Source organism: Saccopteryx leptura, chromosome 2 (genome assembly GCF_036850995.1).
Source record: "Saccopteryx leptura isolate mSacLep1 chromosome 2, mSacLep1_pri_phased_curated, whole genome shotgun sequence".
Lineage (NCBI taxonomy): Eukaryota > Metazoa > Chordata > Mammalia > Chiroptera > Emballonuridae > Saccopteryx > Saccopteryx leptura.
This window is the reverse complement of record NC_089504.1, coordinates 165,441,001-165,513,089: the sequence shown is the minus strand read 5'-3', so window position 1 is coordinate 165,513,089 and position 72,089 is coordinate 165,441,001. Positions and strand designations below refer to the sequence as shown.

Below are 72,089 nucleotides of genomic sequence, written 5' to 3'. Positions count from 1 at the left end.
GACCCTGTGCTCAAGCTGGTGAGCCTGCACTCAAGCTGGCAACCTTGGGGTTTCAAACCTGTGTCTTCCGTGTCCAAGGTCAACACTCAATCCACCACTCCACCACTTGGTCAGGCTGTTTTATATTGTTTTAATCAGCTCTTTGATTACTAAAGAAAAAAATCTCAATCCTAAGATCCAAAGATGTGATAACCATATATTAATCTGGTGCCAATACTCATAGAACTAAGAGCTGTAATGACTGGACACCCACTGTCATGTTTGACCCTTTCCACACTTACAGGACTCAGAGCTAATCTCACAGCTCCCCATAAATTCTTAGGTTGAACTCCTCCAGATAATTATATGACTAGAGATGATGTCAAAGGACCCCATCCTCTTTCAGGTGGGACCTCTACACATAATGACAGGGCCCAGATATATGTTAGGGCTCTGCATTCTCTCAGGTAACACTCCTCCCAAAACTCAGAGGATGTAGAACTGATGTGACAGTACTCTATGCTGTTGCTGTGGAACCCTACACACATTCAGAAGAATAATGCCAGGAAATGCTCTTTTTAGCTTGCCATCTAGTGCACATCTTGGGAATAGCACCTATTTACTAAGCATCAGCTGTTACCATTTTTCTAGGACAGTATCAATCTCCAGGGCACCTTCTATCATTCTTAGTTCAGGATGACTTAAATACACATAACCGTAGGACCCAAAGTCAATGTAGCAGGGGACCCACTAGTCTCTCATGTGGGACTCCTCTCCATAGTGACAGAATCCACAGTTCATGTAACAGAACTCACTATTCTCTTAGGTAGAATATTTACCCAAACTCACAGGACTCAGAGGTAATTTGGCAGGAACCTCTACTCCTACTGTCTAGAGAACAAATCAAAGAAGAACTTTCTAACACTGCATGAGTTTTGATTTGGGGGTGTACTTATTATGAATCAGGAAACCTGAAAAGTAGTTCAGAGTTTTCTTATATACCCCCTATTCACCCTGTTATGAGGGCTATTTCTTCAGGCTGTTTCAAGTGAGCACATCCTCAACACTGGTGTCCCGGGGATAGCCTCCTGGTTCTGCTGGCATTACTGTTTGTGAGCACCTCTTTCATACTGGAGTTGGGAGTGCACTGCTTCCCAATAGAGAAATTGATGGAAAAGACTAGAAGCTTTAGTAATAGACTGAAATCCACAGGTCAGTTTGTATAAAGTTGTCTCCTTAAATCAGTTTAAAAAGTGTGCACTATATAACAAATAGCATGGGGATTGAGGCAAGGAGCAGGTCACAGATTAAATTCAAGCAGCATGGCCTCTCTTGAGGACAGAGGTGCAGTCAAGGTGTGAGGCCAATGGCCTGGCAAACAGGAAGTGAGGTATCCTAAAGCAGGGTGTGGGGCAGGCTGGGATTGTAGGCAAGAGGCAGTTGGACCTGAGGGGAGCAGAGGTACGGACATAAGGGAGGTATGTGGCCTACCTGGAGACTGCACAGGTGTCCCAGAAGTGAGGCAAGTGTCTGGCAGGCATGAAGTAGTGGCCACCTGTCCCATCCTGAAGTGTGAAGGGAGCAGTAGAAAGGGTTTGAGGTGACAGTAAGGGGAGGGCAGGATGTGAAGAATGGGTAGGGGCCTGGGTGAGTGGCTGAGGCTACAAGTCAGGCCAGGGGTGCTGAGGAAATGAGGTGAGCACTTCCTGTGGGACCACTTATTCTGAGATCATCCTCTGGATTGGCCACTGGACCTGGCAGTGCACTGCTTTCGGTTCCAGTGAACTTGAGCACTGTGATATCCGATATCTCAGCATTTTGGGAAGCAGAGCTGAGGCCTAAGCCTTTTAGGAGTGTGCTTTAAAAATGGCAAATTTTACAAGTGAGGAACTGAAGACCCCGAGACAATTGTTCCGTGTCCAAAGGAACATAGCTTGTAAATGGCAGATCCAGGCTCAGATAAATTCCAGATGCCCAAATGTTAGGAGCTCACTCTATGGGAACTGCTGCAAGTGCACATGAAGAATTGCAAGTTAGAAAAAAAGCAGTCACTTTGGTCTAAAATATTAGAAAGAGGTTTTCTTGCCCTGTGACTGACAAGAGACCAGGATGCGTGAGCAGAGGAAAGGCTTCTGGTCGTGTCACCATAACACTCTGGACCGTTATTTAGGTTTTGAATTATATGTTTTCCTCCCTTGGGAAAAAATAGTACACTTTTGCCCAAAATATAATTTTTGTTGTTACAGCTTACTTAAACAATACAAAAATATTAAAATAATTCAAAATCCTACCCCAAGAGGTATGAACTGCTATAGTTTTAAGTATATACTCTTCTAGACAAGAAGAGTGCACATTTCTACATTTTGTGGATCTAATTAACTATTCTAGGTTGTTAAGAAGGATACAAAAATTGTGAATTTTCAGCTTTTTTCTCTAATTTACATTTAAGGATATACATTCTCCTATAAGTTTTGTTAACTTTTATTTTTATTACTCTTTATTTAGTAGCTTATTTAGAAATACACTGCTCACAAAAATTAGGTGATAATTCAAAATGAATATGAAGTGACAAAAAAATTTAATTTTTTTATTAAACATTAGAAAAGCAAATGACGAGTCAAAGAAAGTTGTTTATTATGCAAATGAGATGCAAAACAACTTTTATCTCATTGGTGGAAAAGCACTATACAAAAGGCTGAACGTACTGGAATATCTGCACATTCCCTGATCCCCTCATTTTTGTGAGCAGTGTATCTGTCATGACTTCTAAATATGATATTCTAGTTACCCTTTATTAATGATCTCTAGGTTAACTACAACGAGAAAAAGAAATATATAATTTCAGCTCTTGGAAGTGTGTTGAAACCTGCTTAATAGCACAATATGGTCTCTTTTAAAACTGCTCTAAGTGACTGGGAAATCACACTTCAGTGCAGGTTGGCGGAAACGGGTACAGAGGGTCACTACAAATGTTCACTCCAATTTGCACTTCATGTTAAGTTTTTGTATATCCTTGATGATTTTTTTTTTGTAGTAATCTATTGTTTCTGAAAGGGTTATGCTCAGTCCTGAAGAAGAGAGGTATTGTGTTAAATCAGTAATGACTATAAAATTGTTTATTTTTCTTATACCTCTGTTTGAAACAATTGGAATTGATGTTATGTGCAAATTTGAAACTTCCTAGTAAATTTAAATTACTGATATGAAGTAATCTTAATTAATTAATTAATTAATTTATTTATTCATTGAGAGGAGGGGAGGTAGAGACAGACTCCCACATACTGCCTGACCAGAATCCACTTGGCAGGCTCACTAGGAGGCAATGCTCTGCCCGTATGAGGCATTGCTCCATTGCTCAGCGACTGAGCTCTTCTAAGCTCTTGAAGCAGAGGCCATGGAGCCATCCTCAGTGCCTGGGGTCAACTCACTCCAATTGAGCCATGTCTAAGGGAGGAGAAGAGAGAGAGAGAAGTGAGAAGGGAGGTTGGAGAAGCAGATGGGTGCTTCTCCTGTGTATAGCCAGTGACCACTGCCATCATGACCATGCAGGTTCTCATTGGATTCAAGCAGATAGTAAAGAAACAGTGGAGCCAAAAAATGGCAGGCCATTTTGTTTATTAAAGTCTCATACGAGCAGATGAGCAAACAGGCAGGGAAGACTGCTTCCCTGTCATTCAGAGCTCCCAAAGCCCTGACACATTCTTTGGTTCTACAACCTGGAAAATCTTCTCTGGTTTCTCCTGGAATCAAAGGCCTCCACCAGCCTCAGCTCTAGTTCCACCTCTGCATTCATTCTTCTCTTCCTGCAAAATCCAGGCTGGGGAAAAAAATCCCTTCTCCAACAAACATTAGCTATACAATGGCCCCTCCCAAGCAGGAAGATAATCTGCAATTTGCAATGTGCCGCCCTGAGGGCAAGCATCACTGCCTTTCACAGAATACAAAGGCCTGGCACTGCCCAGGTCAATGCAAAATATAAACAAGCAAACCTAAAAAACACATTTTACAAACTTATTTGCCCAACATCCTATACGCCCTGACTGGGAATCGAACCTGGGATATCAGCACACTGGGCCAATACTCTCCCACTGAGGCAACTAGCCAGGGCTCTTCATTTCTATTAATGCTTTTTGCTCTCAAGCATACTATATGTCATTATCTAAAATTTTAAATTGGTTTATATTTATATGTAATACAATATGGAGCTGTAAAGCCAGAAGCCGTGGCCAGGGCCACCATCACAGCAGCCTTCTGGCCCATGCAGGTTCGCATTGGATTCGGACAGTCGGTAAAGAAACAGTGGAGCCAAAAACTGGTGGGCCATAGTCTTTAATTCTAGCTTGCACCCGGCGGGCAAGTAAAAATACACACTGGGCTCCAAAACCCAGTCACATTCAGTGCTCACAAAGCTACTGACTTATCCGAGTTTCCTAGAATCAAAGGTTTCTAGCTCACCAGACTTATTCACCTCTGTTCCCTATCTCCTTCCTTATCCCAGATACAAACTCTACACAAACTGGCATCTCACTCAGCACTCCACCATCTTGGCTGCTTCTCCTGGCCTCCTCCACGTGGCCTCCTTCTGCTGCTGGCTCTACTCTCTCTGCTCTCTCATGCTAACCTCAGGAACCAAGAGCCAAGTCCCATTCTGCCCCCATTTTATAGTGTAGCTTCACAACCTTTAATCCAATATACAAAATAGGGAAGTCTCTAATACAAAGTCACTTCTCTGAGGCATGATTGGATTGTACCGCCCCACATCAAAAAGGGTGGGAAAGGCTTAATCCGAAAACCAAGCCTCAGGCTACAACAATCCTGCCTGCCCCCAACACACATTAATATCACCTGGGCGACGGCCTCCTTGTGTCATCTTTAACAAAGTGAGCATAATACATTTTATCTGCCCAACAGGAGCAAAAATAAGTTTAAATTTGTTTGTATGGAAAAAATATAATAGTTTATAAATAGTATTCCCACAAATAACTGTTTGACATACTCAAAATTGTAAACCTACTTTTGAACTACCTGTGTGTCCTCTTCCATTCTTTCACTTTCAATCTCTTTGTATCCTATGTTTTACATAAGTCTGTGTTTTATAGTAGTAATGAGTAGTTATTAAAATTTGTAAGGAATTGAGTTCAGTCAAGAGCATGATATAGGGTTCCAATATTTTTTTTTATCTATTTGCTTTTTTCACAGTATTCATTTTATAATGTGTATTTTTTTCACACAACTATTGTAAAAGAACATCTCTATTAGACAAAATTTCCATATAGGTGTGTGTGTATTACTGGGCATTTTATTCTGTTTCATAATTTTGTCTAGTCAGTTGTCATTAACCCAGTGTTTTAATTATTGTACCTTCATAATGGAATGCGTATTAATATCTAATTGTGGAAGCTGTTTTATTTTGCTTTTTATGAATTGTCCTGTGAGTGGCACATCCTTTCTCTGCATTTACTGCCTGCCACTAAGACCCTCCCTCACTCTAGGCTAACTACAATCTATCACAGTGGTAGTCAACCTGGTCCCTACCACCCACAAGTGGGCGTTCCAGTTTTCATGGCGGGCGGTAGTGGAGCTACCAAAGTATAAATAAAAAGATAGATTTAACTATAGTAAGTTGTTTTATAAAGATTTATTCTGCCAAACTTAGCAAAACTCTGACATAATGTAATAAGTAATTATTATTATATGCTTTAACCTGCTATAACTCTGCTTTATAAATTTTATAAAGTAAAGTTACATCCCTACTTTATAAATCACCATTACTGTGGAACCGGTAGGTGGTTAGAAAATTTTACTACTAACAGAGATACAAAAGTGGGTGGTAGGTATAAAAAGGTTGATGTTGGGCAGATAAAATATATTATGCTCACTTTTTTAAAGATGGCACTGCCCATGCCCATCACCCAGGTGATATTAGTTGCCCTTCTTGCTTGGAATGGGCGTGATTATATATATTAATATGTGTTGGGGGTGGGCTGTGGGCAGGCAGGATCCTTGTAGCCTGGGGCTTGGTTTTGGGACTAAGCCTTTCCCACCCTTTTTGCTGTAGGGTGGTGCACTCTTATGAAAAATCCCATTATGCCTCAGATAAGTGACTTTGTATCAGAGACTTCCTTGGACTCAAGCCAATGACCATGGGGTCTTGTCAATCATCCCACTCTCAAGCCAGGAACCCCAAGCTCAAGCTGGTGAGCCTGAGTTTATGTCAAATGAGCCCACACTCAAGCCAGCAATCTCAGGGTTTTGAATCTGAAACTTTAGCACCCCAGGCCAACACTCTATCCACTGCACCACTGCTGGTCAGACCCAACACCATTTATTGAATAGACAGTCTTTACCTCATTGTATTTTCCTTCCTACTTTATCCAATATTAATTGACCATAAAGGCATGGGTTTATTTGTGAGCTATTTTGTTTCATTGACTTGTATGTCTGTTTTATTGCCAATATGATGCTAATTTGATTACTATGGCTTTGTAGTATATTTAACCTTAGGTAGTGTGAATGCTCCAACTGTTTTTCTTCTTTCTCAAGATCACTGTGGCTATTCAGGGTCTTTTGTGGTTCCAAATAAATTTTTGGAATATTTATTCTACTTCTGTGAAATGCACCGTTGATATTTTGATAGAAATTGCATTGAATCTATATACAATGGTACCTTGAGATATGAACAGACCAACATACGAATTTTTTAAGATCTGAGCTGCGACTTGGCAAATATTTTTGTTCAAGATTCGAGAGAAATTCCGAGATACGAGTTGTGATTCGAGAAGCTGCCGCTAGTTGGCGCATTGGCACATGCGTCCAGTATTGGCAGTTTGATATACAAGTTGATTGACTTACGAGCTCAGTTACAGAACGAATTAAATTCATATCTCAAGGTACCACTGTATTGCTTTGGGTAATATGGACATTTTAATGATATTAAGTCTTCCTATCCATGAACATGGTATATGCTTCTACTTATTTGCATTTTCTTTCTGTTTATTTCTTCAGTGTCTTATAATATTGCAAGTACAGGTCTTTTGCATCATTGTTAAATTTATTCCCAGGTGTTTTATTGTTTTTGAAGTAATTGTGAATAGGATTTCTTTTTGTTTCTCTTTCTAATAGTTCATAAACTTTTAATCAGACTCATCAAGAAAAAAAAAGAGAGAGGATCCAAATAAATAAAATTAGAGATGAAAGAGAAATAACAACTAACAACAAATAAATACAAAGGGTTGTAAGAAAATATTACAGTGGTACCGTGAGATACAAATTTAATTCGTTCTGTAACTGGGCTTGTAAGTCAGTCAACTCATATATCAAACTGCTGATACTGGACCCATGTGCCAACTAGTGGCAGCTTCCTGAATCATGACTCGTATCTCAAAATTTCATTCGGATATTGAGCAAAAATACGAACCGAGTCACAGTTTGTATCTTAAAATATTCGTATGTTGATCTGTTTGTGTCTCAAGGTACCACTGTACAAACAACTACATTACAACAAATTGGACAATCTGATCAAAATGGATAAATTCTTAGAAACTACAATCTTCTAAAATTGAATCAGGAGGAATCAGAGAATCTGAATAGACAGATTACAACAAGTGAAATTGATGCAGTAATAAAAAATCTCCCAACAAACAAAAATTCTGGACTAAATGGATTTGCAGGTGAATTCTACCAAATATTCAAAAAATAATTAACATGTATCCTTCTCAAGTTATTCCAAAAAACTCAAGAGGAGGTAGGAGGATTCCCAACCTCATTTTATGAGGCCAGCATTATCCTAATTCCAAAACCAGATAAAGACACTACAAAGATAGAAAATTATAGCCCAGTATTTCTACTGAACATAGATGCTAAAATTCTCAACAAAATATTAGCTAACTAGATCCAGTAGTATATTAAAAAGATCATACACCGTGATCAAGTGGGATTTATTCCAAGGATGCAAGGTTCGTACAATATCCACAAATCAGTAAATGTGATGCACCACATAAACAAAATGAAGGATAAAAACCATATGATCATATTAATAGATACAGAAAAAGCATTTGATAAAATCAAGCACCCATTTATGATGAATACTATCAGCAAAGTGTGACTAAAGGAACATATTTCAATGTAATAATAAAAGCTGTACGGTATATGACAAACCCACAGTCAGCATACTCAATGGGCGAAAACTACAAACATTTCTCTTAAGATTAGGAATAAGTCATGGATGTCCCCTTTCACCCCTTCTAGTCAACATACAATATTTCCTCATATATAAGATGCATCCTTTTTCAAAAACTTTGGGGTCTAAAAACTGGGTGCATCTTATACAATGGTTGTAGTTTTTTTACTTGCATTTCCCACTTTATCATGCGGATAAGGAGTTGTATGAATTTATGATGAATAAAGCTTAAATTCAATAACTTTATGTAATACATTTTTTTTTCAAATTTCAGGCCCCCAAATTAAGATGTGTCTTATACATGAGTGTTTTATATATGGGGAAATACAGTAATACAGGAATCCCTAGCCACAGCAATCAGACAAGAAGAAGAAATAAAAGATCCAAATTGGAAAAGTAAAAATGTCATTATTTGCAAGTGACCTGATATTGTATATAAAGAACCCTATAAATTCCACCAAAAAACTACTAGAACTAAAAAATGAATTCAGTGAAGTAGCAGGATAAAAAATAAATATCCAGAAATCAGTTCCATTTTTGGTATATATTCTTTTCCAATAGAAAAACCTTTGTGGCTAGATTTTTCTTTATACATTCAGATTTAACATTGTGTTACTATTGGTGCAATAAAGCCTCCATGTGAAGCAGTTTTGCAACATAGTAACTGCAGATTTTTTTCTTGATGCCATTTGTATGGAAAAGCCACTGGAAACAGCTTGGGTGGGATGGAAAGTTGGGTGGGGCCTCAGGGAAGTCACCAGGGTTGGGTAAACAGTATTGAGCCAGGTTGATGGAATTTCAGATAAGGTGCCCACCTGCCAACTTTGGGGTAGGAGGGACTCAACAAAGGAACAGTGGCCTCTGCCAGCACTTTAGTCTGGCAGAAAGCTGTCCCCAGTACTTGTCTTGATGCTAGACAATTCAGTTCCTCCCTATATGTCCCTGGTGCCTTTGAAGCTTCTGCCCCAGTGCTGGAGCTTAGAGGGTGTGAATCTGAGTAAGTTCATGCATGTGCCCTAAAGAGGAACTGCTGGGACTCCAGCAGCCTATGTCTCCCTAAACCCCAATCCCTGCTGGTTTTTCCAGCCAGAAGTTTTGGGGATTTCTCTTCCTGGCACTGAAACCCTGGGTTAGGGGTCCTGGTGTGGGGCTGGGCCCCCTTGCTCCCAATGGGGGAACTTCTGAAGCCAAGATATCTCCCATTTTTAACTGCCACACATGGGTGTGGGACCAGCCTGTTCTGCGTCTCCAGCCCTCTTCAGTCTCCATGTGACTTCTTATTTAATTCTCTGTAGTAGGAATTTAATTCAGCTTGATCTGAGGCAGTTCTGAATGATGGTTGTTCTGTAGTTTAGTTGTAATTTTGATGTGGTTGTGGAAGGAGGCAAGTTTGTGTTTACCTATGCCACCATTCTGATTTAAGAATGATTAATAACTAGTTTACTTTGATAGAAAACCACACATGTAGTGATATCTGATCATGTCACTGTAATCTTGTAACTGAACAGATAGGAAAGGACCAAGACCTTCTTTTTAACAACTTCAAGGTTAGAAATATTGCTTTAAGTTCCATGTAGCTGTTTGTTGGAAAAAGTAAAGATGAGTTTGAAGAACTAAGATATTTAGCTTGACTTTTATCAGATAATGCAGAGGAGAGATACTCATTGCTAGGTTTATAAGAAGCTTTGGAAGTTCTTGGAGGTTGGCATCTGGAACTGCCAAGAAACTTGAAAGTAACTCCTGTTGGATCTCTTGTTCACTGCTGTAGCTCAGGGACTGGAACAGTGCCAAGCATAGGCACTCTCCCCAATTGCCAAGAAACCCCCTCAGATCTGGAGTTAGCAGTTCTAATAATCTTTTAAATAAGCTTATGTCATTAACCAAAGAGTTATCTAGTGGATTTTATATGTCATGATCCATTTGTATGAATGATCAAGAGAGTAAACATGTTAATATGACAAAAATTTTTAAGCAAAATAGTTAGCTAGAATGTGCTCTGTCATCAGTTTACCTGATTGAAATGAAAATAAATGTTTCAGTTTGCTTTTATGCATTGTAATTTCATGTAAGATCATTGGGCATAATGAATGATAAAGGCCTCCAGGAATGTACCGAGCGTCAAACAGAGTTAGTTGGCTTTCTATAGCAAGGGAGAACACACCTCGCTAGGCACTATGAGGTCTTTATTAAGAGGAAGTGCGCAAGTGCTTCATAGGGTTTAGGCTTGAACTGAATCATTCTAAGAAAAGACTAGGAAAGTTGTCTGGATTGGATACTGTGGTGAAGTGGGCTCAGTTCGGTAACTGGTTATCTCGGCATTCTGTTCAGGAGCAGGAGGAGTGAAGCAGAGCTGGGACTCCTTGGTAAGATGCAATACACACTCAGAAAAGGTCCATGTAGTCATTTTGTAGCTGTGGTGTGGTCTGGGACAAAACTTTATTTCCTATTTTCCTTTCTCCTGGCCTTGCCTGTCGTCTGTTAGGGATACAACAATCTGAGGAGTAGTGGGGCTTATTTTTACTTTCTCAGTCCCTCATTTTGGCCAGATTCAGCCATTCAGGACCATTGTTCTATGAAATCCACATCTTCACTGTTGCCAGCCAGAAGTCCACTGATCAGGTCCATTCCTCAGAGAACGTCATCTCTTGTCGGACTGAAGTCAGTTCTTCATGTGTACTTTTTGTGAGGGTAGTTCTTGAATCATCCAAAGAAAAAGTGGCTGTGTGCATTTAAGACTCTGGAGATCACACTGGAGCACTATAACACTGACAAATGATGAGAGTTTGTTAGCAGTGTTTTAATCTACTTCTAAAGCCGAGAGCCAAGGTCCCCAGTGTGGTTTTAGTGTAGACAGAAACTGCAAGGTTTGACATCCAAGGGGCTATCCTTTCTATTTACTGTTTTTAGTTCACTGCTTGAAGAGTTGCTTGAAGTTTTGTGTAATTCCCAGACACCAGAGTGAGCTGAGTTGCAACTAAAAGAAAGTGGCTACAATCTCAACACAGTTTAGTGAAATTATGAGCAAATTATAGCCAGGTATTAGACTCCTACAGGGAGTAAGTAAGGGATGCAAAGAGTAATTGTCGGGAGCCGATCCACAAATGCTGGCTAACAAGGTCACAGCAGGAGAAGATCCACAACTGCTGACTGACAAAGTCACAGCAGAGAAGACCAATGGCTGCTGGTTGACAAAGTCACCGCAAAGGAAAGGCACAATGATACTTCCCCCTTTGACCTTTTTGAATTAATCTGGCCTTATATCCCCCTTTTCTGGGTGTGTGCTATCATTTATGGCACAGGGATAATAGTACCGTGCTTTCCCTGCAAATTCGTAGTAATTTCTTTGAAAATGAGACAGAGGGTGTGAGTTCCACAGAAAAGCCTGTAAGCCCCTTGAACTGGGCTCATAAACATAAGAGGCTGGCTATGATATCCCTTGTAAAGGGTTAGTTTTTTTGTAGGAGAATTTCTTCTTATTAATCATGTTAGAAAAAATAGGTTGTGACTTATGAATAGGTAGGAAACAGTAACTATACACAGAGGCACCTTTCAGCCTTCACTTAATTCATCACTTTACCTCCCTAGCCTTTTCATGTGGTAGAGTAGAGGAACTTTTCTTTCTTCTTGCATACCTGACCTGCAGGTAGTAGAACACTCTAAGAAGAATAGAGTTGGAACTTAACTAGTGTATGAATATAGTAAATAAATAAAATTTGACTAGACAATAGAATCTTAGGTAAGGTAGAATTATTAATCAGTACTGACCTTTTAGAAGTTTGTACCAATATTGTTATTGCTATTCAAGTTATTGTATAACTGTACTTTGAATGACTTACCACCTGATTTATAGCTTATAGAAATGAATTAACTGTTGCCTAGAAATATGTAACCATAGTGAAACAAAAACAATAATTAATCAATGTTTTCTGAATACCATGTGATTGTAACTTAGTGTGTGTGTATAAAAATAAAGCTAGACCAGCCATTGGCAGAGATGCCTGTCAGTAAATGCTAAAGAGAAAAAAAGAATTCGGCTCTCTCACTTAATTCGTGCCAATGCCGTCTCTTCCTGTGGGACCCCTGGATTCCCCCCTGGGGCGGGACCCCGGCAAGTAATATTACATGTATCATTGTTAGAGACAATAGTGTCTGTTAACAATTCAGAAATTTAAGCCAGAATAGAGGGAAATGAAGTGTTGTTCTGGGGCAGGGAAGTATGCAGATTAAAGCATGGTAATCTGGCCTTGACCAGTTGGCTCAGTGGTAGAGCATCAGCCAGGCATGTGGAAGTCCTGGGTTTCATTCCCTGTGAAAGTGCACAGGAAAAGCAACCATTTGCTTCTCCATCCCTCCCTCTCTCATTCCCCCCCTCTCTCTTCCCCTACTGTAGCCATGGCTCAATTGGAGTGAGTTGGCCCTGAGCACTGAGGATGGCTCCATGGCCTCCACCTCAGGTGCTAAGAAGAGCTCAGTTGCTGAGTAGCAGAGCAATGCCCCAGATGGGCAGATCATCGCTCCCAATTGGGTTTGCTGTGTGGATCCCTGTCAGGGTGCATGTGGGTGTCTGTCTCTCTGCCTCCCCTCCTCTCACTAAAAATAAAAAATTTAAATTAAAAAAAAAAAGCATGGTAAGCTTTGGTGCTGACCATTTTTTAATTTCTTTTATTTTATTTAGAATATTAAATTTAATGGGGTGACATTGATCAATAAGAAAAAATAGGTTTCAGGTAAACATTTCTATAGCATTTGAACTGTTGATTGTGTTGTGTGCCCATCTCCCAAAGTGAAATCGTTTTTCATCACTGTATATATGTCCTTTTTAAAAAAATTATTTTCTTTTATTAATTTTTAGAGAGGAGAGAGAGAGAGAGAGAGAGAGAGAAAAGGGGGAGGGAGGAGCAGGAAGTATTAACTCCCATATGTGCTTTGACCAGGCAAGCCCAGGGTTTTGAACCGGCGACCTCAACGTTCCAGGTCAACTCTTTATCCACTGCGCCACCACAGGTCAGGCTATATTTGTCCTTCTTTACTCTCCTCCCCCCACTGCCCCTTCCTCTGGTGTTGGCCATTTAGATCTTGTTCTATGAGTCTTGGGTGGAAGCTTGATCATGCTGCTTGACTTGATGGTTTTGGGCAGAAGCTGTGTCATTCTCTAAACCATCTTCTGGAGGATTCCTTCTCTTTTGAGATCTCTGGCTGGAACAGTCTTCCAGTAATTTGATGATGTGTTTTGTCACTGTAACTAAGAGCTGCGATCCAAGGAGTTTCACAGCTGTTTTAGTTCTTTGTGAAGGGGCAGGGGGAGAGGCAAGGAGAGAGTGACAGGAACATTGAGCTGCCCCTGTATGTTCCTTGACTAGGGAATCGAACTCAGTGCTCTAGGACAATGCTCCAACCAACCACGCTTCTGGCCAGGACTTAAATTTTGGGGGTTTTTTTTTAGAGACAGAGAGAGGAAGGGAGAGAAAGGGGAAGGGGAAGGGAAGCATTCACTTGTTGTTCCACTCAGTCGTGCATTCATTGGTTGCTTCCCACCTTTGCTCTGACCGAGGATAGAACCCGCAAGGTTGTAGGAGGAGAGGACACTCTTAACTGACTGAGCTGACCAGCCAGGGGCGGTTTTAGTCCTTAACAGAATATGGCAAGGTCATTTCCTTGGGGGTTCAAGTGCAAAATTTCCCTAATGATGCTTCAGAAATAGCCAGTCAGTTACTTAATCTAAGAGCATGTAGAGCTGATTATCTAGCAAGGGAAGATGGTTTTTTTCTATCAGTGAGCAGATTGAACAGTCCTGGATAATTATTACATTAACCAGAATTATTAAAATGGAAGTGAATGGCTCCTCTACTGGCATAGCGTGCACAATTAATTTATAAGTGTTCAGCCAGTGATTACCCAGGGAGTTATAACATAGTGTGAATAGTGAGGGCTTGAACAAACCTGTACAACCCTTTGATTTTTTGCCATCAGCGGTACTATGCCTTTATCTGATTGACAGGAATATTAACACCTAGGACCAAAAATCAGTTTGAAACAGTTATTATGTCAGGTTTTGAATATGAACATGAGCCTGTCTCTTCTTAAAGTATACAGTCACTGAACATACATACGTGAATGTATTATATTTGCATTTGATTAATTTATAAAGACTGAACTTTTTAAATTTGTCATATAAATAAATTTGGAGAAAACAGAGTTTTCACAGTCAGAAATCAAAAGATACTTTAGGTATTAAAGACTTCCTGTTAGTCTTATTATTTTTATTTTGGAACCTAATTCACAAAAGGCAGAATCAAACAGTTGTAAATGACATAATGCATGAACCTTAATCATGGTATCCAAAAGTAAGAAATAGTTCCAGGCAATATTTGAAAATATAGCAATAAGAGCAATAATTATTAACACCTTTAATCTTCTTTAAAATTTATTTATTTTTTTTAATATTTTATTTAGAAAATTTAATTCAATCAGGTAATATACATCAATAAGAGTACATAGGTTTCAGGTAAACATTTCTGTAGCATTTGTGTTGTGTGCCCATCACCCAAAGTCAAATCATTTTCTGTCACTGTATATTTGTTCCACTTTACTCCCCTTTCCCCACCCCCCAGCACTAAAACATGACTAGTCCTGACCGGATAGCTTGGTTGGTTAGAATATCGTCCTGAAGCGCAGAGGTTGCCAGTTCAATTCCAGTCAGGGCACATACAAGAGCAACTCAATGTTTCTGTCTCTCTTTCTCTCTCCCTCACTCACTAAAACTAATAAATAAAAATTTTTTTTAAAAGAGCAGCTAATGTCATCTTATAAGGTGGTATAGAAAAGTCACCTTAGATACAAAAGTAATATACAGAAGTCCATTGCTTTCTTATATACCAACAATGAAACTTTGGATAATAACCTCAAAAAATAATCCCTTTTACAGTTGCAACAAAAAATTTATCTTTGCCTTCACTTCCCTTGCCTTTGGAGTCAAATTCATAAAGTGCTCTTTAAAACCAAGGTCCATGAGTTTAGTACCTATGTTTTCTTCTGTGTAATTTATTGTTTCAGGTCTTATATTTAGGTATTTGATCCATTTTGAATTAATTTTAGTACAAGGGGACAAACTGTAATCCAGTTTCATTCTTTTGCATGTGGCTTTCCAGTTTTCCCAGCACCATTTATTAAAGAGGCTTTCTTTTCTCCATTGTGTGTTGTTGGCCACTTTATCAAAGATGATTTGACCATATATATGTGGTTTTATTTCTGGGCTTTCTATTCTGTTCCATTGGTCTGAGTGTCTATTTTTCTGCCAATACCATGCTGTTTTGATTATTGTGGCTCTATAATATACTTTGAAGTCAGGTATTGTAATGACAGCTTCATTCTTTTTCCTTAAGATTGCTTTGGCTATTCGGGATTTTTTATAGTTCCATATAAACCTGATGATTTTTTGTTCCATTTCTTTAAAAAATGACATTGATATTTTGATGGGAATTGCATTAAATTTGTATATCGCTTTGGGTAATATGGTCATTTTGACTATATTTATTTTTCCTATCGAATAGCAAGGAATATTTTTCCATTTCATTGTATATTTTTTGATTTCCCTTAACAATGCTTTGTAGTTTTCATTATATAGGTCCTTTACATTCTTTGTTATGTTTATTCCTAGGTATTTTTTCTTATTTTTGCAACTATGAAGGGGATTATTTTTTTGAATTCGTTTTCTGATGTTTCATTGCTGGCATATAGGAAGGCAATAAACTTCAATATATTAATTTTGTATCCTGCGCTTTTACTGTATTGGTTTATTGTTTCTTATAGTCTTTTTGTGGAGTCTTTAGAGTTTTCAAGGTATAGAATCATATCATCTGCAAAAAGTGAAACCTTTACTTCTTCCTTCCCAATATGAATACCTTTTATTTCTTTCTCTTGTCTGATTGCTCTGGCTAGAACTTCCAGCATTACGTTGAATAAGAGTGGAGAGAGTGGACAATCGTGTCTTGTTTCTGTTTTTAGAGGAAAAGTCCTTAGTTTTATGCCATTTAATATGATGTTAGCTGATGGTTTGTCATAAATGGTCTTTATTATGTTGAGATATTTTCCTTCTATACCCATTTTGTTGAGTGTTTTAAACAAAATGGTGTTATATTTTATCAAATGCCTTTTCTGCATCTATTGATAGGATCATATGGTTTTTGTTGTTTGTTTTGTTGATATGGTGTATTATATTAACTGTTAGACATATGTTGAACCATCTTTGTGATTCTGGGATGAATCCCACTTGATCATGATGAATTATTTTTTTAATGTATTGTATTTAATTTGCTAGTATTTTGTTTAGGATTTTAGCATCTATATTCATTAGAGATATTGGTCTGTAGTTTTTTTTCTTGTGTTGTCCTTGTCAGGTTTTGGTATGAGGGTTATGTTGGCCTCATAAAATGTGTTTGGAAGTATTGGTTCTCTTCAATTTTTTGGAAGACTTTGAGTAGAATAGGAACCAAGTCATCTTTGAATGTTTGATAGAATTCACTAGTATAGCTGTCTAGCCTTGGACTTTTACTTTTGGGGAGGTTTTAATAGTTGTTTCTATATCCTCCCTGCTTATGGGTCTGTTTAGGCTTTTACTTCTTCATGACTCAGTCTAGGAAGATTATATTGTTCTAGGAATTTATCCATTTCTTCTAGATTATTAAATTTGGTGGCATATAGTTTTTCATAGTATTCTACAATAATTCTTTGTATATCTATGATATCTGTGGTGATTTCTCCTCTTTCATTTTGGATTTTGTTTATATGAGTCCTTTCTCTTTTTTCCTTAGTGAGTCTTGCCAAGGGTTTGTCAATTTTGTTGATCTTTTCAAAGAACCAGCTTCTTCTATTGATTTTCTCTAGTTTTTCTGTTCTCTATTTCATTTATTTCAGCTCTGATTTTTATTATTTTCTTTCTTCTGCTGGTTTCGGGTTGCCTTTGTTCTTATTTTTCTAGTTCCTTAAGATGTGAAGTTAAGTTGTTTACTTGGGCTCTCTCTTGTTTGTTCATATAGGCCTATAGTGATATGAACTTTCCTCTTATTACTGCTTTTGTTGCATCCCAGAGATTCTGTTATGTGGTATTGTCATTTTCGTTTTTTTGTATGTATCTTTTGATCTCTGCTTTTATTTCTTCTTTAACCCACTCATTTTTTAGGAGCATGTTGTTTAATTTCCACATTTTTGTGGGTATGTTTACTTCTTTTTTATAGTTGAATTCTAGTTTCAAAGCTTTATGGTCAGAGAATATGCTTGGTATAATTTCAATCTTACTGAATTTTTTGATGTTATTTTTGTGGCCCAACATATGGTCAATTCTTGAGAATGTTCAATGTACACTGGAGAAAAATGTATACTCTAGCACTTTGGGATGAAATGTCCTGTAGATGTCTATCATATCCAATTGTTCTAGTGTTTCATTTAAGGCCAATATTTCTTTATTGACTTTCTGTTTGGATGAACAATCTAGAGCCATCAGCAGTGTATTGAGGTCTCCAAGTATGATTGTATTTTTGTTGGTTTTTATTTTTAGGTCAGTTAGTAGTTGTCTTATATATTTTGGTGCTCCTTGGTTTGGTGCATATATATTAAGAAGTGTTATGACTTCTTGATTCAATGTCCCCTTTATCATTATGAAATGACCATTTTTGTCTCTGATTACTTTGTTGTCTTGTAGTCAGCATTGTTAAATATGAGTATGGCTACACCTGGTTTTCTTTGGATATTATTTGCTTGGAGAATCATTTTATAACTTTTCATGTTGAATTTGTTTTTATCTTTGTAGCTTAGATATGTTTCCTGAAGGCAGCATACAGTTGGATTTTCTTTTTTAATCCATTCTGCTACTCTGTGTCTTTTTATTGATGAGTTCAATCCATTTACATTTAGTATAATTATTGACACTTGAGGGTTTCCTATTACCATTTTATATATTGCTTTCTGATAGCTTTGTATTTTGTTTGGGACAAAAATTTTAAACAAAGACTGAAAAAAAATTATAGAATGTGTGTCTAGAAAAATTCAGTGTTCTAGAATACAAAAAATACATAGTAAGTATTCACTGAAGCACTAAGTCAACATTAATTTTCAGAACACAATAAAATAAACTAGACATAAAAGCAGAATTATATTTTCTTAACTATTAGACACTATCAGTTGAAAAAATTACCATTTAATATAGAATTTGAAAGTACAAAAAATATTCAAGTTAATTGTATACATTCTTTGCAAATTTCAAGACACATTGCAATGTCAGAATTCTTTGAAATCATAGAAATAGATTGCTCTAACTAATTGTTTAAAAGGCAAATAAAATACCAGAAAAACTTGAAATATATTAGAAAAGGGAATAATAACATTATATAAGAAAAACAACACAACTAATTACACAAGTCAGACTACAAGTGATATAAATAATAATTTCACTGAATATGCATATACATAGACATACATTGTGTATAAATATATTTTTAACAAGCCTAATTTCACTAGCAAAGCATTGCAATAATATTGAGGAGACACTACTCCTGTTAAATGGTAGCACTCAGTTGTTGTGCACTGCAGTGTAATGTGGTAATTCGAGGATGGACTCGGCCTATATTTGAACCCTAGTTTTGTTGATGATGGATGGGTATGAAGTGACTAATGTGAATTCAGTCTAGGAGAGGTCTTTCTGGCTTTGGTCATCTTATCTATAAATTTTGGAATAATAATAATACCTACTCATATCCAAAGTGGGGCAAAAGCAGGTTTACAGTTGTCATATAGAAAATAATATGATAACAATACAAGAATAAACTCTGTTTTGTGTATTCACAACTGTAAACCTGTTTTTACCCCATCCTGTAGAATTACTGTAAGGATGAATGAGTTAATCTGTATAGTCAACCTGGTACCTAACTGACATTCATGTTGCTCTTTGTCAAATTGCCACTTTCCTGCTTAAAAGATTTTATTGAAATTTCATTTCAGAGATAAAAGGGACATATTATATTCAAAGTAGTCCCTGCATTATCTTAGTAACCTATCTTAGTAAACATATTTCCTGCTAGTGTACTCCTGTGTTTCATGCTCTGTCTATGAATGCCTTCTTAAATAAACCAAGCTGTTCCTCACTTCAAAACTTTCTTGTTTTTCCTTCCATCTCAAAAGTATGTCTGAATTCACCCACTTACATAGCACATACATAAGTAATCCTTCCCTCGGGTTAGTTTCTTCTTATCCTTCAGGTCCTAGCTTAAATGTCACCTCAGAAAGGCTTTCCCTCACCACTCTATCCAAAGCAGTGACTCCATTTTTTCCTTCCCCACCACCAGATTCAAGGTATAATCCCCATTATTCTCTCTAATGGAATCCTTTTTTCTTTCAAAGCATTTATTACACTTTATAATTTTTTATGTATTTGTTTATCTTTTCTAGTGTCTGGCTTTTCTGTGTGACAGGGACCATGTCTATTTTGCTAGCCACTATCTATCATATGCCAAGGATGGTACATGTTATGTATGCCCTATAATATGAATGAATTATCACCAGCTGCTGTGATATAAATTGCAACCTGAACAGTAAGAGTTAATACATTAAAAATACTGATTTCGACCCATCAATTCTACCCTTAGTAAACGTTTTGAGAGAGAGAAAAGAGAAGCATCAACTGTTGTTCCACTTAGTTGTGCCATTGATTGCTTTTCATATATGACCAGGGCTTGAATCAGTGACTTCAGAGGTTGAGCTAACACCCTTGGAGTCAAGCTGGTGCCTTGGAAATGTGCTGGCACCCTCAGGACTGAGCCAGCAACCCCAGGCTCAAGCCAGAGACCTCAGCACTCTGGGGCATCACTCCATCTATTGCACCACTGGCCAAGCCTAGTAAAGTCTTAAGAATAGTATTAAAATGGTGAAAAAACCATTATAGCATTATTGATAATGATAAATTGAAAAAATATCCATGCTTAACAACTAGAAAATAATTGAGCAAATTATGACAAAATAATTATTATATAGTCAATATTGTGGTAAGTTTAAATAATGTTATAATATTAAGAGAAAATGCAGACACAAAATAGGAAATAAGAAACTGTAAAAAGAGATACATCAACAACAAAAAGGTATACCAAAAACTTGTGGTAAAAGTTGTATAGTAAATTGTGTTAATCATATTTGGAACAAAAAAAACCACTTTTATATAAGACCATGTATTATGTTCTAGAAAGAAAATGTGTTGTTTTCTAAATTATTAAAAATTGTGTGAATAGATTCATACTATGTTCATATTTATACAAGAGGGAAAAATTACTTTACTAGAAAGTGCTAATTTCTCCTTTAGCTTAAAGTTGTTAAGCAGCAATGCTGCAGGAAAATTTTGTATTCAAAGTTTTAAAATACACAAATTCCTAGCTCTGAAGAAAAAGTGGGAAGTATTATAAAGATATCTTCTAGACCTCATTCACTGCATTTCCAAATTTCCATTTGTAACTTAACTTTCTAGAAGATTTTATTAAAACAAGTTTTTAAAATTAGTGAATATATGTCTATTTAAGATTTTTCTCCCTGTGTTTGAATCTCATATACATACTAGTTAATTTTCAATATGTGTTATAGTACAAAATGATTAACAATCAAAGACAAATCATTGGCTATCTAGAAAGTTTGCTTCCAGGTTGTGTTGTTCATGGTGTTTGATGTTTGTAGAAGTTTATTTCTGAACAAATTTTGGATAAAAGCACTAATTGGTGGGAGGAGGGCATCTGGTGGCCCAGAGAAATGCAACATCTGGACCTTCCAACGAAAAGAGTGTCAGGCAGATATAGGGTGGAAACTATGGGCCTGCCTGGGTTCCTTGGACTGTGTGCCTATGATATGAACATGGGAAGAGACAGTAGACACCCTCCTACCAGCTTCACAATTCTATCATCTGCAAAGAAACTGGTATTAAAATTTCCAACTGTTTTTTTAAGAATCCTTGCTTTTAACACTCCTCTTAATTTGGTGGCATAGTAGGTAGATGTTACACTCACCTCTTCTTAGGACCAAACTTGAGTTATAAGTAAATTTAAGAACAATCATCCAGGCCCTAGCCTGTTGGCTCAGTGGTAGAGAGCATCGGCATGGTGTGTGGGAGTCCCAGGTTTGATTCCTGATCAGGGCACACAGGAGTAGCGACCTTCTGCTTCTCCACCCCTCACCCCACCTCTTTCTCTCACTCTCTCTCTTTCTCTCTCTCATCCCCTCCTGAAGCCATGGCTGGAATGGTTTGAGCAAAATTGGCCCCAGGTGCTGACAATAGCTCCATGGCATCACCTCAGGTGATAAAATAGCTTGGTTGCCAAGCAATAGAGCAGCGGCCCAGATGGGCAGAGCATCACCTAGTAGGGAGCTTGCCAAGTGAATTCCAGTCAGGGAGTATGTGGGAGTCTGTCACTGCCTCCCCACTTCTCACTTAATAAAAGGAAAAAATAATAACAATCATCCTGTAAATCCAACTAACACTAAATTAAGAGGAGTGTTAAAACCAAGGATTCACAGAAGAAGCCACATTGAGACTGGTATGAAGGTGGATGCAAGAAAAGGGCTGGCCCTGCTCCCATGAGTGGCTGCTGAGGTTTAGGAGGGATTTCTCAGCTGCAGGAGGGTTAACAAGAAGTGTGGGGCCTAAACCTCAATCTGGGCTTCCCAGCCTGAAACACCAGAGTCAAGAAGAGGCACCCACATGGCATTTGGCTGTAGAAAGAAGCAAGGTTTCTGTCTGCTAGAAAGAGCTGGGAGTCCACAAAGACATGGGAACACTTTTAAAGGGCCAACACACAAAATTTCCTTCACAGCCACTACCCTGGGCTCCATCAGAGGAAGGCTGAGAAGACTAGAGATGTGTGAAGAGAATATGGGGTTTGGGGCTCAAAGAAGAGACACTCTGGGGGATAGCCACCAGGACCCCTGTGCTGAGTCATTCTCCAATACACAGTTGCCATCTTTTGGGGGGCAGAGCACTCCCATCCCTGTGGCAACAGCATGGGAGAAAGCAACTGCCCCACGTTCAGGAATCTGTCACCCCATACTGCAGAGATAAGGTCTGACTGACGAGTCAGGTGCTTTGCCCAGGAAGTAGAGGTCTGGTCAGACTCAGGCTGATAGTGACTTGGTTGTCTGGCTTTGAGGAAGGAGCTATTTGCCCCACTTTTCCAAGAATCTTGACTGGTGCTTCCCTCTCATGGGAGAGTCAATATGACTACAGACAGACTCTCCAGGCTCCAGATGCCCTACCTGCCTGGCTCCCAGTACCTCTGCCCTACAGAGGTCTGAGGAAAAATTCAGGACACACTAAGACTTGTGGCTCTGGGGTGGGAGCCACACCCACCCCCTTTCCTTAAGCCTGACAGACATCTCTCCATCAGAGAAAATCCACTAGCACCATCCTCCAAACTCTACCAGATGCTCTTTCAGTTGTTGAGCGGACAGAGGCAGACACAGGTGGATCTTGTGTCTTTCTCAGACCTACCCCTGGGGCCAGTGCTAGTGAAAGCTGATCTAGGTGTGCAACTTGGTCCTTCTGCAAGCACCTAAGCCCAGCAGAGGCAGCCATAAACTGTAGATCACTTGTAGCTCCAAGTATATTGCTGAGGACCAGTCACAGGCAGTGACTAACATTGACCAGAATCAGGTTTCCTCCTAAGAGGCCCAGAACCAAAATACCAGTGACCAGCTTCAGACAATATCAAAGCAGATTCAATTAGCTTTGCAAGCAGCATATCCAAAGGGAGAGCTCATCAGGCACCAAACTCAGCTGAGGCGAATTCTGCTTCCTGTAGTCAGCACCTGCACAGCAGCTCACACACATTGGTTGAGGCAGAGCCTCTAGTCAGCCAGCCTGAGAGCCGATCCCATGCACAATGGGTCAGCAATCAAGACTCAATTACAGTATAAGGGCCCACATAACCCACACAATGGACATTCAACTCAGGTGATCTAGGAATCTATGCCAATGGTTGAAAGAGAACACCTACTACATAAGGCCACCCATGAAGACTGGGAATTATAGCAGATATAGTACATAGAAACAAACACAAAGAGGGAACCAAAATGGGAGAAATGATAAAACAGGAGAAATCTCCAGAAAAAGAGCTAACTGAAATGGAGATATGAAATTTAGCAAATACAGAGTTCAAAGTAATGGTTTTACAGATACTCAAGGAACAAAGTGTGAATTACAACACAGAGATAGCAAACATAAAAAAAGGACATAGAAACCATAAAAAGGAACAAGTCAGAAATGAAGACTATAATATCTGACCATAAGACTATACTGGAAGGATAGATTTCAGTTGGATGAAGCAGAGGATAAATCAACAATTTGGAAGTCAAGGTAGAAAACAAAAAAACAACCAGTAAGTAAAGCAAAAGTAGAAAAGAATTAAAAAGAAGGAAAACAGTTTAATGGACCTTTGGGACAACATGAAATGTAACAACATTCATATCATGCGGTATCAGAAGGAGAAGAGAGAGAGCAAGCAATTGAGAAACTATTTGAAGAAATAAGAACTGAAAATAATCCCTAATCTGGTGAAGGAAAAAGACACAGAAGTCTAGGAATGTGGAAAGTCAAAACAACATGGACACAAAGAGGCCCACACAAGACATATCAAATGGCAAAAGTTAAAGACAAAGAAAAAAAATTTTAAAGTAGCAAGGAAAAGCAATTAATTACTGACAATGGGGCTCCCATTAGGCTCTCAGTTGATTCCTCAACAGAAATGTTTCAGGCCAGAAGGTTTTGGCATGAAATATTTAAAGTGATGAAAAGCAAGGACCTACAACCAAGATTGCATTACCCAGCAAGGCTATCATTTAAAATTGAAAAAAGAAATAAGGAGCTTCCCAGACAAGAAAAAGCTAAAGGAGTTTGTTAACACTAAATCAGAATTACAAGAAACGTTAAAGGGCCTGCTTTATAAAGAGGAGAAAGAGGGGTAGGGAGAAGAGGGAGGAAGAAGAAGAAAGAGAAGGAGGAAGAAGGGGGAAGAATAAGGAGAAGAAAGAGAATAGAGGAACATAATTAAAAGAATAACATGGCAATAAATATATACCCATCAATAATCACTTTTAATGAAAATGGCTTAAATGCTCCAGTCAAATCACATAGGGTAACTGAATGGAGAAGAAAGCAAGACCCATATATATGCTGTCTACAAGAGACCCACCTCAGAATGAAAGGTACATACAGACTAAACATAAAGGGATGGAAAAAGATATTTCATGCAAATGAAAATGAGAAAATATTAGGGTAGCAATATCTGACAAAATAGACTTTAAAACAATGACTATAGTAAGAGATAAAGGACACTACATAATGGTACAGGGATCAATCCAATAACAGAATTTAATCCTTGTAAACATTTATGCACCCAATGTAGGAGTACCTAAATATGTAAAAACAAATCTTGGTGAAAGGAAGAGATCAACAACAATACAATCATAGTCAAGAATTTAAAACCCCATTGACATCAATGGATAGATCTTCCAGACAGAAAGTCAACAAGGAAACAGTGGCCATAAATGAAACATTAGATCAGTTGGATTTAATTGATATCTTCACAACATTTTACCTGAAAGCAGCAGAGTATACATTCTTTTAACGTGCTCATGGAACATTTTCGAGGATAGAACATGTTAGGACACAGAAAAGGTTTCAATATTAAGAAGATTGAAATATATCAAGCATCTTCTCTGACCATTATGGTATAAAATCAGAAATCAATCACAAAAATAAAGCACACAAAGACATAGAGGCTAATTACTTGTTACTAAACAATGAATCAGTTAACAATAAGATCAAGGAACAAATCAAGATACCCTGAAACAGATGAAAATGAAAATACGACAACCCAAAATTTATGGAACACAGAGAAAGCACTTCTTTTTTTTTTCTTTTCTTTTCTGACGCTGGAAACGGGGAGAAACAGTCAGACAGACTCCCGCATGCGCCCGACCAGGATCCACCCAGCACGCCCACCAGGGGCGAAGCTCTGCCCACCAGGGGGCGATGCTCTGCCCCTCTGGGGCATCGCTCTGCCACAACCAGAGCCACTCTAGCGCCTGGGGCAGAGGCCAAGGAGCCATCCCCAGTGCCCGGGGCCATCTTTGCTCCAATGGAGCCTTGGCTGCAGGAGGGGAAGAGAGAGACAGAGAGGAAGGAGGGCGGGGTGGAGAAGCAAAGGGGCGCTTCTCCTATGTGCCCTGGCCAGGAATCAAACCCGGGTCCTCCGCACGCCAGGCCAACGCTCTACGGCTGAGCCAACCGGCCAGGGCCGAGAAAGCACTTCTGATAGGGAAATTTATAGCAATACAGGCCTACCTCAAGAAACAAAAGAAATCTCAAATAATCTAACCTTACACTTAAAATAACTTGAAAAATAACAACAAAAAACAAAGTGAGTAGAAGGAAGAAAATAATAAAGTTAGAGCATAAATAAATGAAACAGAGGCTAAAATAAATACAAAAGATTAATAAAACCAAGTGTTGGTACTTTGAAAAGATAAACAAGATTGACAAAACTTTATTTTTATTTTTTTATTTTTTTATTAATTTTACTAGGGTGACATCAATAAATCAGGGTACATATGTTCAAAAAAAAACATGTCCAGGTTATCTTGTCAATCAATTATGTTGCTTACCCATCACCCAAAGTCAGATTGTCCTCTGTCACCTTCTATCTAGTTTTCTTTGTGCCCCTCCCCCTCCCCCTTACCCTCTCCCTCTCCCCCCTCCCCCCCATAACCACCACACTTTTATCAATGTCTCTTAGTCTCACTTTTATGTCCCACCTATGTATGGAATAATGCAGTTCCTGGTTTTTTCTGATTTACTTATTTCACTTCGTATAATGTTATCAAGATCCCACCATTTTGCTGTAAATGATCTGATGTCATTTCTTATGGCTGAGTAGTATTCCATAGTGTATATGTGCCACATCTTCTTTATCCAGTCATCTATTGATGGGCTTTTTGGTTGTTTCCATGTTCTGGCCACTGTGAACAATGCTGCAATGAACATGGGGCTGCATGTGTCTTTACATATCAATGTTTCTGAGTTTTTGGGGTATATACCCAGTAGAGGGATTGCTGGGTCATAAGGTAGTTCTATTTTCAGTTTTTTGAGGAACCACCATACTTTCTTCCATAATGGTTGTACTACTTTACATTCCCACCAACAGTGTGTGAGGGTTCCTTTTTCTCCACAGCTTCTCCAACATTTGATATTACCTGTCTTGTTAATAATAGCTAATCTAACAGGTGTGAGGTGGTATCTCATTGCAGTTTTGATTTGCATTTCTCTAATAACTAAAGAAGATGAGCATCTTTTCATATATCTGTTGGCCATTTGTATTTCTTCCTGGGAGAAGTGTCTGTTCATGTCCTCTTCCCATTTTTTATTGGATTGTTTGTTTGTTGAGTTTTATGAGTTCTTTGTATATTTTGGATATTAGGCCCTTATCTGAGCTGTTGTTTGAAAATATCATTTCCCATTTAGTTGGCTGTCTGTTTATTTTGTTATCAGTTTCTCTTGCTGAGCAAAAACTTCTTAGTCTGATGTAGTCCCATTCATTAATTTTTGCCTTCAATTCTCTTGCCTTTGGAGTCAAATTCATAAAATGCTCTTTAAAACCCAGGTCCATGAGTTTAGTACCTATGTCTTCTTCTATGTACTTTATTGTTTCAGGTCTTATGTTTAGATCTTTGATCCATTTTGAGTTAATTTTAGTACAGGGGGACAAACTATAGTCCAGTTTCATTCTTTTGCATGTGGCTTTCCAGTTTTCCCAGCACCATTTATTGAAGAGGCTTTTTTTCTCCATTGTGTGTTGTTGGCCCCTTTATCAAAAATTATTTGACTATATATATGTGGTTTTATTTCTGGGTTTTCTATTCTGTTCCATTGGTCTGAGTGTCTATTTTTCTGCCAATACCATGCTGTTTTGATTGTCGTGGCCCTATAATATAGTTTGAAGTCAGGTATTGTAATGCCCCCAGCTTCATTCTTTTTCTTTAGGATTGCTTTGGCTATTCAGGGTTTTTTATAGTTCCATATAAATCTGATGATTTTTTACTCTATTTCTTTAAAAAATGTCATTAGAATTTTGATGGGAATTGCAATAAATTTGTATATTGCTTTGGGTAGTATGGCCATCTTGATTATATTTTTTCTTCCTAACCAAGAACAAGGAATATTCTTCCATCTCCTTATATCCAAATATAATAAAATGGGATAGGTTATAAAGTCTGCGGATTATTCTTGATTTTGAGAGGTTATCTTCTTGCTTTTTCTTTTCTCTCCCTCTTCCTGGTCGGTGACTCTGTGCCCCCAGTTCTGCCCCTTTGGCACTCTCAGGTAGAGGTTTGCAGTTGATAAGTCTCTATGGCAATGTCATGTATTGTGCTTCAGTCTCATTGGCAGTCGAGGCTCATTAGCATTTTTAGGCTCCAACAGTGAGAGAGTCCATGTTCTTGGAGCCTTTCTCCTAGTCTTTCCTTCTTCAATTAGTAGCCTGATAATCCAGCTATGGGGTTGCTGCTGCCTCTGCCTGGATAGTAAGAGGCTCAAAGAGCTGGCAACTCCCCACTCTATTCCCACTCAGCACAGGGCTCTGGGTAAGGCTTTTTTTTTTTAATTGATTTTGAGGAGAGATTTTACTGAAGAGAGGAAGGGAGAAGGAAAGGGAGCGAGAAAGAGAGAGAGAAAGACCCATCCACTTGTTTCACTTAGTTGTTCCATTTAGTTGGGCACTCATTGGTTGTTTCCCATATATGCTCTGACTAGGGATAGAATTCACAGCCTTGGCACTTGGCACACTTGGAAAATGCTCTATCCACTGAGCCACCTTGCCAGAGCCAGGACATAGTCTTTTAATTTTAAACATTGTTTTTTTTCTGGAAAAAATAAACCAACAATAAGATAAGAGTATCATAGTTTTAAACAAATATATTTCAAATAAGTAGCTTATTGATTTATTTCATTGTTCTGCAGCAATAAATGGTGTTCTATAGTCATTTCTGTGCCTGGCGTAGCTATACTTAAAAATGTTGCCATGATGTTATAATACTCTTACATCATGTTGGACCTCTGATTTCCATAGCACTGAATACTGTATAGTGTAATGGAGTAAATGCTTCTTCATATGTCACCAGCAAAAGTTCTCTATCTTATTTTGAGGTAATTTTGTTTGATAGCATATATCAAACTTACCAAAGTTGCAGTTATTACTTATTATTTTATGCATTATCACCAACTGCTTGGAAGTTTTGGTTCTAGAACTGAAAACTGCTGCCAAATTCTCCTACTGACAGACAAAGAAGAAAGAAATTTGTTTTGTTTTTGAAGAATAGAATATTATTGAATGTGGCATTAAATACTAAAACAAAAATTGTCCATCAAGTCTTTTGATGCCCTCCTTAATGCAGATTAAGCAATGAAACAAATGCTGATAAGAGTATTCATGATCATTAGGGCCTTCCTGCCTTTTTCTAGTGAGATTATCATTAGGTTACATTTACAAAAGAAATTTAGTGTTAAACTTGTCTACTAATCTGAATATCATGCTTGAGGAGGGGCAGCATATGGAATGCTACCATGAAAGGGACCCATTGTTTATCAAATAGTGTTATTAAAACAACACTTAAAACCATTCTCTTTATGACTGTATAGGATGTCAAAACTAAATTTAAGTTCACTTACAGGTAGAAGTACTTTCTTTCTTTTTGAAAAGAACTTTAAATTTTATTTTTCAATTATAGTTTGCATTTAGTATTATTTTGTACTAGTTTCAGGTGTACAGAGTAGTGGTTAGATAATCATATATTTTACAAAGTGTTTCCCCTGATTTTTAAAGTACTCACCTGGTATCTACCATACAGTGTTCTTACAATATTATTGACTATACTCCCTGTGCTGTATTTCACATCCCATGACATTTTGTAACTACCAATTTGTACTTCTTAATTCCTTCACCTTTTTCACCCAGACCCTCAACCTCCCCTCCCCTCTGACAACCATCAGTCTATTCTCTGTGTCTATGAGTCTGTTTCAATTTTGATTATTCACTTATTTAATTATTTTGATTCCACATAAAAATGAAATCATATATTTGTCTTTCTCTGACTGACTTATTTCACTTAGCATAATAACCTCTAGGTTAATCCATGTTGCTACAAATGGTAACATTTCATTCTTTTTATGGTCAAGTAATAGTCCATTGTGTAAATGTACCACAACTTTTTTATCCATTCATCCATTGATGGACACTTGGGTTATTCCTTATCGTGACTATTGTAAATAACACTGTAATGAACATAAGGGTGCATAAATTTTTTCAAATTAGTGTTTTGGGTTTCCATTTTTATTTCTTTTTATTTTTTATTTTCAAAGGATTTTATTTATTGATGAGAGAGAGAGAGAGAGAGAGAGAGAGAGAGAAAGGAGGGGTAGAAGCAGGAAGCATCAATTCAGTTGCTTCTCAGTTGCCCGGGGTTTGCAACCTCAGCATTCCAGGTCAACACTTTATTCATTGCGCCACTAAAGGTCAGGTAAAAAGCAGTTTTGCTTTTAATTTTTTGAGGTAACTTCATACTACTTTCCACAGTGGCTGCGTCAATCTGGAGTACCACCAATAGAGCACATGGGTTCCCTTTTCTCCACACCCTCACCAACACTTGTTTATGGATTTATTGATGATGGCCATTCTAACAGGTGTGAGGTGGTAGCTCATTGTGGTTTTAATCAGACTTTTTAGGCAGAGGCACTTTTAAGAAGAAGTAGGTCCTGTCTTTGCCTAAGATGTGCTTCAATTCAACTCATGCAATAGGCAGTGAGTTGCCTAGCAAATTAATTTTAATTAACTGGAACTTTGGCCCCAAAACCTAATACTAGGCCAGACCTTGACAAAGAAACTGTTTACTCCCCACTAATACTCAAATTTAAGTTTGGAACTGGGCCAGTCCTGTAAGTCTAGAATAAACTGGAGAACAGGAGAGGTAGATTTCCCTCTTTGCCGGGGAGCAGGCTGTGATCCCAGGCTCCTCTCAGATCTGGGTCCACTGCTGATGAGTAAGAAGGCAAAATAAAGATTTTCTTTTTCACTCCATCGAAATAGAAGTAGTAAAGGGGTGCCCATGTATACTTGTGTTTTTTTCAGATACCAAGATAATTTTTTAGGATCAAGTCCTCTAGTGCTAGAAAAATCCATCACAGCAAATCAGTTAACTTGTACTTCTGAAGAAGGGTGTGGGATTGGGTGTGGTAGTGAGTGATGTGTGGTGAAAAAGTCTTTTAACTTTTAACTGTACGTGACTTCATAGGTTAAATTGTATATAACCAGAAATGTATTCATGTATTATTTATGTCATTAAGGGGAAAAAAGTATCATATTTTTCCAAGTAGCACAAAGGAAGGTCTTTGGAGGAAGAAATAATGGTATAGCACTGATCCAGCTGTGAGAAGTCTAGTCAAGGACACTGAAAATATACATGTGGTAGGAGCAGCCTGAAGTGGTGGAACAGGGCACTGGGGAGGTTGGTGGGAATGAGCTTACAGGTAGGTAGGTGCCTTGCATCTCATCAGAAGGACTTTGGATTTTATTCACAGTTGGTGAGGAACCAATTAAAGTTGAAATAATATTTTAGTAATAATAATAAAACATAGCAAAAGTATTCAAAGACATTTTTGAAAAGGTTCATCCACATCTCTGTCCTGGCCAGGACGCTCAGTTGGTTAGAGCTTCGTCCCATATGCCAAGGCTGCTGTTTTGATTCCCAGTCAGGGCACGTACAAGAATCAACCAGAGTGCATAAATAGTGGAATAACAAACTGATGTTTCTCTCTCTCTTTTTTGTGCTAGTCCTGAGCACAATTTAAAAACCTAGTTATAATCACAGTTTATGTATCATTTTGTGTTCTGCTCTTTGCCCCTAGTCTTGTAATAATCTTTCATGTTACTATGGACTGTTTGAACAAGGGAGTGACATGATCAGCTTTGTCTTTTAGAAAGATAATGCTGGCATCAGTAGGGAAGATGGATTGGTGGGAAGAGAATTAAAATGGGGTTAAAGAATAGAGAGAGTCAAAGTCTTCCAAAAAATTGAAGAAGAAGCAATACTTCCAAACACATTTTACGAAGCCAACATAACCCTCATACCAAAACCAGGCAAGGATGGCACAAAAAAAGAAAACTACAGACCAATATCTCTAATGAATACAGATGCTAAAATACTAAACAAAATACTAGCAAATCGAATACAACAACATATTAAAAAAATAATACATCATGATCAAGTGGGATTCATCCCAGAATCTCAAGGATGGTTCAACATACGTAAAACGGTTAATGTAATACACCATATCAACAAAACAAAGAACAAAAACCACATGATCTTATCAATAGACGCAGAAAAGGCTTTCGATAAAATACAACACAATTTTATGTTTAAGACTCTCAACAAAATGGGTATAGAAGGAAAATATCTCAACATGATAAAGGCCATATATGATAAACCATCAGCTAACATCATATTAAATGGCACTAACTGAAGGCTTTCCCCCTTAAATCAGGAACAAGACAGGGTTGTCCACTCTCTCCACTCTTATTTAATGTGGTACTAGAGGTTCTAGCCAGAGCAATCAGACAAGACAAAGAAATAAAAGGCATCCATATCGGAAAAGAAGAAGTAAAGGTATCACTTTTTGCAGATGATATGATACTATACATCGAAAACCCCAAAGAATCCACAAAAAGACTACTAGAAACAATAAGCCAATACAGTAAGGTCGCAGGATACAAAATTAACATACAGAAGTCAATAGCCTTTCTATATGCCAACAATGAAACAACTGAGAAGGAACTCAAAAGAACAATCCCCTTCACGATTGCAACAAAAAAAATAAAATACTTAGGAATAAACATAACAAAGAATGTAAAGGACTTATATAATGAAAACTATAAACCATTGTTAAGGGAAATCGAAAAAGATATAATGAGATGGAAGAATATACCTTGTTCTTGGCTAGGAAGAATAAATATAATCAAGATGGCTATATTACCCAAAGCAATATACAAATTTAATGCAATTCCCATCAAACTTCCAATGACATTTTTTAAAGAAATAGAGCAAAAAATCATCAGATTTATATGGAACTATAAAAAACCCCGAATAGCCAAAGCAATCCTAAAGAAAAAGAATGAAGCTGGGGGCATTTCAATACCTGACTTCAAACTCTATTATAGGGCCACGACAATCAAAACAGCATGGTATTGGCAGAAAAATAGACACTCAGACCAATGGAACAGAATAGAAAGTCCAGAAATAAAACCACATATATATAGTCAAATAATTTTTGATAAAGGGGCCAACAACACACAATGGAGAAAAGAAAGCCTCTTTAATAAATGGTGCTGGGAAAACTGGAAAGCCACATGCAAAAGAATGAAACTGGACTACAGTCTCTCCCCCTGTACAAAAATTAACTCAAAATGGATCAAAGATCTAAACATAAGACCTGAAACAATTAAGTACATAGAAGAAGACATAGGTACTCAACTCAGGGACCTGGGTTTTAAAGAGCATTTTATGAATTTGACTCCACAGGCAAGAGAAGTGAAGGCAAAAATTAATGAATGGGACTACATCAGACTAAGAAGTTTTTGCTCAGCAAGAGAAACTGATAACAAAATAAACAGAAAGCCAACTAAATGGGAAATGATTTTTTCAAACGACAGCTCAGATAAGGGCCTAATATCCAAAATATACAAAGAACTCATAAAACTCAACAACAAACAAACAAACAATCCAATAAAAAAATGGGAAGAGGACATGAATAGACAATTCTCCCAGGAAGAAATACAAATGGCCAACAGATATATGAAAAGATGCTCATCTTCTTTAGCTATTAGAGAAATGCAAATCAAAACGGCAATGAGATACCACCTCACACCTGTTCGATTAGCTGTTATTAGCAAGTCAGGTAACAGCAAATGTTGGAGAGGCTGTGGAGAAAAAGGAACCCTCATACACTGTTGGTGGGAATGTAAAGTAGTACAACCATTATGGAAGAAAGTATGGTGGTTCCTCAAAAAACTGAAAATAGAACTACCTTATGACCCAGCAATCCCTCTACTGGGTATATATCCCAAAAACTCAGAAACATTGATACGTAAAGACACATGCAGCCCCATGTTTATTGCAGCATTGTTCACAGTGGCCAGGACATGGAAACAACCAAAAAGCCCATCAATAGATGACTGGATAAAGAAGATGTGGCACATATACACTATGGAATACTACTCAGCCATAAGAAATGATGACATCGGAACATTTACAGCAAAATGGTGGGATCTTGATAACATGATACGAAGCGAAATAAGTAAATCAGAAAAAAACAGGAACTGTATTATTCCATACGTAGGTGGGACATAATAGTGAAACTAAGAGACATTTATAAGAGTGTGGTGGTTACGGGGGGGGGGAGGGGGGAATGGGAGAGGGATAGGGGGTGGGGAGGGGCACAAAGAAAACAAGATAGAAGGTGACAGAGGACAATCTGACTTTGGGTGGTGGGTATGCAACATAATTGAATGACAAGATAACCTGGACTTGTTATCTTTGAATATATGTATCCTGATTTATTGATGTCACCCCATTAAAAAAATAAAATTATATAAAAAAAAAAAAAAAAAAAAAAAAAAAAAAAAAAAAAAAAAAGAATAGAGAGAGTGTTTTAGAGATGTCTAGGGAGGTCTACCCTGAAAGGCTATGAGAAGAGAGCCCTGGCACAAACATGCAAGTACCTCCTGAGCCCACCTGTGAGCTGAGAGCAAGCCTTCCCCTCAGCCCAGTAGAAATGCTGCCTTACTCCTCCTGAAAGCTCCCCTCTGCCTTTGCCTTCACCATGTCGTGGAATCGGTTTTGTTTTGAAGTAGGCTGAGCTCTAAGAGTCTCTGCCCAGACTAACCCAGTGTTGATCGGTTAACAGCGCACGAAAGCCATAGCTCATGGGATATTGTTAGTGCTGTACTTCCGTTTAGTAATTAGCCAGTTACCTCAGTGGTCAGGAGTATGTGTGTGTGTGATGGTGACAGAGATTCTAAAAATCTTTTCTCAAATAAAACATCATTATTGTTATTGCAGTAATACATATTAATTTAAAAACGCACTGCATAAAGTTACTCTCAGAATGTACTAGGAAGGGAGCACTAGGCTGTTCAGAGGGGGGCTAGCTTCTGCTCCCCGTTTTATGATTATATTTAGGGCAAGTCATTTAATCTCTCTGGTGCGTAGGCTCCTCACCTTTACAAATCACAATGCAACGAACAGTTTACATGCTACAGAAATGTTTACCTGAAACCTGTGTACTCCTATTCATCAATGTCATCACATTAAATTTAGTTTTCTAAAGAAAAATAAAATAGTAGCAGAAAAAAATAGGAATTTCTAACCTCTGAAATGTCTATGCTACCATTTCACAATGTCTTTTCTTTTTGCTGGGAATAAAAAAAATAATTTTGATCTTTAGTGGTTGATAGACTAATATATTATAAGTTACATTTGTCAGTAATAGAACAGGGGCTATCACTAAGGAGATTGAGGAAGTCTGTAGGCTGGTTACCACTAGAAACAGCTTCATTGAAATTTTTAATGTGGATTTAAGGTTGCTTTGATCAGTAATCTAAAGGCATTCTAATCTGGTTTCAGTTGGACTGAGCCTGGTAGAATTAGGATAGCAGGGCGAGCGAGGTGAGGGGGCTGCTGCTTTCTCCCTCTCCCTCCTCCCTGGACCCCCCTTTCCTCCCGCTTCTTGAAGAGGGATCAGCCCCTGATGTTGGTGTGGTAGATACCACTAGAACAGATTTTAGATGACAGTTAATCCTGGATATTTTTAGAGATTTCAAAACTTTATTTTTGTAAAATCTCACTTTAAAATTTTAGCTTCCTTTTTTTATTTAAAAATAAAAACCTCAAAAATGTTCAGGTCATGGAAAAATCCTATTACTTCTTTAACTTATTTAGAAAAAACTTTATTAAATTGATTTTGCTAAAACTTTTGTGTAAACATAGAGGCATACCTTGCTGTTTCCAAAAACGGGTACTAGGTGGCTCCTTTGCTGTAATTCATTTCCTACATAGAGTTAAGTCATCTTTGAAAATTTATTATTCCCTAAAGTTGCGAGACATTTGATATCATTGAAAGGGCTAAAAGGAACCACAGCATTATAGGACTGTCAGGTGGAGCAGTTGTGAGAACAGACTGATGGAGGACCGGGGGGCCTCAGCACCGGCTCTGGGTGCGGCCTCCGTGGAGATTGTACGCTGGCCTTCTGAATTTGATTTTAATTTTTAAGTGAATAAAGTTTTTAAAAAGATGGATTTATGTTATACTGACATATTGTCTATTTGAAAGAAACCACTACTGTCTACTGAAAAAAAACACTTTTGTTTCCACAGAAACCTGCTAATATTTTAGTTATGGGTGAAGGTCCTGAGCGAGGACGAGTAAAAATTGGTATGTTCTATCTTTGATAAGTCACAGTGTAGCACTCTTTTAAGACTTTTGCAGTCAGCTGTGTCACTTCTGATTTTTGCTTTAATAATATAAATATACTTATGCCCTTTCATATGATCGAAGCCATTTTTAAAGAATATACATTAAAAGTGAAAAGTTTTTCACCCTCTTAAAAGTGTCAGACAATCTTTAGAGACTAAAGTGTTCTAATTATAATAAAATAAACCATGCAAGTTTTTTTAGAAACCATTTCCTTCATTAAAAATAGCCTGTGGAGGTCAGTGGCTTCTATCTACGTTAAGACACCAGCGTCACCTTTCGTCCCAAAGGCATACAGCTCACTAGTAATTAAACTATCCCCTGAGCCAGATTAGATCAGAACATAGGCCTCTGTTGACCTCATCTAGATTAGAAATTACAAACTAAGCCCTGGCCGGTTGGCTCAGCGGTAGAGCGTCGGCCTAGCGTGCAGAGGACCCGGGTTCGATTCCCGGCCAGGGCACACAGGAGAAGCGCCCATTTGCTTCTCCACCCCTCCGCTGCGCTTTCCTCTCTGTCTCTCTCTTCCCCTCCCGCAGCCAAGGCTCTATTGGAGCAAAAATGGCCCGGGTGCTGGGGATAGCTCTGTGGCCTCTACCTCAGGCGCTAGAGTGGTTCTGGTCGCAACATGGCGACGCCCAGGATGGGCAGAGCATCGCTCCCTGGTGGGCAGAGCGTCGCCCCATGGTGGGCGTGCCGGGTGGATCCCGGTCGGGCGCATGCGGGAGTCTGTCTGACTGTCTCTCCCTGTTTCCACTTTTCAGAAAAATGAAAAAAAAAAAAAAAAAGAAATTACAAACTAGAAAACCCTGTGTCCAGATGGGTACAGAACCCTAAATTGTTTTTTTGTTTGTTTGTTTTTATTTTTTTTATTCATTTTAGAAAGGAGAGAGAGAGGGAGAGAGAGAGAAGGGGGGAGGAGCAGGAAGCATCAACTCCCATATGTGCCTTGACCAGGCAAGCCCAGGGTTTCGAACCGGTGACCTCAGCATTTCCAGGTCGACGCTTTATCCACTGTGGCGCCACAGGTCAGGACAGAACCCTAAATTCTAACAAGCCTGGATTGCAGCAGGCCTTTGCCTGGTGGAAAAAACATTGAGCATTTTGTACCTTGGCATGTTTTTTAACAGCTCTATTTCTTTATATATCAAAACAAAAGTTTACCCATTTTTGGTCTGATAACCTATAAGGATAGAACTAAATTAATTTATCGTAGCTAGTTATTTTCTTTATTGTCATTTCCACGTTGTGTTTGTCACATTTATTTAGTGTGTGGGTAGAAAAAATGCTGTAACTGAATATTGTATTAATTTAAAGGTGGCAGGATCGTGGGAGTATTTCACAAAGTAAATAGTAATTTCTCCTTAGATGACTTAATATGAATTAGAATTATAAGATGATTTGTGCCACTTCTCCAACAAAGAAAAACATAGGCATTCTTTTTTTTTTTTTATTAAATAATTTTATTTTTTTAATGGGGTGACAACAATAAATCAGGATACATATATTCAAAGATAACAAGTCCAGGTTATCTTGTCGTTCAATTATGTTGCATACCCATCACCCAAAGTCAGATTGTCCTCTGTCACCTTCTATCTTGTTTTCTTTGTGCCCCTCCCCACCCCCTTTCCCTCTCCCATTCCCCCCTCCCCCCCGTAACCACCACACTCTTATCAATGTCTCTTAGTTTCACTTTTATGTCCCACCTATGTATGGAATAATGCAGTTCCTGTTTTTTTCTGATTTACTTATTTCACTTCATATAATGTTATCAAGATCCCACCATTTTGCTGTAAATGATCCAATGTCATCATTTCTTATGGCTGAGTAGTATTCCATAGTGTATATGTGCCACATCTTCTTTATCCAGTCATCTATTGACAGGTTTTTTGATTGTTTCCATGTCCTGGCCACTGTGAGTACTTTTGCACTCCATCGTCCTTTGCTACTGTTAATCTCCATCCTCTCCCCCCCTTTCTTTTTGTTGTTGTCACAGTTTAAATTTGGTTTTATTGTGTTCTTCTTGGAGCTTTTACTTGTGGCTTTGTTTTTTTTTTTTGTTCTTTGTATCTGATTGGAGAACCCCCTTTAGTAATTCCTGGAGTGGGGGTTTTCTGATGATAAATTCCCTCATCTTTTCTGTATCTGTGAATGTTTTTATGTCTCCTTCATATTTGAAGGATAGCTTTGATGGGTATAGTATTTGTGGCTGAAAGTTCCTCTCTTTCAGGACTTTAAATATTGGGGTCCACTCTCTTCTAGCTTGTAGAGTTTCTGCTGAGAAATCTGATGATAATCTAATGGGCCTTCCTTTATATGTTCTATTCTTCTTTTCCCTGGCTGCCTTGAGAATTTTTTCTTTGCTGTTGGTTTGTGCCAGTTTCATTATGATATGCCTTGGAGTAGGTTTGTTGGGGTTAAGAAAACTCGGAGTTCTGTTTGCTTCTTGAACTTGAGGCTTTAGTTCTTTCCACAGGCTTGGGAAGTTCTCATCTATTATTTGTTTGAATATGTTCTCCATTCCATTTTCTCTCTCTTCTCCCTCTGATATACCTATTATTCTTATGTTATTCTTTTTGATGGAGTCAGATAATTCTTGTAGGCCTATCTCATTTTTTTTAATTTTTGAGTCTCTTTCTTCTCTCTGTTGTGCCTCAAGTTGCTTGTCTTCTATTTCACTAATCCTCTCTTCTATCTGGCCTGTTCTATTAGCTAAGCTTGTTACCTCATTTTTCAGCTCATGAATTGAGTTTTTCAACTCTGTTTGATTTGTTTTTATAGTTTCAATTTCCTTGGACATATATTCTTTGTGTTCATTGAGTTGTTTTCTGAGCTCCCTAAATTGCCTTTCTGTGTTTTCTTGTATATCTCGGAGGATTTTTAGGATTTCTATCTTGAATTCTCTGTCATTTAGCTCCAAGGTTTCCAATATATTAAATTTTTTCTCCATAGATTTTTCCTCATCTAGCTGTGTTACCTCTCTTTCTTTTGTATCCATGATATTCGATTTTCTCTTCCTTAATGGCATCTGAGGGTGGTTTTGTTGATAGTATTAATAAGATTTAATAAAGAATAAAAAGTTAAAAAAATAAAAAATTGAAGAGTTGTTTTTTAAAAAAAATTAATAATGAAATAAAGAAAAATAAAATAAAATAAAAATTTTTAAAAAAGGAAATTATTCCCCCCTCCTTTTTCCCTCTCCTCTCCTCTCCCCTCTTTCTTGAGAAAATCTTGTGTTGAACTGTGAATTATTTTGTATTAAATAGAACAAACAATGCCTGTAATGGAGGGCCTGAATTGGGGAAAAGTAATTAAGGGGCAAAAAAAAAAAAAAAAGGAAAAAGAAGGGGGTATGGACCCACTAAAAGCAAATAAGGAAAAAATTTGGGTCAAGAATAAAATGATTTGCTTTTAGGTGTTGGTTGACTAAGAGTTATGATGAGAGGAATAAGAGGGAAACAGGAAAATGGGGGGACAAATTAAAAAATTACTATTGTATTTAGTGGAACAAGAACTAGATAAAATGGAGAGCCAGAGATGGGAGCACTGCTAGTGAGTTAAAAAGGTGAAGTAAAAAAACCCCAAAATGCCACAAACATAAGTTTGAGTCCCAGATAAGATAATTTGTTCATTATTGAGGCTTGAATGAGAGGAGACATAAAGGAGAAAGAAAGAAACTAATATAGAGGGAGAAAAGAGAGAGAGAGAAAAAAAAGAGGGAACCACTAAAAGAAGTAAAAAGAAAAAAGAGGAGAGAGAGAGTTAAGGGTTTTGGAGTGCAACCCTCATAGAGAGAAAGGAAGAGGAAAGAAAAGATAATGGGAGATGTAACAATTATGGGTAGTGTAGTTCAAGGAGAGGAGAGAGTAAGACTGGCAGAGAGTTAATCGACCAAATTGGAGGAGGAAAAAAAAATATCAAGAATGAAGATAAGAGAAACAAACAAATATAATAAAATGGGATAGGTTATAAAGTCTGCGGATTATTCTTGATTTTGAGAGGTTATCTTCTTGCTTTTTCTTTTCTCTCCCTCTTCCTGGTTGGTGACTCTGTACCCCAGGTTCTGCCCCTTTGGCATGCTCAGGTAGAGGTTTGCAGTTGATAAGTCTCTATGGCAATGTCATGTATTGTGCTTTAGTCTCGTTGGCAGTTGAGGCTCATTAGCATTTATAGGCTCCAACAGTGAGAGAGTCTGTGTTCTTGGAGCCTTTCTCCTAGTCTTTCCTTCCTCAATTAGTAGCCTGATAATCCAGCTATGGGGTTGCTGCTACCTCTGCCTGGATAGTAAGAGGCTCAAAGAGCTGGCAACTCCCCACTCTATTTCCACTCAGCACAGGCTCTGGGTAAGGCTCAGTCAGTCAGAGCTGCTAGCATAATCAGGAGGGGCTTCCGCTCACTCAAAGACCTCTGGCTTGCCCTAGCTGGTTGGCTCAGCGGTAGAGCGTCGGCCTAGCGTGCGGAGGACCCGGGTTCGATTCCCGGCCAGGGCACACAGGAGAAGCGCCCATTTGCTTCTCCACCCCTCCGCCGCACTTTCCTCTCTGTCTCTCTCTTCCCCTCCCGCAGCCAAGGCTCCATTGGAGCAAAGATGGCCCGGGCGCTGGGGATGGCTCTGTGGCCTCTGCCCCAGGCGCTAGAGTGGCTCTGGTCGCAATATGGCGACGCCCAGGATGGGCAGAGCATAGCCCCCTGGTGGGCAGAGCGTCGCCCCATGGTGGGCGTGCCGGGTGGATCCCGGTCGGGCGCATGCGGGAGTCTGTCTGACTGTCTCTCCCCGTTTCCAGCTTCAGAAAAATGAAAAAAAAAAAAAAAACCTCTGGCTCTGCCACTCTGTCCGGTAACACGGGCGGGCGCCCACTCCCGGGGCGCTTGGAGGAAGCTCTCGTTCACTATCTGTGCGCGCAGACCAGGATATCTGGCCGGCAGTCTCACACTCTGATTGAAACCCCCACCCGCATGGAAAAGTTCCAGCATTGGAATTGGCTCTCGCTCCGTCCTCATGCGCGGCTTTTGCAAGGCGCTGGGGCAGCCCGAGATTCCACTTTTGGCCCACACAAAGGCCCCTGACTCTGCTCCTCTGTGGGATAACACGGGCGCACACTGCCAAGGCACTCGGAGGAATCTCTCGCTCACTATCTGCGCGCAGACCAGGATATCAGGCCGGCCGCCTCACCCTCTGAGTGAAAAACCCCACCTGCACGAAAAAGTTCTAGTGTTGGAATTGGCTCTCGCTCCCTCCCTGTGCGCGGCTTTCCCAGGGTGTTGGGGTGGTCCGGAGATTCTGCTTTCGGCCCACACAAAGGCCTCTGACTCTGCCTCTCTGTGGGATAACACGGGCACCCACTCCCGGGACTTTGGAAGGAATCTCTCGCCCACTATCTGCGCATGCCGACCAGGGGATCATGGAAAATGGCTGCCCCACTTGTCTTTCTTTGTCTGGGTTTGGCGCGAGTGTTAGCTTGTATTGCCCGGGTTGCCACAGGAACAGTTTTTCCTCGGCTTGGATCTCCGTGCCACAGCCTGGTTCGGCCGTTTGTGCCATGGCCTGGATCTATTCACCCCCTTTGCCCGCCTTGGTTTCTATATTCTCAGTTCCCAGTGAAAGCCGCCCTGTTTGTTAGTGAGGAAGGCAGAGCATTTCTTACTCCCTATTTCCTTTGGGGTTTGGTTATATATTTAGCCAATTTTTCGCTCGACCATACCTTCGGGTGTATTGCGAAACATCTGGAGGCTCCAAGGATAGGTTTTTCTGTTTCTGGTTGAAGATCTTATTGAGTTTTGGGGGAGATTTATCGGTATCACTTCCTACCCCGCCATTACTCTAACGTCATCTCCAACATAGGCATTCTTAACTCTTCTTCCCTATCCTCCTCTAAAAATTCCCCAAATCTCACTTTCCACTTCTAATTAGACTCAAAACATTCTTTTATGATATAAACTTTGCAAATTTTTTAGTAGTGATAACATTTGATGCATCTCAGAGTACTCCTAGTCATTGACTTCCCTAAAGAACCAGGCCCTGTTCGTATTGTTATCAAATGACTGTTAAATCCTTATGAGTGCTTTTGAAAGATTTTGTCTGCTCCAGTTCAGTGGCATCAAATTCAAATGTATAAAAGAACCAGCCAAACTTTAGTTACAGATGTGTTCTTTACTGTAAAATCTGGAAGACCATAAGATAGTTTATTTTGGAATTATACTTCTGTATAATGTGTATAATGTTGGCAGGTTTTGGGGAGGCACTAAAGGCTTAAAGCATTCACATTTAAGAAGGAATATTCATCCTCTATAAACCAGTACTTAGTAATCTGACTCATGGTTTTAATTTTTTTGCCAAATTTCTTTGTTTTTTTTAAACGTCCATAATTAAGTAGATTAGACTAGAGTCTACTTCATTTAAAATGTATATTAGGACAATAAAACTAAACAAATGGTGGCTGAATCTTGAAATTTTTGAAGAGGTGGTATGATAGTTATTTTTCATTCAACATGTCTTTGATACCATACTTAATACTAAAAAGGATAGAGAGATGAAAAAGACAGTTTTGGCCTTAAACAAGATTACAGTTTAGTAAGACAAACAGCCATGTCCACATAACTACACTGCATATTAAACCATGTTAAATGCCATGAATTGCATCACACCACATCTCCAGTTCTGAGATATGAGTGATGATGACATTTGTCAAATTTCTTAATTTCTTCTAACCTCAGTTTCCTCATTGGGAAAAGGAGGTGGTTGATTGAATTATATGACCTTTAAAGTCTTTTCCAGCTTAATAAAATACTATGATTCTTCAGTTAGTAAAATTCAACCCAAATAAATGGAGGGAAATAGTGGTGTAACATACAGAGCAGTCAGCTTTTGGTTACACCAGTGAACAGGCTTATTGTTGCAGAAATGGAAAGCCTTACTTTGATCTAGTGCCTCAGTGCTTTTGACCAATGCAAAGAATGGAAATGCAGCTTAACAATCCTGTCCCCAGTGGTACTGTCCCCAGTGGTGGTATGACAGATGCGAAGAAACCTGTCCTGAGGAGTGGGGTCACCTTGACCTCTGGCAGCACAGCCTGTCTCTGACCCAATTGAAGATGAGTCACAATAGTTTGCAAAGAATGAAGATCTCAGACTTGTTTTAGCTTTAGGTTTTATGGGGTTTTCTCCCAGAATTCAGCACATTCCCATTCTTTCATATCATATTAAATAACAATGGTAAAAGTAGAACAATCAATGAAATTTGTTAAAATCTATTTACTTAACATTCTTCTTTTGTTGTTGTTGTTTTGTTTTTTACAGCTGATATGGGCTTTGCCCGATTATTTAATTCACCGTTGAAGTCTTTAGCAGATTTGGATCCAGTAGTTGCAACATTCTGGTACCGAGCCCCAGAATTACTTCTTGGAGCGAGACATTATACCAAAGCTATTGGTAAGTAGAACTAATTAAGATTTTATGGTGTTTTAAGAGGCTTGGTTGTTGTAAAATATATTATTTCTATATATTTTTAAATCAAGTAACAGAAAATTATAAGAGTAAGAGCAAAAACTAACTTAAAATTCTACTACCTAGAAATACCTTCATTAGCATTAGGAACATATCATTCTAGACATATCTCTCTTATAGATAAATAGATATCAAAAACATTTTAAATAGATGGAATTATACTATGCATTCTAAGTACAGAAGTATTTTAAATTTAATTTTACTTGAAAAGAGAAATAAACACAGTAAGATTTCTAAGTCATTGAACTTCAAACAAATGATTTTTTTAAATATTAGCACCTAAAAGATCCCCTTAAAGGGAAAAAAATATAATTTAAAAAAAGTAGTAGTTTAGAACATTTTAATTCACTTTTAAGTTTTTGATAGTATAGATTCCCTCCCTATTATGAAGTATTAGGAAATTAGCACTTTTATACTTTTTCCCCACCTACCTCTCAATTTATAAGCTATATTAGTAATGTCATTATCATCATTAGTGTTACTACTTTGTCAATGATTACAACATTCATTTTCTGTTTTCCAGCCATCATTCCCCTGTTTTATACTTAGATTATATATTGTAATAGAGTCCATGTTCAGCTACCACAGCTGTTTTTTTTTGTACAAGTTTCTCATATGCTTTGCCTCTTTTTGCCTTTGTTATGTGTCTTGATTGTTTACTTGCTCTGTGTTCTCCGGGTTGGTATTAAACCCATTCTTTTCTTGGATAACTCCCTTCTGAAGTTGTCTGTGTTTTGCTCTATTCTGGATTGGGCTTCATCCTGGCTTTCCCTCTTTTTTCCTTCCCCTGGGTTGGATCTTTTAATCTCTGAATTTTATTATCTTATTTCTTATTTTGCTACAGCATATTCTCAACTGCCTTTGGAAGAATGTCTTAGTAAAATTTCTAGTTCTTATATTTCTGAAAAATGTCTTTATCATACTTGGCAGTTTGGTGAGGTTTCAAATTCTAGGTGCAAAATAATCCTCCCTCAGAATCTGATGATGCTCCTCCATTGTCTTCTGGCATCAGAGTTGCTAACGAGATGTCTTACACCAATTTCATTCTCGTTCGTTGGTGGGTTACGTGAGTTTTTTACCTTTCTGAAAACAAAAGAGTGATTCTCATCCTTATATTTCACAGTGATGTGCTGGCCACTTGGTAAATACATTCAATCTGAAGTTCATTTCCTATATCCCTCTTTCCTTCTCTCCTAAACTGAGTGTAGACAGATAGATATTGAACTTCTTGGATTGAGCCTTTATACCATCTTTCTTCTCATGATTTTCTGCCTTTGTCTTTCATTCCCAAGAACCCCTTCCTATTCTTGGATTATTACATCTTCATTTTCTTTTTTTTTTTATTTAGCGAGAGGAGGGGAGGCAGAGAGACAGATTCCCGCATGTGCCCCGAACCCAACAAGCCTACTATGGGGCAATGCTGTGCACATCTGGGCAGTTGCTCTGTTGCTCAGCAACCAGAGTCATTTTTTAGCGCCTGAGGCAGAGGCCATGGAGCCATCCTCAGTGCCTGAAGCTAACTTGCTTAAACCAATTGAGCCATGGCTCTGGGAGAATAGAGAGCGAGCGAGAAAGAAGGGGGTGTGTGTGTAGAAGCAGATGGTCACATCTCCTGTGTACCCTGACTGGGAATCGAACCTGGGACATCCACACGCCAGCTGACACTCTATTACTGAGCCAACCAGCCAGGGCAGATTATTACATTTTCTTAACATCTTGTATAGTTTTATGGAAAGAAAAGCTTCTCAAATGTTGCTTGTTTCAGTAACAGTGCTTTTTATTTGTTGTGATTTGCTGTATTCCTGGAATAATGATCTGTTTTCTCTGGAGGCACTCTCTTGATTTATATGTCTTGGTCGTTACCTTCCATGTAGCAAGTGTTCTCAAACTGTTCATTGACCCTTGATTGTCTCTTTGTATTTAAGAATATGATTACAAAAAGCTGCTTGGGAGCTCTGTGTACATAGGTCATATGATTTTACTTTAGGGTGGTCCAGCAGAGAAGTGCCATTAACTGGGGAAACGCTAAATTCCAGTATACCCAGATTGTTGCTCTGAGATCATTCAAATTCTTTAAAGGAAGAATTCTCCAACTTTTGGGCCAATCTGTGAATACCTGGTAGCCCCAGGGCACTGGAGGAGAGTGGTGGGAGGAGGATTAACTCTTCAAAATATACATAGTTTACCCTTGAACAACGCAGTAGTTGGGGCAACAACACTTACACAATCAGAAATCAGTCTATAAGTTGTTGGACCTCCACATTCTTGTATTTCCAACTGTGAATTGCAAATATCCACAGACTTTGTGGTTGGTATTTCAAAGTACAGAGTCTTCCGAGTGTTGTGCAGGACAATTCTGCTTCCTACTTAACACTGATACTGTGGCCTAGGGCGTTCTCTGAATTGTTGCATCTGCCTTTCATGTTCCAGAAATATTTTTATATATGTCCCTTTAGATCGGGTCTTCATGTGGCCAGTCTCGTCATTCAGATCTTAGTCAAAATACTCCCTCTTCACAGAGAACTTCTGTGATCACACAGTCTAAGGCAGCCTCCCTACCTTCCCCATCACACTTCTTACTGCTCACTGTCTTGAGAGCATCAAACAGTGCCTGAAACCCAGTGAAATAAATCGACCAGGCCTGGCAGTTCCCCAGTGTAGACCAGTGCCTACATGGTGGGACATAGTGGGAACTTAGTACTCTGTTGAGTAAGTGCTTGAATCTTGTCCCTGAGGATCTCCTGTTCTTGTCATTACTGTGGGTTGGTGCCTTTATTATTTTGTTACCATTTCAATGTATGCTGAAGAAGACAAAAATGAGAAATACTTGTGGTCATTTCCCCATATCAGTCTTCATTCCAACATGCCTCTTTTCAAAAAACCTTTATGTTCACTAATCTTCATACCAGCTTTGAGATCACATTTTATGTTATAGGAAAATAATGGTAAAGTTAAGTCAGTTATATATATGGAATTCTTAACTATCCTTGTGACTTTTCTATTAAACTAAAAGAATTCCAAAATAAAATATAGATATTTTAAAAAGTCAGAAGGAAAAGTAAAAATTGACAGTAGTTCTGTTTTTGAGTTACATATTATTACCTAAACACACATTTGGTTATTTTTTTTTTTTACAAATACATTCTAAACGTACTTAGAAAGCTTTTAAATTAATATGATACATAGCTGTTTTTCCACCTAGAAAATGCAGTCTTACTTTTGGTAAGAGATATTAACAGACCATACAAATAGGAAATGATTACCTAACCTTAGCTGCTATTCACTGAAAACTTTAGACTTTGAGTTAATTTAAATTAATTAAGAAATATACTATCACAGAAGCTTGTGACTCTGGTTCATTTTTTTTTTTCTTAAGAAACTTGTATTTTACTCTGAATATTAAGATTTGTATGACCTTTATTCAATCATTCTATAATCCAGCAGTTTTAAGGCAGGGCTATTTGTCACAGCTAAACTATCAGTAGTTAGGTAGATCCCCTTATTCAAATGACTTTATATTTTGGGAAAGAGAATGCCTTTCTTCATATTTTTCCCCTCTTCCTTCTCCTCATCAACATTAAAATTTATTAGGTAACTCTTTTTTATAAAATTTTAAAACAAATCAAAATGAATGCAGATTTTGTAGTTTAAGGGATGTCCAGTTCATTGAGAAAACAGTATGAATATCTTTGAACAATAGAAGTAACAAAGACTAGCAATTTGACTTGTAGTTTTAGCTCTATTACTCTGGGGTGTGTGCATATACACGTGTGTGTGTGTGTGTGTGTGTGTGTGTGTGTGTGTGTGTGTGTGTGTGTGTTTGCTGTGGCAAGGCATTCAGTCCATTAGCCTCATTTTCTGAAAATGAGAATTTAGACTAACTCTCCTCTTAGGTCCCCATCAGCTCTGAAAGTTCTGTGACCTTAGACAAAAACCACTGCCTTCTGAGATAGGGAGAACACAGAGGTACTGATGGGTGCAAATGACTGAGACTCAGGTCAGTGACAGCTCCTTCCAAATGATGCTCCCCACCCCTATCTACCTGACTTGACCAAGAACAGTCTAATGTCAAAACATTAGCTCAAAAACAGTCATATTGATATCTCACAAATTGCTTTTTCATCTGAGAGAGAGAGAGAAATGATATATAAACTATTTTAAATATGTTTTAAAAAATAGAATAAAGGAGTAAAAATGAAATTTCTTCCTTGATTTCAGTCTTCCCACACAATCACAATGTCCCCATTACCTATTCAGGTAGCCTAAGAGTTCATTAAAGTACTCAACAGATTTCTCACAGCACAGTGAGAGCTACCTACCAAGAACTTTTCTAGCAGTTTGACTTCCCTGTCAGATAGTTGTAGTGTCAGCAGCTGATAGAAGACCTTTGTGGCTGAATTTATACACAATTTTTTAACTACTTTCAGCATCATTAAGAAGGATTAAATCTGGCCCTGGCTGGTTGGCTCAGTGGTAGAGCATCGGCTTGGCATGCAGGAATCCCGGGTTCGATTCCCAGCCAAGGCACACAAGAAAAGTGCCCATCTGCTTCTCCACCCCTCCCCCTCTCCTTCCTCTCTGTCTCTCTCTTTGCTTCCTGCAGCCAGGGCTCCATTGGAGCAAAGTTGGCCCGGGTGCTGAAGATGGCTCCATGGCCTCTGCCTCAGGTGCTAGAATGGCTCTGGTTGCAACAGAGCAATGCCCCAGATGGGCAGAGAGCATCACCCCCTGGTGGGCGTGCCGGGTGGATCTTGGTCAGGCGCATGCGGGAGTCTGTCTGACTGCCTCCCCGTTTCCAACTTCAGAAAAATACTAAATAAATAAATAAATAAAAATTTTTCAAAAAGGGTTAAATCTGCTAGTGAAGTTTGGTGGGTTATGCTAAATTTTAAGGCTATTAAGAAGCAGCAAAAGGGCATCAGGAAAAATCTGAACACATCTAACTAACATGTTCCCATTTCTGTTACAAACTGATTTTAGTACTGTGGTCATTTATTGTTCAGAACTGCAAGCTGAGTCATTAAACCAAAGAGAGGAAATAATAGGTTAGTAAACATTGTACTCCCAGGGACAAAGTTTATTTCAGTTTTGAGTGTTTGGGGTTTAGTTTGTTTGAGTTTTTGGAGAAGGCTGAAAGCGGATTATTAATCTTAAAGAAGTCTGAAGTTTTAAAGTATGGACTTTCAAGCTCAGATTTTATCCTTAAATAACTGAATGGGAAATAGACAATAAAACAGGGAGAATGAAAATTTACTCTTTTATAAGCTAGAAGCTTGCTATTAGTACAACTATTGAATAAAAGATTACTTAACAAAACCTTTCCTCTCCTATTTGGGTCTATGTAGCATGCCAGTTGCTATACAATTTGCCTGGTTAGTTCAATAGCTATACATGAGCATCACAGATTTTGAGAAGTAAATGAAATTTAATATGTTTTTAATTTTGGCAAATCTTTCTAGAAGGTGTTAAGCAGGTAGGTGAGGAGAAAAGGACTTTCCCATGATCTTGGTGCAATCTGACAAAAATAGGCATGGTAGGAAGGAGAGTATCTACAAAGTTTTAGAGATTTGTCTGAAATAATAGCCTGATCAGCTAACTCATTATTAATGTCTAGATCAGAATTTTGAAGAAAAGAAAGTTGGTGAAATTGATAAAAGTGAAAGATAACAGAAGAGATACAAAGAGTGAGGTTAAGCAAGGTTCAATAAACTATTTTTTCTTACTTGCCTGACTTTTTATTGTAAAAGCAGTATAGCTTTAAGGACCTGTATCATTTACTCATCTCTCATCTTTCTTTACATATTTTATTGTCTTCTTTAGAGTCTTGCCTAGCTAACCAGAAGCACTTGCTGGTGTTTTTTGGGTGCTGTGAGTACAGTTTTAAACATGCAAGCTGACCTCGCAGCTCTTTTGGTGAGCCTTCTTAGCTTGCCTACTTTTCATTTGATTAAGATTATCAAGGCCCTGGCTGGTTGGCTCAGTGGTAGAGCGTCGGCCTGGCGTGCGGGAGTCCCAGGTTCGATTCCCGGCCAGGGCACACAGGAGAAGCACCCATCTGCTTCTCCACCCCTCCCCCTCTCCTTCCTCTCTGTCTCTCTTTCTTCCCCTCCCACAGCCAAGGCTCCATTGGAGCATACTTGCCCGGGCGCTGAGGATGGCTCTGTGGCCTCTGCCTCAAGCGCTAGAATGGCTCTGATTGCGGCAGAGCGATGCCCCAGATGGGCAGAGCATCGCCCCCTGGTGGGCGTGCCGGGTGGATCCCGGTTGGGCGCATGCGGGAGTCTGTCTGACTGCCTCCCCATTTCCAACTTAAGAAAAATACAAAAAAAAAAAGAAAAAAAACACGATTATCAAAGGTCAGGTGTATTTGTAAAAAGAATACTTGCAAACTCCCTAATTTTCCCATTTACTTCCTGACATTAAAAGAGCTTGCTTTCTATTTCCTGAAGAGACTTTTCCATGTGGTGGTTGGTGTTTTTCATGTGGCTAGACTTGGTTCGCTGATGTAGGATAAAACTGACATGCAAACAGTGTCATTTTAAAAATTACTTGCTGGTATTGCTGGTAGTGTGGGTGTATAGTCTTTAAATAAATAGATAATAAACTTGTAGTCTGGAATGTAGATGTGATCATTTTATTTTAAATTAAACATCTATATTCCAGTTTTGGAGTTTAAGAATTCTGTTATTTATAAATTAACACTTTTTCTCATTTAAGTGGCATTAATTAATGTCATGGATGAACAATCCTCTTTAGTAGAGTGATTTTTATTTGTCCCACTGTAGTTGTACTGGTCAGATCAGTCAGAAACCACTGACTATCTGCTGTGTGCAGTGTTGTACTCAATGTGGAGAACTGTCATTTTAGGACTTCGTTAAGAGTAGAACTGGAATACTTTCAGCTTTAAATTATAAATTGATATGTAGATTTTTCTATTGAGTAAAAATGTAATGTGAATGGAAGTTAGTCTGTTGGTTAACACGTAGGAAGGGAATTTCTTGTGTACAGAGAAATCCATTTACCTGGTAAAGTTATAACCTTTGTACCCATTTTAAAGGTAGCATTGCCCCCCCTTTTTGGCCTTGTTAAATATTTCATCTTGCAAAATTATTTGACACGTGCTATACCATAAAGAAGCACTTTGAATGAAAAACTTATTTCATTAGAAGGTTGAGGTCAGTCACAGTCTTTTTCTTGTAATAGCTAAATAGTGCTGACATGGGAGCATAATTATTAGACTTTACAAATTAGCAGTTCATAAACATAATGAAGAAAAAAATACTACCACACAAAAAAATTGTGCCAGTTATTTTTGGCAAGAATGCCCCATTTCAGAGGCTGTTTGGGTTTTTGGCTTGTTTATTGTTTGTTTAGTTTTGTTTGCTTGTGGTTCCCATGTTTCGTATGTAGTTTGTATGTATTTCATAGATAAGATAATGTTTGAGGCATTTAAAACTCACCAAAAATGTAGCTAATGAATTGATTTAAATCTGGAATGAAGCCACTGGTTGGGGTGAAGGTATAACAGAATGAAAAATTGGGGTGGGTGGAATGGGAATCTGTATTTACAAATCATAGTCCATGGTATTTATAATTATTGCTTAGGAATTAATATGACTTATTAGGGAAAGAAAGAAAAAATAAACACTCCCCACCGAGATAAAAATGTGTTTTCTTTTGGAAAGAACCACTTTATTTTCCTCCTTTCTTTTTCTTATTTCCTTTCCTTTTTTTTTTCTTTTTATTTTAAAGATATTTGGGCTATAGGGTGTATATTTACAGAACTACTAACGTCAGAACCAATATTTCACTGTCGACAAGAGGACATCAAAACGAGTAATCCTTATCACCATGACCAGCTGGACAGAATATTCAATGTAATGGGATTTCCTGCAGGTACACATTATGTTTTTGTTTTTAAATCACTGTTGTCTGAACTTAGATATCTTCATTGGAACAGTATATATTTTTAGCTGATAAAAGCTACTCTTACTCGATTCTTTATGTTTATGACTTGCCTTAATCAAAGATCCATAGAAATAGCAAAATTTGTAGAGTTCACTTATAAGCATAAAAATGTTTATGGGTTTCTTAAATTTGAGGGTGTATTTTTGTTTCATTTTGGTTTTGTTCTGTTTTATTTTGTTGTTTAATATTTAAACTGATAAAATATTTTCAGTATCTATATTTTAAAAAGTGCCTTTAAAAAAAAAGTGCCTTTACTTCTTACCAGTGGGAACTAGAAGTAAAATTCAGTACCATGCATTTTTGTCGGGCAGCACATGCATGCTGCCATTACTTGGGAGTTCAATATAAATTTTGAATATGATTTTTATTTAGGGACTGTATAGAATTATATTATACTGAATAATAGCAAGTTTTGCTCTGTAACTTTTGTTAAGAATATTCCTTTAAGTGTTCTGTGAGAACAGTCAGAATGCAGGTGACAGTCTAGCCTTCCACACAACCTTGCCTGCACTGGTTTGCTGCAGGGATAAACTTGTTTAGATGTCTTATCTCAGGAGATAGATCTTGCCAGCTATGTCCCATTTCTTTGTTATACCACAGAATGATAGTTCATCAGTCACCAAAAACTCTACCCCGTGGTCCAGAATAATGATAATTTGTTTAAAACACATAATTTTGCCTAGTCAAGTACTTATTAGAAATTTTATTAGCAATTTTTCCTGAGTCATTATAACTCAAGAATAATACACAAATATCTAGGAGTTATAATTTTACATTCCCTTATATGGGTATTAATTATCAGTAAGTGCAGAATAACTACTCAGATATTACCTTTCTCCAAAATTGGTTAACAATTCTGCAGACTGCTTTGTTGTGATAGGAATTTTATTTATTTACTGAATATTTATTGAGTACCTGCCTTGGGCCAGGCATTGTATTGAGTATAAAATATTGTTGACTTAGACATGATTCCTGCCCTCCTGGAGTTTACACTGTACTAAGTAGACTATTTAAAGCGTAGTTATGGTTCAAGTAGATGGAGAAAAGTAGCCTTTGCTTTCCACTTCTGAACGGGTCCACCATTTCTAAGGGCCCAAGGAGAGGAGCACAGCCTAAGAGGGGTGGAAGCGGGGAAGGCCTTTTTAGGAGATGATTCTTGATGTGTGATTCAAAAGTTAGGGCAGGCTCAGCTTAAAGGAACTTGAAGAGCAGGTGTCAGCATTTAGATTTGATATGCTAAAGAATGAGAATCTGTGATACATTTTTGAGAACCAGTAGCATGATTTATGTTACACTTGTAAAAGATTAGAATGGCAGTGGTATACAAAAATCAATGAAAGACAAGTAACTAGTTAGGGAAACCAGCTGCTTGCCTATAGCAGTACTCCAGGTGTAAAGTGATAATAAGGATGGAGAAGAAAGGACAAATATATAATTTTCTATAGAATGTGTGTTATTGAAGGAAAAGTTGAAAGATTGCCTCAAGATTTCTAGCTTGAGGAATTGATGAAGAAAAAGAAATTGAAGTAAGAAAATAGTTATAAAGAAAATTCCATTTATGAGCTTAGAGTATATATTTAGTTTACTTTATAATATGTGATATCTGTGGAGGAAGGTAGCAAATATTTTTACAAGTAAATTGAAAGAAAACACCTCTAAAGGCCGTTTAAAAGCTAAAGGTGCTGCTAAGCTACCTGTCACAGTGCTGTGCACCTGCTGGAGCGTCTCTTCTACTTTATTAAAGTGAAAGGCCTTTGATAATGATGGAGAAGACAAGCTATTTAGCATATATTGTTTGAGCATCTCTAATGCCAGCAAAACTAACTGAAACATCTTCTTCCTAATACTGTAGTAGCTACAGTTGTTTTTGTTAATGTTACTGAAACTAGCTGAGGCAACAGCTGACTGATGAATATATTAGTTATATCCTACTCTGTTCTATTTCAAATAATTATTACTGCTTTCATAGATTGCTGAAAATCAGGAGGGCCATATAAAAAGAAGTGTCCCTTAAAGCTGCTGAGGGCAAGACACCACATTTATTACTACAGAGCTTGGTTACTGGTTGGCGGAAAGAGGGAAAAACTGGTTTTACAAATAGAACTATTTAATAATAGAATCATGTATTGATAACTTATTTCCCTCTCATAATAGAAATTGAGGTAACATAAATATAGTAAAACACATAGAAAGTAGGCATTAAAAAGATAGATCTAACACTATATAAGGGAAAATTGTATTTATAGTTCAAGATAAGATGTTTACTATAGCTGACCATTTTTTGAAGTGTGCTTTCATGTAGGCTAAGAGTATAGGAAATGTAATGAAAATTGAGGTAGCCTTTATTAATGTTCTTGAGAATAGAAACCTAGAAAACATAAAATTTTATCAATGTATTTCACAGATAAAGATTGGGAAGATAAAAAAGATGCCTGAACATTCAACATTAATGAAAGATTTCAGAAGAAATACGTAAGTTGGAAAGAGAATAGATTCTTTGTTGATTTTTGCTTTTCCAGAATACTCAGTAGAAGAGTGGATACTTAACATAGTAGAATATTCACTGTAATGTTATGCAAATGAGTAATTTTACATATTTACTTTAATCATGATTTTACATTATGACAGTCTTTAAGTATAAATAAGGTGAATAGCTAATATTAGCAACTGAATTATATATAAGAAAAAAATTTTTTTTGTATTTATTACTTTCTAAAAGTATCGGTGGAAAGTATTAACTGAGGCAGTAAGACTGAAATAAAAAAACTTGCAAATAGCCACTTGCTTACACTCTGTAATTTTAAGCAAGTTTTAATAGAAAAGAAGTATAATTTTATTTATTTACAATGTAAAATCAAGGAATTGAAAGAGGGTAGTTTATAAACCTAGAACAAATTTTTTTATTTTTTAAGGCTTAATTAAACATTTGACTCATTATTTAAGATAATTGTTGAAATCATTCATATGGAAAAAGCTATTCAGTATATTTATTAATGAAATTATCTTGTATATAATTGGTGGTATCCATTCAAAAGTGACTGGTGATTCAGTGAAGTATAAAACTGATCTAATGCCACTCCTTATATGCTAAACATACCATTTTCAATATATATTCTCTATTGATTATGAAAGACTCTGTTTGGAAAAACTTCAACTAACATAAAATTTACCTGAAATCTAATACAGATATTTCATAGTATTTCTCTTAGATATACCAACTGCAGCCTTATCAAGTATATGGAAAAACATAAAGTTAAACCAGATAGTAAAGCATTCCACTTGGTAAGTTTTAAAAAAGAACAGTACTAATGAAATGCATCCACCCTCCTCCCAGTTGATTAGCCCATCTAAGGTTTCTTTGGGTCAGTTTATATGGTTATTCAGTACATTTAGAGTACTTTAATGGTAAATGTGGAGATCTTGGTAAATACTAGTTGGTAAATACCAGTAAAGACATAAAAATAAAATTACTCTCTTGGGTTTCATCAGTTTTTTAAAATTTCAAAAGTTTCAAAGAAGACTCAAGAATAACCCCACCATTCAGAAATACTTTTACAGAGTATTTTGTATTTCAACTCTTTGAAAGACTATTTACAAAATACAAAAGTTTTAACTCTCAAGATACCTCTTATAAACTTAGGTATTGAAAGTCCTTCATTAGCCTGATCTGTGGTGGCGCAGTGGGATAAAGCGTCGACCTGGAACACTGAGGTTGCCGGTTCGAAACCTTGGGCTTGCCAGGTCAAGGCACATATGGGAGTTGATGCTTCCTGCTCCTCCCCTCTCTCTCTCTCTCTCTCTCTTTCTCTCTCTCTCTCTCTCTCCCCCCCCCCCCTAAAAATCAATTAAAAAAAGAAAAAAAGAAAAGGTTTATTTTAGGCCCTGGCCAGTTGGCTCAGCGGTAGAGCGTCGGCCTGGTGTGCGGGGGACCCGGGTTCGATTCCCGGCCAGGGCACATAGGAGAAGCGCCCATTTGCTTCTCCACCCCCCCTCCTTCCTCTCTGTTTCTCTCTTCCCCTCCCGCAGCCAAGGCTCCATTGAAGCAAAGATGGCCCGGGCGCTGAGGATGGCTCCTTGGCCTCTGCCCCAGGCGCTAGAGTGACTCTGGTCGCAGCAGAGCGACGCCCCGGAGGGGCAGAGCATCGCCCCCTGGTGGGTGTGCCGGGTGGATCCCGATTGGGCGCATGCGGGAGTCTGTCTGACTGTCTCTCCCCGTTTCCAGCTTCAGAAAAAAAAAAAAAAAAGAAAGTCCTTCATTGATGGTATGTATTATTTGCTTTTTCTGGAAGAGATGAGAGATGCAGTGTTTATCAGTGTGTGATGGAAAAATGATGACCTAGAATTGAAATTAATCCATGCACTTATCAAGGTAGTTTATGACGAGGTTATATTCAACTATTCCCGACTAAAATTTGTTTACAATATTTCCATTTTTATTCAATAAAAATTAAAAATGTTTTTTACTTTTATGTTTTTCAAAAAGGTTATATAACATAAAAGGGAGAATCTGAGGAAGCAGGTCATGTTTTGCTTGGTTGAAAATCCTTTTACTCCTTTATCCCCATTATTTTTAAATGAATTCATTAAACGGGAATTATTTTATTTTGAAGAGATTAAACTTTCCTTTATTATAATCTAAGCCATTTGGCAAACATTTCTTATATTTCTGCTTTCCTTTTCCTACAGTTTCTGCTTCTGCTTCTTTTACTTATTTTTATATTGTCATAGATCATATACTTCATGTCTTATCAGCAATTTATAAAGCAGTGCCTAACCTATTATATTACCACACAAATATTATAATGTGTATTATAATGTACTTACAACAGGACCCAAATTGGAAGGTTAGATCCTTCAAAAGTATATAGACTTACTTATCCTACAAAATAATGATAATAGTGATAGATCAGAAGTCATGATTTAGGGGAATTTCTCCCCCTCCCCCCAGTTCACTGCTACTCAGGTAGTCTGAGGTGACTCTCACTGCTATCATTGCTGAAATTCTAGAGATACTCTTCCCTCGCTGCTTATTTGCTTGTGTTTACTGGAGTGACCTGTGTTGGGTGTTCCCATCAGAAAGCTCACTGTAACTCCATCAAATCTGATGTTTTTTCAAATAGCAAATCCATGCTTTCCCTTTCAACTCTAAAAAATAAAACTTTGCTTTCTTTAAAATGTCAGATCATTAACATTAGATTTAAATTTCATCATCTCAAGCATTTCAGATGCATTTTTTTTAAGTGAAATGAAGGGAGATAGTAAGGCAGACTCCTGCATGCACTCTGACTGGGATCCACCTTTCAACCCCTGTCTGGGACCTATGCTGGAATCAGCCAAGCTATTTTTAGCACCTGAGGCTGATGCTTGGACCAACTGAGCTATACTTAGTGCCTGAGGCCCATGCTTGAATCATTCAAGCCACTGACTGTGGGGGGGGGGGGAGAGGGAGAGAACATCCAGACGCCATGCCAATGCTCTATCCACTGAGCCAATTGCCAGGGCACAGATGCATTTTTAAATATGTTTTGTCCTTCTGTCCTATAATTGTGTCATCTCCCATTAAGGCTCACCTTCTGATTTAGTACCTTGGTTTTCAAAGTGCGGTTCTAGTCCACCAACATTAGAATAATCTGGGACTTGTTGGAATGCAGATCTTTGGGCTCCTGCCCAGGTAGACCAGCAGGAGCTCTCAAGTGAGGTCTAGCTGTCTGTTTTAGGAAGTGCTCCAGGGGTGATTCTGTTGTGCCCTAAGTCAAAACCATTCCATTACATCAGGCTAAGCTAAGAGACCACTATTGAGATAATCTCTTAAATCACATATTAAAATCAAATGTTGTAGTTCATAGAGTCTTCAGCAAACCATGTTTTAACCACCCAAATTTACACATTAGTGTGACATTTTTATGTCTAATTATAATAATTATTATTTATATTATTAATAATAATAACTCTTATATAGTGCTTTCTTTGTGCCAGACACCATTATAATTGCTTTTCATATATTAACTCATTTCATCCTGAAAAGAAACCTATGACAGTAGGTACTATTTTTTGTCTCCATTTGACAAATGAGGTTACAGAAAGGTTAACTAACTTGTCCAAGGTTACTTGACTAGTAAATGTCAAGTCAGGATTTTAACAGAAGCAGCCTCTTTCCAGAATCTCCTCTGTATTTAACTATTCCTCTGTACTTCCCAAGTTCGGTATCAATCACTGTATTTATTTATACTAGTATAGCGCTGTCCAGGGACTTCCTCTGATGAACTGTGCTGTCCAGTAGTGTAGCCCCTAGCAACATGTAGCAACTGAGCTCAGGAAATGTACCTGATGTGACTGAGATATTGATTTTTAAATTTAATTAACTTGGGTTTAAATGTGAATAGCTGTATGTCACTAGTGTATTATTTGTGTTATAACAATTTTTCTTAACAGAAAAAGAATAAAAAATAGAGACTTTTAGTCCTGTTCTAAATTGGATAAAGCAATTGAGATAACATAGAGAAAAGATCATTGGTTCAGAGTAAAAAGATATGTTTAATTAGTTCTTATAGAGAACCACATGAGATAATGAATATTAGAATGACTAAAATGTGAATTAATACATTAAATTTAATAATTAGTGTTTTTCTTTATTAGGAGAACAAATGCCCTCCAAATTGCAGTGTTATTCATCAAACAGCATATACCTCCCACATATGTGCCAAGGGGTATAACTATGGGAAATAATGCAGTAATGTTTTTATGACTTATGGTTTCAGCTTCAGAAGTTGTTTACCATGGAACCAATAAAGCAAATTACCTCAGAGCAGGCTATGCAGGACCCCTATTTCTTAGAAGATCCACTTCCTACATCAGAGTAAGTAATCAATTTATTAACTCACCAGCATGATAAAATTGGGGGAGGCATACTTTCATTTAGTTGTCAACTCCAAGATGGCACTCCTTTTATATAGGGACCCATGGAAATCCTTGTGACAACCAAAAAATGAGCTCTGGTGACTGAGGTGCCACTTAGGGTTTTTCGGTGAAGAGCTGTTTGTTCCTGTTTCTCTCTGGCTTTATGAAACATCCTAGCATTTGTTTCAGCAGTAACCCAGTTGTTCAGTGAAGGTTGATTACGCACATGCAGCTCACTCAGACCCACTGAGATTGCTCACGGCTTTCATTTACAATTTTGTGTTCCAATGACAAATCCCATTCCCAGATAAATTTGTGTTCCTCGGACCATCTTTTATTTTAAATGTGGTGAGGGGTGAGGGGGGTGTAAAATTGTGTTTGAATAGTGACATTCTGGCTGGAATCTATATTTTGATTGTAGTAATAAAGGAGTAATGCTGGGATAAAAGAAAAAGTTAAGTCACATTAGATGATAATAGATTATACGATGAAAAAGCTCTCAATTTTTATACAATGAAAAGCCCTTAAATGACCTGCTATAATGTCACTGATGAGAAAAAAAGATCCTTTTATCCTGGTTATATGAAGGGTTTTTATGTTATAAATATGGAGACAAAGTCATTCTTACAAGAGTAACATGAAAACCACTTAAATGAAGCATTTGAATACTGGTTAGTATGCCAGGAGTCTTTTTTCCGTTTTTCCTTGCGCTCAGTGTCTTTGCTGTTGTCAAATCCCTTACCCAAAATGAGAATTTCTGATGGAAGAAGAACCTGATGACAAAGGAGACAAAGTAAGTATTAAATACTGTTGGCAGCTTGTTGCCGGCAGCGCTGCCGTACACTCGGGCGTGGGTGTGTGCTGTTCTCCTCTGAGTTGAGCCTTGTCTTTCTGTTTACCACTTGAGAAGAACCAGCAGCAGCAGCAGGGCAACAACCACACTAACGGAACTGGTCACCCAGGGAATCAGGACAGCAGTCACACGCAGGGACCCCCGCTGAAAAAAGTGCGAGTTGTTCCTCCTACCACTACCTCAGGTGGACTGATCATGACCTCAGACTATCAGGTATTTCAGGATTATTTTGTATCAACCTGTCATGTCAGTATTTTCAGGGGTTTGTGACCATTGGAAAATGTGATATAATTAAGAAAAGGCCTTTATGTACCCAGGGAAATGCATTGGCATGAAGTATTATTGGCATGGAAAAGTGCTAACAGGGGTACAGTAGAGGGAGCATAGACTTTTGAGCTAATCTGGCTTGGAATAATTGAATTTGAATTATGCCATGTACTGACCATGTGACCTCGGGCAAGGCATATCCTGGCTTTAGTTTTTCATCTGTAAAATGAGACTAGCAAAGCCTAACCTGCAGTTGTAGGAATAGATGCAATACATTTTAGCACCTTAGAGTAGGAGCTCAATAAGTGCCATCTGTTGTTTTGAAACAACAATATACTCTAGAACAGTGCTGGTCAACCGCCTACTAGTGGGCATTCCAGCTTTCATGGTGGGCGGTAGCGGAGCAACCAAGGTATAAATAAAAAGATAGATTTAACTATAGTAAGTTGTTTTATAAAGATTTATTCTGTCAAATTTAGCAAAAATCTGAAATAAAGTACTTGGCAAGTAATTATTATTATATGCTTTAACTTGCTGTAACTCTGCTTTATAAATTTTATAAAGTAAAGTTACTTCCCTACTTTGTAAATCACCATTACTGTGGAACTGGTGGGTGGTTAGAAAATTTTACCACTGACTGTAAGGTAGTACAACCATTATGGAGGAAAGTATGGTGGTTCCTCAAAAAACTGCAAATAGAACTACCTTATGACCCAGCAATCCCTCTACTGGGTATATACCCCCAAAACTCAGAAACATTGATACGTGAAGACACATGTAGCCCCATGTTCATTGCAGCACTGTTCACAGTGGCCAAGACATGGAAAAAACCAAAAAGCCCTTCAATAGAAGACTGGATAAAGAAGATGTGGCACATATACACTATGGAATACTACTCAGCCATAAGAAACGATGACATCAGATCATTTACAGCAAAATGGTGGGATCTTGATAACATTATAAGGAGTGAAATAAGTAAATCAGAAAAAAACAAGAACTACATGATTCCATACATTGGTGGAACATAAAAATGAGACTAAGAGACATGGACAAGAGTGTGGTGGTTACCAGGGGTGGGGGGAGGGAGGACAGGGGGAGAGTTAGGGGGAGGGGGAGGGGCACAGAGAACTAGATAGAGGGTGGCGAAGGACAATCTGACTTTGGGCGAGGGGTATGCAACATAATTTAATGACAAAATAACCTAGACATGTTTTCTTTGAATATATGTACCCTGATTTATTAATGTCATCCCATTACCATTAATAAAAATTTATTTAAAAAAAAAAAAAAAAAAAAAAAAAGAAAAGAAAATTTTACCACTAACAGAGATACAAAAGTAGGCAGTAGGTATAAAAAGGTTGACTCCCCCTGCTCTAGTGGTTAAGAAGGACCCAGGATTTTAAATCCTATCCCAGCCACTGACTTCTGAGTAACCTGAGGGAGCGACTCGAATGTTCTCAGTCTCCTCACTTGTAGAGTAGGGGTAACGGTAAGTGGGAGGTTGTAGTGAGGGTTCAATGAGAGAATATATGCATGTAAGGCTGGCCTGACGTAAGCACTTAAAAATGATACAAACCACTTGTGTCATTTTTATTTTCATTATCGTTAAGATTCTTATTAGTATTTATGGCACCCAGTAAGCATCTAAGAGTTGTCAGCACAACTGTTGGTGAATATAATACTAAGAAGAATATATTATATTATGAATATAATGATAATAAGAGCTTGTTGAGCACTTACTGTGTGCCAGCTACTATACTAAGAATGAAGTATACATTATTTCCTGTGATTTCAGAAAACTGAGGCTTGTAGAGGCTAAATAACTTTCATGTGTCCATCCAGAGAGCTGGTAGTAGACCCAGGACTGGACTCGGATCTGACTACAAAGGCTGCTGCATTGCCTACTTGTGGATCCTGTCAAGTGACATGGTCAGTTCCTTTGTGGAAAGACCTGTTTTGAAAATTGTAGACCACTTCCCTGCTTATTTGTATGATATTCCCAATAATCTGGGTTTCAGTGTGGGAAGGACACTAGAAATATTTACCCACAAAAAGAGAAAAGGAGATCTTATCAAACTAGTAAGTTTCCCAGAGCCTGCTATTGCACTTTGAGAATTAGATACGGACTCTTTGCTTTGGGTAAAGAGAGGTCCAGTCCACCAACCCATGGAGACCATTGCCTGAATAGCACTTCTCTTCCAGGGAGCCAGGGTAGGCAATCAAGAGCAGACATGTGTGGGGTGGTGTTTGCTCCACCATCTTTTCTCCCCACCTGGATGGGCAGAGCGCCCCTCTCTCGGCTCCAGAACATGTTTGCACACGAAGGCGATGGCCTCCTTAGAATGAAGCAGAGAAGGCTCCAGCCTTTGCTTCTGAAACCAAGAAAATGTTGGTGTGTTTCTGTTCTGGTTATTATTGTGGTTAGTGTTTGTGGATGATTTGAAAAACAGTATCTCTGTCCTTTTTTTTTTTTTTTTTTTTTTTTGTGACAGAGACAGAGAGGGACAGATAGGGACAGACAGGAAAGGAGAGAGATGAAAAGCATCAATTCTTCATTGCAGCACCTTAGTTGTTCATTGATTGCTTTCTCATCTGTGCCTTGACCAGGGGGCTACAGCAGACTGAGTGACCCCTTGCTCAAGCCAGTAACCTTGGGCTCAAGGTGGTGAGCCTTGCTCAAACCAGATGAGCTTGTGCTAAAGCTGCGTCCTCTGCGCCCCAGTCCAATGCTCTATCCACTGCGCCACCGCCTGGTCAGGCTGTCAATTCTTTTTCAAATGTCATTTTTGCTTGGATTGGCAGAATTTAGAATTACATGACTTAATAAATAGGCTTTGAAAAAGGAAAGTAATAAATTATGATTAATCTTTTATAGTGTTTGTGTTTATCTTGAGAGCTCATAGTCTGAGAGAAAGGTGCAGGAATGGAAATAATAAAATAACATCAAAATTAGAGGACTCTAAACTCTATCACTGTTCTTTCCCTTAGTGCTATTTTTAGAACTGAGAAAACCACTCTTACAATGCAGTAATATTACTTTTGTATATACTTTGTAGCAGAAAATAAGATTTATTATTTCAAGGGACCTAAAATATTTAATGCCAAAGAAAATGATTCTGTGGTACCTTTTCTTGTCATATTCATTTTTATTCTTTAGTCATGTGTGTTGGAGAGGTTTCTATTGAAGAAACTAGCCTGTAAGTTTGCATGGATTACTTAATGTATACTTCATTAAATTCATGTGGAAATCGCTTGACCAGGCAGTGGCGCAGTGGATAGAGCATCGGACTGGGATGCGGAAGATCCAGGTTCAAGACCCCAAGGTCGCCAGCTTGAGCGAGGGCTCATCTGGTTTGAGAAAAAGCTCACCAGCTTGGACCCAAGGTCGCTGGCTCGAGCAAAGGGTTACTCGGTCTGCTGAAGACCTGCATCAAGGCACGTATGAGAAAGCAATCAATGAACAATTAAGGTGTTGCAACATGCAATGAAAAACTAATGATTGATGCTTCTCATTTCTCTCCGTTCCTGTCTGTCTGTCCCTGTCTATCCCTCTCTCTGACTCTCTCTGTCTCTGTAAAAAAAAAATCATGTGGAAACCTCTCAAACAAATAGTTATTTATCAAGTACATATAAAACAGTATAGAAAGGGGGTTACTGCTATATAAAAAATGAACACTACAGCATAGTAGTAGACTCAGCTAGGTATTCTTTACTAGCAATACTTCTGACTTTAAGGCATCTGGTTTTTTTTTTTATCATTTTAATTGTAAAGCTATCACATAGCAAAAGACTTGTTAATGTTTAATGCCTTGAAATAAATGGCATTTTGGACATACATGGTCAACCCTGCTGTCCTGGGATATAGCCAGCTCCTAGAAACACATGGGTCACACCTGTCCCTCAATCTCCTTTTCTAGCGTTCCAATCCACATGCTGCCTATCCCAACCCCGGACCAAGCACATCACAGCCGCAGAGCAGCATGGGCTACTCAACTACCTCCCAGCAGCCTCCACAGTACTCACACCAGACACACCGGTACTGAGCTGCGTCGGAATATTGTCAATGCACTGTTGCTGATGCTGCAGGACTGACTGTGCAGCTCTCTGTGGGAACCTGGTATGGGCCATGAGAATGTACTGTACAACCATATATTCAGTGTCCAGTAGCCAAGTTCCACCACTTTTCACAGATTGGGGTAATGGCTTCCAAATTGTACCTATTTTGGAGTTAGACTTGAACAGAAAGTGCTAGCACAATTTGTGTTGTGGATTTGCTACTTTCATAGTTTACTTGACATGGTTCAGACTGACCAAGGCATTGTTTTTCAGTGACAGTCTGTAGCAGTTGAAGCTGTGAAACGTGCTAGGGGCAAGCATTTGTCGTTGTATGTGGTGAATTCTTTCAGTGTAACAACATTGCTGACCAACAGTACACACCAAACAAGTTTAACTGGTACTTGAAACATACAGTGTATATTAACTCAACAAAATAACTGAGACTCAAAGTGAGATTATTTTGGTACACCTTTCATCATAGTGTCTTATCAGTGGGTTGATTCATTTTCTACATTAATCAGTGTTTTTGACCAAGATTATGACTTAGGTTTTTTTGAAAGTACAAAAAACAACATAGTTTTTCCAGAAAGGTTTCAAAACTCCCAAAGATTAATTTCCAACTTGTAAATTTGTTTTTATTTTCAATCTATGACTTGACTGGTATTAAAGCTGCTATTTGATAGTAATTAAATTCGTTGTCATTGATATAACCCATTTAGTTCAGCAAAAAAACTAAAATGATTGTCATAGACAGTGTTTTATTTTCCTGTTGGTGTTGCTGATTTGTGAGCATGCTTTAAGATGACAAAAGCATGAATGGTGACTTCCTTAAAAAGGTGCGGCATCCAATTCAGATTTTTTTGTCCTGATTTTAAAGCTGATTGGTGTAGTGCTATAAATTTTGTTCAGTTGATTTTCTTTTTTAAAACTTGTTTGCACGTTGTTTAGGGTGCCCTTACTTCAGCAAAGGAGAAGGAGTGGGAGAGCCTTAGAATTTTTGAGGAAAAATAAAACCTATAACATACAATGTACTGTATCAAACTATTCTACATGAATGACACAAGTATTCTGAATTTTAAAAAATTAAACATTGTTAAAAATAAGGTGTTATGTAAGAAATTTATTTTTCATAAATCAAAATACAGAATCAGCTGTATTTTTATGTAGCAAAGGTGTTTTGTTTTATTTTAAAATGTGCCTTAACAAGTGACCTATAAATCAATCTCCATTTGTTGTCATCAATATCTCTGTGTTCCGCCTCCATTATGGAGTCGTGCTGCTGGCTGAGATGTGAACCCTTTCTGTTACACTTAGGACTGTAATGTGTGAAACAAACAACACTTTAATTGGAAGAAGTCATGATGAGCCTTCTATTTCTAGAGCAATGCCTAATTCTTTATTATGTATGCTGAGACCACTTTGGCTAATATTTTATCCCAAATAATATTTTTCTTCCCTCCTTCTGCACAATATACGAAGATAAAATAACAATTAAAAAAAAAAACCTCCAGGTCATTCATATAAAAGCATTCTAAAACAACTTAAGAACTGAGGAATACCAATACTGATAGGCCTGTTCATAACAAAACTCATCAAACTATACACTTCAAATTGGCAATTTGTATTATATGTTAATTATGTCTTAAGGTTGATTTATTTAAAATCTAAAAGGCATAAAGCCCATAGCACATGCCTAACATTATAAGCATTTGTTAAATGTTAGCTATTATTAGTGTTTTTTTATATGAAAATGTAATTTTTTTCTTAAGACTTAAAATATGATCTAATTCTAGCAGGTAAGTTAACCTTTCTAGGTTGTTTCATGGCCAAACATTCCCTAGCCTGTCATGAAGCAATATCAAGCATTTACATGAGTATAAGTGAAGTGCTGGAGTGTCCATAATCCCAGGGCTGAAGTATTTAAAAGTACCTCTGAATTCAATAATCTTTATTAATTATTCCTTTTTAAATTCTACAAAGGTTAGAGAGTCTTGCTTCTAAAAAATGTTACTGAACAACTAATCCTTTTCAGAATCTTTATCTCACCTAGGGACAGCTATGAAGTTTCTCAGAACCTGAGATATTCTTTGAAGGAACAGTAGAATTGAATTTACTAGATATTTACTAAGCCCTCAGTAGTGTTTTACAGTCAGGACTCTTGGTTAAACTGAGCTGAAACAAACCACCACAATCCCTATACTCAAATACTCAAGGAACTTATTTAGTTGAGGAATCAGGATACATACATGGAAACACAAGAATGGAAGCCATTATTGGATCAGGCACTAAATGGAAGGTTAAGAACCATAATTGTTTCTCTTTTGAGCAGAGAACATAGTATGGTGGGAAAGGTTCCAGTGGGGTAGAGATTGGTGTGAAACATCAGAAAGAACATGGGTTTTCAGGTCAGATGACCTAGGTTATGGCCCTGCCAGTTAGTTAATGTAAGGCCTTGGTTAAGTCATTCAACTTTCAAGCCCCTGTAAATAATTGTAGTAATAACTGTGATGCTCTCACTGAGTCACCAAAATGCTGAAAGGCACGGTGTAAAGCAAGTGATGGAAAACGATTCAAAGTTGCCTAATTAACCTTATTATCCCAGCTGGACCCCAAAGTAACACTGAATACCTACCATGTTCCAGGCACTACATGAAACCATTTTACACTTACTATTTCTCACAAAAAAACCTTATGAGTTAAGTATATATTATATTATTTGCCCATTCTACAAATGAGAAAAATGAAGTTTGGGGAGACCACGCCCTGCTCAAACTCAGTAAGCTGTGTGGTAAAGTCAGATTGTTTCACCTCGGGAAAGGAATGAGCCTTGGACAGGCATACGTGGTGAAGTGGCCACTCTGTCCAGAGCACAGAACATATCCTGGGAAGCAGTAGCCAAAGATGAAACTGGCGAGCTTGTGGGCTGCCAGTGAGAGCTGTCTCATTTACAAAAAAAATCATTTTTTAGGTGTATGTAAGGTCAGTGGGCAATGGGGGATGGTCACGTGAGGAACCATACCCGGGAACTTTGGCTAGAACCGCCCACACCCATGCGCGCCAAAAGAAACTTCCCAGGAGTCCTTTGGAAAAGAACAACCATCTGTCAGCCAGTGAAATTTCACCATGCCATATTAGCTCGATGGCCCTAACAATCCTTTAAATTTCTCCCACGTAGTTTCCTCCATGCAACTTCTCTGGCCCCCTTTCATGGACCAGAGAACCTCGTCGGGTGGGATGTGCTGTACTAAATAAAGCTTTTGCTTATCCATACTTGGTGGCTATGCCCTTCTTTCTTCCTCGGGGGGGGGGGAAAAATACCTTATATTTGGTGCCGAAACCCGGGAGGAGCTTGAAGCCCACTGGGGCCGCTCCTCTCCCCTTCCCTCCCAAGGAAAAACCAGGATCTCTGGCTTTCCACCCACTTCGGCACACGGTGCAGTAAGTCACCTGCCTCCCCTCAGTTTTTTTTCCACCAAGACTCCCTGTCTGAAATTGCAGCTGCGTCAGGGACCTCTTTTCCATTCCGAGTGCGTGTGTGCCCATGGAGACATCCTGAGCACATCCACTTTACCTAACCATCTGGTGGCCAGAGCTTGAGTTGTGGGACGCCAATTCTCATCTCTGATCACTCCGAGGACTGATGGCAGCTGTGGGGGCTTAAGAATCTAAACCTGACTCAAAAATACTCCTGAAGTGCCTTATCCAAAATCTCTCCCTCCCTAAAAAAGAAGAAACTATTCTTCTTCTCCGATGTGGCCAGGCCACAGAACCCACTGGATAACCGAACCAGGTGGCCTCCTGAAGGGACTTTCGATTTTAATACCCTCTCCAATTTAACTATCACCAAAAGAACTGGAAACTGGTTAGAGATCCCTTACATTCAGGGCTTCTAGTATTTGTGCTCCCGTCCTAATCTCTGTGCCTCCTGCTACATGGCACAGGCCCTTTTTGGCCAGAGAAACCTCCACTCCTGATTTTTCCTCCTTCACCTACCCCCTTGAGGAACTCTCTCCCCCTCCTGCCCAACCGCCAGGGGGTGCCGCTCCCTCAGGACCCCTCTCTGGTCCCTCTGCAGACTTCTTCCACAAGGGTCTCTTCCCTCCAGGAATCCCCTGCCTTCCCTTTGCAAATCCTGTTTCTCATTCACCTGAAAATACCAGTCCCTCTTTCTCCTCTCCTGCCGGCCGGGGGCCTCTCCCTTATCCACTGTGTTCTTAAGACCCTCTTCTGTCAGGCCATTCTCTGTAGGCCATTGGCCCTCATGCCAGTTTACAGAGCTCCTGACCCCACGGCCCAACCCCAGTCTTCTTGCAGGAAGGCCTGGCCCTGTCCTGCCTCTGGCTCCAGCATTTCTGGCTGGATCTGGGTGCCAGGCTCCCCAGGAGCCCCCCTCCTCTTATTCTCAATCCCCAGGCCCCTATCTGAGACCTGTGAACATGGCACTTAAAGTTTTTAAAGGTCACAGCTAGTAGAAAAAGGCCAAGGCTGCTTGCCAGGCCTGCATGCAGCAGAAGGTAACTCTCCAAACCCAGACTCTTGTGGCAGCCCTGAAGCTGGCAGAGCAACAGGGGCAAGGCATAGGAGGTGCACAACCCAAGTCTCAGTTTCTGCTTTGGAGGAGCATGGAATCCAGGCTTTAAAAAACTTGTATTTAAGTGGATCTTCAAAATCAGTTGGCAATAAGGTACCCATTGTTGTGGCAAGTGGGTGACACTAACCTCTGCTTTTCAGTAACATCAAAAGGACTCAGGTTTTCCCTGTGGCAGGTTGGGATGAGCTACAGGGGAAGTGTGGATCACTGGGTTATGAAAAAGCCGGTGAAGCCATGGTATTTAAAAGATTGTGGGATTAGCTCACTATTGTTAAATGCTTTGGAAAACTTGAAAAAATAAAATAAAATGACAAGCTCAGGTTAGACCAGGGGTCTCAAACTCGCAGCCCGCGGGCTGCATGCGGCCCGCCGAACAATTTTATGCAGGCCGCAGACTAATCCACGAAGTTCAAAATATTTTGGATAAAATTAAGTAAGCCTAGGGGCCTACGTGTATTTTTCATTTCTCTAGCATCCTAGCTAGATATTAGCTTAGTTAACAGCAGTTGTGATGTGAACCACAGTTTCTGGTCATTTTGTGACACTGAGTAAACTGCATGTACGATTGTGCTTGTTGTACTGATTTTTTTTTGTTTTCAACTGCAGTGAGAAAAGTGTTGCATAACAGTTGCCTTTTGTAGACCTAGTGTGGCCCGCCGAACGGCTGTGATCTTGCTCTGCGGCCCACATGCTGAGTTGAGTTTGAGACCCCTGGGTTAGACAATTAACAAATCAAAACATGCTGTTAAAATCAGAGAGGTAGAGTGAATGGTAAATTAATGCAAACTTAATGTAAACTGAACTGAGTGTCGACTTTACTAGAATATAGCCTGTGGCATTTCACATGTGCCTTTTAATTTGCAAAACAGATTATTCTCAATCAGCATCAATAAAGAAGATCAAAAACACTTGAAGTTTACCAGGAAAAAACAATAGTACTGTCTTCCTCTTGTCCCAGGGCCAAATTAACTCTCTTTGTTATAATACAGTCCACAAGAGGTTTAGTCAGGGAAAATGGTGGATTTAGAACTGCCAGGACTCCACCTCCACCTGGACAACAAATGTACTAGCAGAAACAACCTGAAATAATGACTTTGGAACTCTGCAGTTTATCTGAATACTTCTGGCTTCCTAAAACAGTTTGGCTTATAAATTGCAGTTTGTTTCAACAGTCAGTGTACAGCAGACATTTGAGAGGGCACAGAAATCCATATTTCTTGCACAACTTGCTAGAGTCAAAATAGACAATAAGGACCTTTCAAATATTGGGGTTCTGTGTTTTCACTGTGGGTACTGCTTGGATCACTGGATGGTGGGTAAGGAGTCCAGATGCCATTGTACTACCTCTGTCAACTGAAGCAGCCTCCAGGAGATTTAAGGGACCTGAAGCTGCAGCTGTTTGTTTGTTTCATTGTGGAGTTTTTGTGGGGGGTGACGAACATTCAAAAACAATTATATAAATGGGAGGGCTTAGAAAGCCACCACACATGCTCAGGAAAAGACATCAGGCTCGAAAAAGACCTGAGAAGACTTTAAGCTTTCACCTCAGGCTGATCCCAGGCACAGACATCCTACAACAATTTTTAAAAAGTACATAAACCCTGGAGGTTTTCAGAGATTCCATACAAGATTTAAATATGCAACATTCAACACAACAAAATCACAAGGCATATAAAGAAAGTATGGACCATACAAAGGAACAAAATAAACATACAAAATGTAAATGAAGGTATTGGACTTACTGGACAAAGACTTTAAAGGATGCTCAAGGATCTAAAGGAAGACATAGACAAAGACAAAAAATCATGCATAAATAAAATGAGACTATCAGTAAAGAGATAAAAATTATTAAAGGAACCAAAAATTCTGGAGCTGAAAAGTACAATAATTTAAAATTTAAAATACAGTAGAAGGGTTTAAAATCATATTTGAGCAAGCAGCAGAAAGACTCAGTGAACTTGAAGATAGGACAATTTAAATGAACATGTCTGGAGAACAGAAGGGGGAAAAATGGAGAAATAAAAACAGAGTCAAGGGGCTTTCTGGGTAAAGATGGATGCACAGGATCTCTTTCGTCGGCTGGGTGCTGGGGCCAAATTCGATGTGAGATGCTTCTCGGCGGACGCAGCCCGGTTCCAGAGGTGCTGCAGGGACTGGACTTTTTTGGAAACAAGAATTCTGTCGCAGGTGAGTGTGGAGAATCAAGAACTTATGAAGAGCTCCAAGATAAAGAGAAAAAAGGAGAGAGCATAACTGAAAGGAAGAGGGAGCAGAACAAGAAAAAGAGGAGGAGCATGACTTCAGAAATTATTTCAGAAGAAGATTCTACTATACAGTGGATATCATCTGTGGAAGCAAAGATTGAAGATAAAAAAGTTAAAAGAGAAAATAAATTAACTACAGGAAAGTTGAAGCATATCAGAAAAGAAAAGATAAACTTTTTGCGGAACAAATACAAAATTCACATCCAAGGAACTGATCTTCCTGACCCAATTGCTACGTTTTAGCAACTTGAACGGAATATAATATCAATTCTCGTCTGCTTCAGAACATTCTGGGTGGAGGCTTCCAGATACCTACGCCTATCCAAATGCAAGTCATTCCAGTTATGCTGCATGGTCGAGAACTTCTGGCTTCTGCTCCGACTGGGTCTGGAAAGACATTGGCTTTTAGCATTCCCATTTTAATGCAACTGAAACAACCCACCAGTAAAGGTTTAAAAGCCCTGATTATATCACCAACACGAGAACTTGCCAGCCAGATTCACCAGGAGTTAGTAAAAATATCTGAAGGAACAGGATTCCGGATACACATGATACACAAAGCAGCCGTTGCAGCCAAGAAATTTGGACCAAAGTCATCTAAGAAATTTGATATTGTGACCACTCCCAATCGACTAATCTATTTATTAAAGCAAGATCCTCCAGGAATAGACTTAACAAGTGTTGAATGGCTGGTAGTAGATGAATCGGATAAACTATTTGAAGATGGCAAAACTGGGTTCAGAGACCAGCTGGCTTCCATTTTCCTGGCTTGCACATCCCACAAGGTCAGAAGAGCAATGTTCAGTGCAACTTTTGCATATGATGTTGAGCAGTGGTGCAAACTCAACCTGGACAGTGTCATTACTGTGCCCATTGGAGCAAGGAATTCTGCAGTAGAGACTGTAGAACAAAAGCTTCTCTTTGTTGGATCTGAGACTGGAAAACTTCTAGCCATGAGAGAACTTATTAAAAAGGGTTTCAATCCACCCGTTCTTGTTTTTGTTCAGTCCATTGAAAGGGCTAAAGAGCTTTTTCATGAGCACATATATGAAGGCATTAATGTGGACATTATTCATGCAGACAGAACACAAGAACAGAGAGATAACACAGTCCACAGCTTCAGAGCAGGAAAAATCTGGGTCCTTATTTGTACAGCCTTGATAGCCAGAGGTATTGATTTCAAAGGTGTGAACTTGGTGATCAACTATGACTTTCCAACGAGCTCAGTTGAATATATCCACAGAATAGGTCGAACTGGAAGAGCAGGGCATAAAGGAAAAGCTGTTACATTTTTTACTGAAGATGATAAACCATTATTAAGAAGCATTGCCAATGTTATACAGCAGGCCGATGTCCTGTTCCAGAATACATAAGAGGTTTCCAAAAACTACTAAGCAAACAAAAGAAGAAGATGATTAAGAAGCCATTGCAAAGGGAGAGCATTAGTACCACTCCAAAATACTTCTTAGAAAACGCTAAGGATAAACGGAAAAAGGTCATTGGTCAGAACAACAAGAAGAAAGTAGCTCTTAAAGACAAAAGTTAAAAAATATTTTTTAAAAGACTGGATCAAGAGGATAATTTAATGATCTCAATGTGATTGTTGTTTTCATGGACTACTTCACCTTAAAATCACCTGTAACATTTGAAATCAACTACGAGAACATGGGGCTGGTGAAAAATGATCATAAACTTTCAGTGTATCATGTTAGATTTCAATGTAGGTGACTTTTAAATGATTACACAATGAAAATAACATTCAATGACATTTCTGTGGTTTGAATCTTGAGGTAATTCTTAAAGAAGATCAAAAACTTACAGTAAAAATGACAGATTGAAAGTCCCTTCCCTGCCGCCTTGTGGTTTGTTTGTTTTTTGAGTGGACAAGAAGCCCAGGCTATTTACCAAAAATAAGCCTACTGCTCTTTATTTTACTA

At 38.4% G+C, this 72,089-nt stretch overlaps 1 protein-coding gene and 1 pseudogene across 1 annotated transcript; both read left to right on the top strand.

Moving 5' to 3' along the window:
• The first annotated feature begins 35,662 nt into the window (after positions 1 to 35,662).
• On the top strand, positions 35,663 to 63,739 carry LOC136395085 (cyclin-dependent kinase 8-like; annotated as a pseudogene).
• Positions 63,740 to 69,940: 6,201 nt separating this feature from the next.
• On the top strand, positions 69,941 to 71,927 carry LOC136393198 (probable ATP-dependent RNA helicase DDX52). Its single transcript, XM_066365825.1, is given in 4 exon segments — positions 69,941 to 70,019; positions 70,022 to 70,402; positions 70,405 to 71,499; positions 71,502 to 71,927. Coding segments are annotated over 4 exon segments (1,752 nt in total). The 3' UTR covers positions 71,699 to 71,927.
• The last annotated feature ends 162 nt before the right edge of the window (positions 71,928 to 72,089 follow it).